Raw genomic sequence first — 72,089 nt, forward strand, 5'->3', positions numbered from 1 at the left:
TATCAATTTGGCAGCGGACAAGCTAATAAAAGCCTTTCAACATGGGAACGTTCTCATCTACTTTTTGATTTGACATAACAATCGCGTCTTTATGTATTTGTTTTAATATGAACTTACACAGCAGGGACTTATTATGCGTGTATTCAATCAAAAAAACTAAGCTTGCTGATATGAAAACAAAATTTGATATCTTAGATATAAAAATTCTTGCACTTGCAGAATGTTACAACTTAGAACTATATCTGTTTATTGTCAATGATTAAAAAGGAAAATAGATAAATAAGAAAAATAAATCAAGAAAGGAAATGTAGGGGTAATTGAAGCTTGGATTCGGGCTCTTACATATAGGCTTGAGCTTCTAACCTCGGCTCAATTCAAGCATTTAGTGAGCCAATCTAAAGTAGCTAACGACCGGCTTGGCTCGTATGCATTCCTAAGAAATGTTGCAATTCTCATGGGATAACATAGTCTGTATGGGCTATTTCATTGGGCTATATCATTATGCTGATATACATGTTTAAATTTTGACCTGCTACTTGTAAAATGGGTCATTATAGGTTAAATTTAAACTCAAATGGGTTACTTAAAAAGCGTAGTTGAAAAAGGAATTAGGTCAAAAGCCTTTCAAGACGTCTTCACTCTTTTAACGCATTTGACCTCCTATATCGATTTGTAACAGTTATATATATATATATATATATATATATTTGTCACTACTAATTTAGCCTTTGTAACAAACATATTTAGTGCTTATAAAATAATTTTGAAAAATGGACAATATGTTAAAAGGGTATTTGTGTGTTTGGTGCAGGTGCTATTGTATGATAAACCATCTGCTGGACTTCATTCGATAGCATCTACAGCTGTTGAGGATCTAATCCGGTCTGTTCATTGCAAAGGAGAAGATGTAGTATGGAAGCCTGGAAAGATTGCTGTTGAGGATCTAATCATCAGGGCGGGTACCATTAGAGAGTTGTTGACAGGTATTATTATAGTTATGTCTAATATGGTTGTATACAACCTTGTAACCCAAAATGAAAATGTTACATATGTTCAGGTTAGTGTTTCTTCGTAAGGAAAGGTTGAATGGGAAGGAATGACTCATGGATTCATTTCATTACTAATCCAATAGTACAACAGATTAATTTTGTTTCTCTTTTTTTTTCGATTAAGGAGTGAGTTTGGGCTATTCGCAAGCTGAATCGAGCTGAGTCTGGTTAGTTTGAATTTACCTTGAAATCATGTCCTCAAGGTGAAATTTGAGCTAAGGGTTGGCTCGGTTTGAATTGGAGCCAGCTTGGCTCAGTTACGATTTTAGTAAAAACTTAAAATTACAATGTGGATAAGGATTTCAACTTGGGTTGGACTTAAGATTGGGTTGGAGTTGGAGTTTTTCGGTTGGGCTAAAATTAAAAACTAAAGTAAAATAAAAAATTAAAGCAAGCTCACCATGGTCTAATTTTAGACGAGTCATTCACGTCTCGGCCAAAAAGTTATTCAAGTGTGCTTCGAGCCTTGAGGTATATCCCATATTCCCATTGTTGGGTTGATTTTAGTGCGGGAGCTTTTTCATCAGTTTTTTTTACAAGTCTTAATCAGTAAATTAACATTTCAAGATAATAGTGATTCAGTAGGCACATTCAAAACACCAAATCGTTTATCCCAAATACTAAATATTTATTTTTTTTCTTTTTTTTTTAAAAATTTGACGTTAGGAAATGACCCATATCAACCCAAGCTAGCGATATAATACTAACATTAAAATATGAAAAGTGTAGATTTCTGTAAATTCGTATCTTGAATTTTAAAAACCGTAGCTGATCATTTGTTTTGTTGTTGTCAGTTTGCCTCTGGCACATTGGATGGGCCTACTAGCCTATTAGGTATAAAGTCAAAATCCAAAGATTAGCGTAGCTATACTCTTTTGACTGTTTATCTCAACGGATCGTTACACGAGTCAGAAACTAAAACCCAGTAGATATCCATTTGACCCAAAATCAAGGTCCTGATTCATATGTTTGGAAAGCAAACACCACTTCCTAATTCTGTTTGGGATATAATGTAGTTATAGTATAATTCTAATAAAAATATTATATTTACAACTGAATATTCAGTTTTATTGCAACCTCGCTATATATTTTTTTCTAATTTATAAATTTATATTTTGGCATCGTAAAATATACTGAACATAAATTTTGCTAAAGAAAATACTAGAACCAAAACAAACAGAACTAACGCCGAGAAAATTCCGGTTGCTCCCCCCCCCCCCCCGCGCAACGCGCGGGTACTACTACTAGTATTATTTATTAATAATATTGGTGGGAAATGTTTACTCGGGTTAGTGGGAAATAATAAGATTAAGTAGAGGTTAATACGAGTCGGGCTAGTGTTGGGTAATGGATATGGGTTATGGACTTGGGTTAATAAGGAATGAAGATGGACCATGGGCTCAAGCCCATGATCCATAATATTTAAGCCTTTAAATCACCCTCTAATCCTTTCATTTCACATATTCCATACACCACCAAAACACACACTTAGCTCTCCCTCATCCTACTCTCTCTCTCTCTCTCTCTCTAGCCGAAACCAAGAAGAAGAAGAAGAAGAAGGAGAATCGTTTTCAACCTGAGGTAAGAATAGTATGATGTTGTATGAACCCAAACCCGTTAGATTTAGTCACGAAACGATGAGCCGACACCGTTAAACCGTTGAAGTCACGAGATCCGGGTGGAATCGGGTATAAACCGAACCTAAGATGAGCTTAGGGATCACCCTTGCTCAGATCTGGATCGAACGGAACGAAAAAAAGGTGAAAACGACGGTGAAACAAGCGAGATCTCGTTTTTCCGGCGAGATCCCGTTATTCCGGCAACGGCGGCGCCGGAAAGACGGCGCTGGAGAATGTTTGTACGAGGATGTCAGAATAGTCTGACATTCTGACCTAACCCTAGTTCGTTAACGGGAAGTTAACGAACTAGAGTTAGTTCGTTAACGGAGAGTTAACGAATTAGAAGTAATTCATCAAGGTGATTCGCTAACGAAAGCTTAACGAACTAGCCTTAGTTCGTATCCAATTCGTTGAGGAGAAAGATGACGAACTAACTCCAATTCGTTAAGCAGTATGTTAAGGGAGAACTGACGAATGAACCCCCAGTTCGTTAAGGGTTCAGTTCGTTAAAGGACCAGTTCGTTATAAAGGTCCAATTCATTATGAAAGATGACGAACTAGTACAACGAATCAGCTAAGGAAAGATAACGAATCAGATCATGTGCTAGATAACGAATTAGACTGTGATTTGATAACGAATTAGGCTTAATTCGTTATAGAAAATGAGATGGTGAATAAAATAATAATTTAAAATCCTAGTGGAAAATGTGTTAAGACAGTTAAAATCCTCGACCCCAGCCAGGGGCTGCCCCTGGACCCCCGTTCGTTGTGGGTTACAATAAAACTAGAAATACGATATAGAAAGTGATAGTAAATAATACGCGTAATTGTTATACAGTTAGCCGAACATAACTAAAGGAAGGGATAACCATTAACGACGAACGTAACCGCATTCAGGTGAGTTTCTAGCACCACTTCCTTATTATGTTTTCGGGGATGTATGCATACTCGATGTGAAGTGTGAATACACTTACCTTAAGTGGTAAATGTATGCTATAATGTTAATGTGATATATTTATATATGTTATGAATGGATGTCTGTTAGTGCATGAACGATCTTCGGATATTGCACGTGTAGACAGGGAAGGCAACGTTAGTCGGTGTGCGACGATCTTCGGATATTGCGCGTACCATCATTCAGGAATGATCCCCAAGTGGTTATTAGTGTGTGTAAATGTTGTGATGTGACTTGGTTATTATGTAAATGATGTAATGATATAAAGTGTGTTGTAGACAAGTAGAGGTAGGGTGTGATAGAAGTAGCAAGGGTCTGGTAAGGGTGTTAGTGGCATGACGATAGTACGTGGTGTCACACCCCCATCTTAGGCCTAGGAGTATAATCAATAGTTGGTACCACAAGTGTAAATGAATCAGAGTTACGTTAATTTAGCGGAAGTCTTATAAAACTTGTGGGTTTAATTTGTAAATATTTACATTAAACAAAAGTTGGGATTTTAAAAGATTCCCAAACTTAAGTACAAAAAATTACTTGTTTATGTTTTACAAACCACCATATTAAACTTATACAAAAGAAATCCGAGCCATCGGATATTAGTACTTCGTCATTTCCAAGCTCTAACTTTGTTCACCTGCAAAATGTAGGAAAATACGTCAGCAACGAATGCTGGTGAACACGCTGACGCAAAAATATTTCTTTTATTTTATTACCCCTCGAGACTACGCCTGCCTCGGCCCAACGTGGCTTAGGAATAACAAAGTAAAATAACACATTATAAATATGAGCCTCTACGCTAGGTCACCTCAGCAAACACCGTAGCGTTCAACTTAGTTAAGTACTCGTCAATATACACAACGGTCGTACTCCCTGCAGGAGAGCGTCCTACGATCAAGGGTGGTGCGATCATGCCCATACATCGCACCCTCATCTTGGGCTTGCGGGGTGGCCCTTCGATATTGTTTGGTTGGGAGCTAACATCGTTGAAAGTAGAGCTTCCGGTAAACCATCGGCATGGGTCGGAATGACACTGCATCTTGTCAGAGGACGGGCTTCGTGGTTCTTCCTTTATGGGTTGATTTGAAAGGAAGTTATAGGATGGGTGTGCATTTGGGAAATATCCTGTGGGATAGTTTTGTGGTTCTTGTGATGGTTGATACATCGGTATGGTTGGTGGGTGATAGCTGGAGTGTCTCGGTGGCTCAACACTTGGCTTGGGTGGACTATCGGGTACTTCTATCGGGAAATGCTTACTTCCGGGGTAATACAAGGGTTTGGACAAGTCTCGTTCCACGTCTTGATCAAAGAACGCTTTATAATATCCATTGCTCATGTTATCCTCGAGATAAGGTTCGGCTATACCGGCTTCCTTGGCCTTGCGAGTAAAATTCTCCATAAGAGCTTTGAATGATATCTAAAAATTTTGGGTGGTTTAGAATGTAGAGAGGAATAGAAAGGTTACCAGCCTATCTTATCCTTAAAACAAATAATCAAATAGTTTCCTATACTTGGATCGAAGCTTGGGTATTGTTTTATGATACCCAATTCGCTAAGATCGATGGCTCTGATACCAACCTGTCACACCCCCATCTTAGGCCTAGGAGTATGATCAATAGTTGGTACCACAAGTGTAAATGAATCAGAGTTATGTTAATTTAGCGGAAGTCTTATAAAACTTGTGGGTTTAATTTGTAAATATTTACATTAAACAAAAGTTGGGATTTTAAAAGATTCCCAAACTTAAGTACAAAAGATAACTTGTTTATGTTTTACAAACAACCATATTAAACTTATACAAAAGAAATCCGAGCCATCGGATATTAGTACTTCGTCATTTCCAAGCTCTAACTTTGTTCACCTGCAAAATGTAGGAAAATACGTCAGCAACGAATGCTGGTGAACACGCTAACGCAAAAATATTTCTTTTATTTTATTACCCCTCGAGACTACGCCTGCCTCGACCTAACTTGGCTTAAGAATAACAAAGTAAAATAACACATTATAAATATGAGCCTCTACGCTAGGTCACCTCAGCAAACACCGCAACGTTCGACTTAGTTAAGTACTCGTCAATATACACAATGGTCGTACTCCCTGCAGGAGAGCGTCCTACGACCAAGGGTGGTGCGATCATGCCCATACATCGCATAGTACCACCTATGTAAGGATCCAGACTTACATATACCACAGCCGGAGGGCTAGGTTTATACCCTTATTCATAACGGTTTTAGGAACACATAGTTCCTTGTAAACAATTTCAAATAACAAGTTTGACTCATTTTAAATAAGTAAAAGTTTGGGGGCGTATTCACCTTGTCTCTTTAGGATCGGCTTCACTCACCGTCCAAGGGTCTCTCCATTTCTTTATCTCGCACCGATAGTACGAGTATAAATATTTGTTAGTCGGATACACGATCCGGCTTTAAGACCTTTAGTCTTATATCTCAATCCTCGATTGAACCTTTAGTTCAATTTTTATTTACTTGAAAACCTTTAGTTTAAAAGTAAATTATAAACCTTTAGTTTATATTAAAAACCCGACGTTTCTTCTTCTCCAAGAAACGTAATCTTTTCTTTTATTATTTAAGAATACTCCTCATTCATTAAATAATATTTAATAACAAAGAATATTTACATATATACTTACACACATATATACGTATTCAACAATATTCAATAATCATATTTTCATTCTTTTCTTTGTTATGTTTTCTTTTCTTTTCTTTTATCGAGGTATCGAGTATACCCTCGACTTAAGGCTTAAGCCTTGAATATAATATTGAATTCATCATTACGCCTAACCTTAGTGGCGGATAGAAACTCTAGGGGCACGAGCAGTACTCCAACGCCGCTTTACTTTGCTCGACATGCTAATCGAGGAACGCCAAATCTTTAATACTCGTCGACACGCTTTATGAGATCTTTCGCCATTATAACAACACCTTTGTTCGTATGTGGGTGGAGGGTGGCACGAACTCCAAGGAAACGTTGGTACACAAATGAAGGTTCGGGACACGCTTAACGATGTATTATGGCACGCTTATCGATGTAGATCGAGTATACTATTGTCGGGATGTAGTAAGATGTTAGAGAGAGGAATGTGAACTGAGTTTTGGTGTGCAAAATGTGAAGCCCGGACCTTGCTATTTATAGACGAAAAATTGGCTCCCATCGCGATACGCGATGGGTGCCTCAGTAGACTTATCGCGTATTGTGATGTAGGTCTGCTGACTCACAGTGTAGGCCTGCCACGCGTCAACACGTGGCAGGCATCGCTCCACGTGGCGACACGTGGCGGCAGTGTTGCCACGTGGTGACACGTGGCAGCACATGATGCCACTGTGTGCCATGTGGCACACGTGTCACGTTGTGTCAGGTACCCCATCGCGATACGCGATGGGGCTCTCCTCTGACTCATCGCGTAGCGCGATGGGTCAGGAAATCAGAATTTTCAATTTAAACCCTCAACTTTGGAATTTGGCAATTTTAGTCCCTAGACTTTAAAAAGTTGATACTTTGAACTCGAAATTTTCATGTTGTTACATCATCCCCACCTTGAAACAAATCTCGTCCTCGAGATTGCTTTACTCAAAAAAGTGGGGGTATTTCTTTCTCATTTCCGATTCGAGTTCCCAAGTATATTCGGGCCTCTCTACGCGAGTCCCATTTAACTTTCACTATTTTCAATGTTCTTTTCTTTAACTTTTTTGTTTTCGAATCTTCAATTTGTATTGGACGTTCTACAAATTTTAAGTTCTCATTTATTTCAACGTCTTTTAATGGCATAGCCAACGATTCATCGGTCAAACACTTACGCATATTCGAAACATGGAATACGTCATGTATCCCTTGCATTTCCTCAGGCAGTCGCAATCGGTATGCAACAGTGCCGATTCGTTCGAGTACCTCTAAAGGTCCAACGAATCGAGGACTCAATTTTCCTTTCTTTCCAAAGCGAAAAACTCCTTTCCACGGCGAGACTTTCAATAACACTTTGTCACCGACATTGAATTCTAACGGCTTACGACGGACATCGGCGTAACTCTTTTGGCGATCACGTGCCGTCTTAAGTCGTTCTCGGATTTGAATGACTTTGTCGGTTGTTTCTTGGACTATCTCGGGTCCAGACAATTGATTATCTCCGGTTTCAGACCAACACACGGGCGTTCTACACTTTCGACCATATAACGCCTCGAACGGTGCGGTTTGAATACTTGCGTGATAACTATTATTATACGAGAATTCCATTAGGGGTAAGTGGTCATCCCAAATTCCACCTAGATCGATCACATAAGCGCGGAGCATGTCTTCCAACGTCTGAATCGTCCTTTCGCTTTGCCCATCGGTTTGTGGATGATAAGCAGTGCTAAGGTTCAACTTTGTACCGAGGGCTTGTTGGAAGCTTTTCCAGAAATGAGACGTAAAACGACTGTCTCGATCAGATATTATAGACAATGGTACTCCATGCAAAGCGACAATGGTGTTTACATAGATACGCGATAATCTATCCATAGAATACGACTCATTGATGGGTATAAAGTGTGCATATTTGGTCAAACGATCCACAATTACCCATATTGTATTGTGTTGTCGAGTTGTCTTTGGGAGTTTTGTAATAAATTCCATGGTAGTTAACTCCCACTTCCATACGGGAAGTTCGGGTTGCTGAACATTCCCGAAGGTCTTTGGTGTTCAGCCTTGACTTTCAAACAAGTCAAACATTTCGCAACATGCGAAGCGACATCCCTTTTCATTCCATTCCACCAATAATTCGCTTTCAGCTTGTGGTACATTTTATCACTCCGGGATGCATCATATATTTAGACTTGTGAGCTTCGTTCAATATTTTCTCACGCAAACCTCCAATGATTGGTACCCAAATCCTATTGCCGAGTCTAAGGATACCGTCATCACCCTTTACTAGCGAGTCAATGGTGCCATTTCGTTTTTCGTAAGAGATTTGGTTTTCATTGATCGCTTGCGTTTGCGCGGATTTGATTTGCTCAAAGAGATCAATTTGAAGTTCTAGGCGCAAAGCTCGAACTCTTTTAGGTTTTTTAATTGACGAGAGGCGTAAGCAATTACTTTCTAGCGTTGCATTAGTACGCATCCCAAACCCGAATGGGACGCGTCACTAAAGACTACAAAATTCTCAGTACCTTCTGGCAAAGCCAAGATAGGTGCTTGGGTGAGTTTTTGTTTAAGTATATCAAACGACTCTTGTTGCTTCGTTCCCCATTCGTACTTGATATTCTTTCGAGTTAAAGAAGTTAAAGGAACGGCGATACGAGAAAAGTTTTTGACGAACCTACGGTAGTAGCCGGCCAATCCCAAGAAACTTCGGATCTCGGTTGGCGACTTCGGGATCTCCCATTTAGAGATAGCTTCAATTTTAGCGGGTCCACTTGAATACCGTTAACATTGATAATGTGACCAAGAAATTGCACCTCGTGCAACCAGAACTCGCATTTCGAGAACTTGGCGTACAACTTCTCGGTTCTAAGAATTTCAAGCAAAGTACGAAAGTGAATTTCATGATCGGCCTTAGACTTAGAGTAAATGAGTATGTCGTCGATAAACACAATAACAAATTTATCTAAGTAAGGCTTGCAAATACGGTTCATCATATCCACGAATGCCGTCGGAGCATTAGTAAGTCCAAACGGCATAACCATGAACTCATAATGTCCATACCTTGTTCGGAAAGCAGTCTTTGGAATATCTTCAGATTAGACTTTAAGTTGGTGATAGCCAGAACAAAGATCGATTTTTGAAAAGAAGCTAGCACCTTGAAGTTGATCAAAAAGGTCATCAATACGAGGGAGTGGATATCGATTTTTTATTGTAACTTTGTTTAACGCACGATAGTCGATACACATCCTCATGGAACCGTCCTTCTTTTTGACGAATTGAATTGGTGCTCCCCAAGGCGACGAACTCGGTCGAATGAAACCTTTTTCAAGAAGTTCATCGAGTTGTTTCTTTAATTCCTTCATTTCGGTTGGCGCTAAGCGATATGGAGCTTTGGCGATTGGAGCAGTACCGGGAACCAGATCGATTCTAAATTCTACTTCGCGGTCGGGAGGAATACCAGGGAGTTCATCAGGAAAGACGTCAGAGAATTCGGAAACGATAGGAACGTCTTTGATTTCTTTTGGCTTAGACTCTTTAGTGACGTGGGCCATGAATGCAAGGCATCCTTGATTTAAACATTTGTTAGCCCTAATCATAGAGATTATTCTAACTTGGCCAGCATCTTTGTCCCCTTCAATTCGAATCGTTCGTTTATCGGGGGCTTGAAGTTCAACAGTTTTGCTATTGCAGATGATACGGGCTTGGTTATCGGATAACCAATCCATTCCAAGTACAATATCAAAACCAGCCAATCTCATGGGTAACAAACAAATAGGTAACAAATAACTAGCTAAAAGGATTTTTCCGTTTTCAAGGGCTTCGGAGATCTTAACGATTTCACCGCTAGCAGTCTCGACGCTTAGAGTTTTATCTAGTTTAGTTAATGGTTTGTTTAATAGACTACAAAAATTATAATCTATAAAACTCAAGTTGGCACCCGAATTAAATAAAACTCTAGCATAGGTGTCGTTGACTAAAAACGTACCGGTTATGGTTTCTGGCACGTCAGCGGCCCTTTTTGTGTCGAGTACAAAGACTCGAGCGTTTCCCTTTTTGTCCTTGCCACTACCACCCGCACCACCAGCAGCAGGCTTGTTCTTTGGGCATTCAAAACTTAGATGGCCCATATCCTTGCAGTTAAAGCAAGTCATTCTCTTCTTCCAGCAATCAGCAGCATCGTGACCAGTGCGATTGCATGATTCACACATTTTAGGAGGCGGGGCAAAGTTGCAACGTCCCTTATGATACCTCCTACAAGTTTTGCATTGTGGGGCGTTTGAATTAAATCGACTTTGGTTAACGCCCTGAACCTTGAAGCGATTATTTCCTCCACTTGTTCTTCCTTGAGTTGTTGGTGTCGTAACCTTCTTGTCTTCTTCTTTGTTACGAACCATGCCGCCCATTAGATAACCGGCCAACTCCATTGCATAGTCATCGGTTTGTGGTAGGTGGGACCTTACCATGTCGCGGATTTCCCGCGGAAGTCCCCAAATATATCGCGTGACTTTGCTGGACTCAGGGTGAACCAGCTGGGGAACAAGGTGACAATACTCATGGAACTTGGTATTGTATTCGCGGAGGTTTGTCCCAACGACTTTGAGATTCAAAAATTTCATTTGAATCTGATCGGTCTCGTGCATGGGACAGAACTTAGCCATCAGAAAGGCTTTAAAATCTTCCCAACTCAAACCATACATAATATCTCTTCCTTTGCTCATCAACAGAGCGTTCCACCATTCCAACACTTCCCCCTTAAACATAAGGGCTGAATACTGAATCTTCTCAACCTCGGAACACTTTTTGTGATTACGATTGTTTCCATTTCCTCGAGCCACCTTACGGTTGAAATGGCTCCCTTATCACCATGGAACTCTTTTGGTCCATAGTACTTGAAATCTTTAAACGAACAACCGCTTATCTTGAGTTTCTTGAACTCATGTCTAACTCCGCCGTTGGAATTAGACTCATGTACACTCTCTTCAACTCGAGAGGGATTAGGACGAGATTTAACAGGTTTAGAAGGATTGATAGATTGAGAATTTCGAGATTGCCTAGAATGAGATCTATTCATAGATTCTTCCCTCACGACATCTTTTATCATCTTTTGAATTTTGTTCATGTATCTCTCGGGAATTTCTTCCTCACGCTCGTTCTCGGGGCCTTTCCCCTTATCTTTGATTTCTTTTTCTTTATGAGCATTTTCATTATTATTGCTTTGTTCAGACATTTTCGTTTATCTTTTTCAATTTCAGTCTGAAATTTTAATAATATTTCTCTTTAAAACACACTTTTATTTATTATACATATATATATATATATATATATATATCATAAAAGATATATATATTTTCTATTACACATACATATATATATCGTTTCAACGATATATATAGCTTGTATTATCATTACAAGAGAACGTTTCATACGTTCTTTATTCATACACATAACATATAAAAACTATTTTACACATAGTCCGTTTCATCACACACTACCATCTTCAGTCCTTTAAGAACTTCTTCACAACCTTCGTGAGTTTGTTGCATTTACGAAGAAGTTCTTTTCCAACTTTCTTCTTTTCTTCTCTTTCTCATCTACCTTCTTCCTCCATTCGTTGGTCTCATGCAATGCACGATCCAGATGTTCTCCATACAACTTTATGTTAGGATATCCATATTGCGGAGGTGGGTCGCGATAACCCAGTGTTACCATCTCGTAATGGTTCCGCGGCTCAGGATACGGAACATAAGTCTGATCAGATGCAAGGTAGAGGTAGGTCTTGGCAACTTGGTTCTGCTCGCGAATTTCATCGGCTTGTTCTTGAATGGAAGGAATTCTCCCTTGAAATGGCGGGAAGCTTGACGAAGCTTGGTTCCTTAGTTGCTCCAAATATTGAATATACGGATCGACGGAACCGTATCTTGGATTTCTGGAAGTGAGTGATCCATTCATTGAGCTTGTCATCTCGTTAGAGTTCTCAGGATGCTCTTCTTCCATTTCTTCCTCGGATTCCTCCACAGGGTCCTCATCATTTTCTTCGGGATCTTCCTCTTCATCGGATCCTCCTCTTCATTGGGTTCTTCTTCCTCTGGTTCATCTTCATCTTCCTCCATTGGTTGTGCAGTTTCGTTTTCTATTAGAGGCATCTTGAAATTTTCATAGGGCATCATTACCCTCATCTTGGGCTTGCGGGACGGCCCTTCGATATTGTTTGGTTGGGAGATAACATCGTTGAAAGTAGAGCTTCCGGTAAACCATCGGCATGGGTCGAAATGACACTGCATCCAGTCAGAGGACGGGCTTCGTGGTTCTTCCTTTATGGGTTGATTTGAAAGGAAGTTATAGAATGGGTGTGCATTTGGGAAATATCCTATGGGATAGTTTTGTGGTTCTTGTGATGGTTGATACATCGGTATGGTTGGTGGGTGATAGCTGGAGTGTCTCGGTGGCTCAACACTTGGCTTGGGTGGACTATCGGGTACTTCTATCGGGAAATGCTTACTTCCGGGGTAATAAAAGGGTTTGGACAAGTCTCGTTCCACGTCTTGATCAAAGAACGCTTTATAATATCCATTGCTCATGTTATCCTCGAGATAAGGTTCGGCTATACCGGCTTCCTTGGCCTTGCGAGTAAAATTCTCCATAAGAGCTTTGAATGATATCTAAAAATTTTGGGTGGTTTAGAATGTAGAGAGGAATAGAAAGGTTACCAGCCTATCTTATCCTTAAAACAAATAATCAAATAGTTTCCTATACTTGGATCGAAGCTTGTGTATTGTTTTATGATACCCAATTCGCTAAGATCGATGGCTCTGATACAAACCTGTCACACCCCCATCTTAGGCCTAGGAGTATGATCAATAGTTGGTACCACAAGTGTAAATGAATCAGAGTTATGTTAATTTAGCGGAAGTCTTATAAAACTTGTGGGTTTAATTTGTAAATATTTACATTAAACAAAAGTTGGGATTTTAAAATATCCCAAACTTAAGTACAAAAGATTACTTGTTTATGTTTTACAAACCACCATATTAAACTTATACAAAAGAAATCCGAGCCATCGGATATTAGTACTTCGTCATTTCCAAGCTCTAACTTTGTTCACCTGCAAAATGTAGGAAAATACGTCAGCAACGAATGCTGGTGAAAACGCTGACGCAAAAGTATTTCTTTTATTTTATTACCCCTCGAGACTACGCCTGCCTCGGCCCAACGTGGCTTAGGAATAACAAAGTAAAATAACACATTATAAATATGAGCCTCTACGCTAGGTCAACTCAGCAAACACCGTAGCGTTCGACTTAGTTAAGTACTCGTCAATATACACAACGGTCGTACTCCCTGCAGAAGAGCGTCCTACGATCAAGGGTGGTGCGATCATGCCCATACGCATATTCCACCTATGTAAGGATCCAGACATACGTATACCGCATCCTGAGGACTAGGTTTATACCCTTATTCATAACGGTTTTAGGAACACATAGTTCCTTGTAAACAATTTCAAATAACAAGTTTGACTCATTTTAAATAAGTAAAAGTTTGTGGGCGTATTCACCTTGTCTCTTTAGGATCGGCTTCACTCACCGTCCAAGGGTCTCTCCCTTTCTTTATCTGGCACTTATAGTACGAGTATATATATTTGTTAGTCGGATACACGATCCGGCTTTAAGACCTTTAGTCTTATATCTCAATCCTCGATTGAACCTTTAGTTCAATTTTTATTTACTTAAAAACCTTTAGTTTAAAAGTAAATTATAAACCTTTAGTTTATATTAAAAACCCGACGTTTTTTCTTCTCCAAGAAACGTAATCTTTTCTTTTATTATTTAAAAATACTCTTCATTCATTAAATAATATTTCATAACAAAGAATATTTACATATATACTTACACACATATATACGTATTCAACAATATTCAATAATCATATTTTCTTTCTTTTCTTTGTTATGTTTTCTTTTCTTTTCTTTTCTTTTCTTTTATCGAGGTATCGGCTATATCCTCGACTTAAGGCTTAAGCCTTGAATATAATATTGAATTATATTGAATTCATCATTACGCCTAACCTTTGTGGCGTATAGAAACTCTAGGGGCACGAGTAGTACTCCAATGCCGCTTTACTTTGCTCGACACGCTAATCGAGGAACGCCAAATCTTTAATACTCGTCGACACGCTTTACGAGATCTTTCGCCATTATAAAAACACCTTTGTTCGTATGTGGGTGGAGGGTGGCACGAACTCCAAGGAAACGTTGGTACACAAATGAAGGTTCAGGACACGCTTAACGATGGATTATGGCACGCTTATCGTTGTAGATCGAGTATACTATTGTCGGGATGTAGTAAGATGTTAGAGAGAGGAATGTGAACTAAGTTTTGGTGTGCAAAATGTGAAGCCCGGACCTTGCTATTTATAAACGAAAAATTGGCTCCCATCGCGATACGCGATGGGTGCCTCGGCAGACTTATTGCGTATCGCGATATAGGTCTGCTGACTCACAGCGTAGGCCTGCCACGTGGCTGGCACCGCTCCACGTGGCGACACGTGGCGGCAGTGTTGCCACGTGGTGACACGTGGCAGCACATGATGCCACCGTGTGCCACGTGGCACACGTGTCACGTTGTGTCAGGTACCCCATCGCGATATGCGATGGGGCTCTCCTCTGACTCATCGCGTAGCGCGATGGGTCAGGAAATCAGAATTTTCAATTTGAACCCTCAACTTTGGAATTTGGCAATTTTAGTCCCTAGACTTTAAAAAGTTGATACTTTGAACTCGAAATTTTCATGTTGTTTCACGTGGTAGGGTAAGCCTATGCGTTACTTCGTTATTAAAGTGGCAAAGTGTAACAACTCGGGTTTTCGAAACTTGTACTTTTACCCGACTCGATTCGAGGTTCGGATTATTAAACATATCGAGCTTATCAAACTAAATTGAGTATTTAATTAATAATTTATTTTTATAAAAATATCTTTAATATATTTACTCTTTTTAGCCCAAAACATAAACTTCCAACCATTTTGTGTCCAGCTCCAAGCTTGAGGAGCCTGTATGTAAATTCCATTATAACCCATTTCATTTATCTGGTTAACCCATTTACCCATATCATTGTTTAACGGGTTTTCTTGTACCCGAATCAAACAATCACCTAATTAACTGTCCATATTTGTTTGTAATCAATTTTTGATTAAGGAAATCAAATCAGAGCATGATTCGCGGCCTCACCGACAGTACAATTAAGTTAATTACTCGTTGCTGACTCGTTTTCCTTTTTAGACCTAACCGACACTCGATTGACAGCCATTGACCGCGTAAACATTGTTATTATCGCAATTAAATTCATACAATCTTTCCTTATAACGTGATCGACAAAACCCCTCTATTTAATTGAATCATCTGCTCGTTCATAACCCGTCCTTCGCATTATAGTGGCCGGCTCTGTTGCTCTCTCGTTATCCCTCTTCTGCTCACCATTCAAGGTAATTAAGAACATGGTTGTGATCGCGATTTCAAGGGGAACAAAACCCCTAAACCCGTTTTCATTGTTTGTAAACGATTGAACCAAATCAATTTTCTAGGGTTTATTTAATCAATTTGGGGATGAACAGACGAGTTGTTTATGTATTTTCGAATCTGGTTATGTTTGCACTTGTTTAATCTGGTCTGCTGGTAAAACGTATGTGTGTGGGAGTGGAGGTCACGGGTTCGACTCTCCCTCACCCCATATTTTTGGAAAATGATCATTTTATTCCTTTTAAATAAAAAAAACTCCTTTTATTGATAATAATAATGATTAAACAAAGTTATTTTACTAAGAACCGACCTTTTTAATACTCTTTAATTCACGTTTTTCATTTATATATTTTACTAAGATACGTTTTTCATATATAAAGATACATAAAGAATATTTGTACTTAAAAACTAACGTTTTGTTAAATATATAAATCGATTAGTTTTAGTTATAAAACTAAAAGTAACATTTTATTAAGTTATGTTTTCTTAAAGCAAAAATAGGAGTTTAACAATAAATCCTTACAAATATAATATTATTACTTCGGTTGTCGCTTAACTATTGTCGTAATCAAGATCTTTATTCTAAACATATCCTTTATTCTCATAGGCCATAACGTTCGTGTGTGATTCTTTTTCATCATTTTTCCTATCTTTGTCATCCTCGTTCGTCTTTGAGGTGAGTACCACATTCCCCTCCATTTTACTCGTTTTCATACTGTTTTGGGGACATATGCGTAAGTTATTATATTTTCACAATTATCTATACACAAAAATGCAACTGTTTGTCTTATGTGTTAACTAATCTCATGCTATACTTGCTATATGTTTATGTGCTCAGTGTGAATCACATTCGGAGAGGTCCAGTATAATCTCAGAAAATAGTATGATCATACGCTAGTCGATTTAGCTTTGTGCTTTTCGACATCTCATTTTATTTGCTCATTGGTTGATTTGTTAATCTCATTTGACTCGTTGCAGCTACGTATTTTATTATATATGTAAACTGAACTGGTGTGTTTCTCACTCAACCTCGTGTTGACAAACTATATTATTTTCAACGCATATGCAGGTCATCGTTTGATGTGAAGTATGGAATTAGAAGAATTGTTTAAGGACTTAATGCTAGAAGAGTTTATTTGAGACTTTAAATTTTCATTTGAATTATTTGATGTTTTGTTTACTTTTCTTTTTTTGTAATGAATAATGGTGTTATTTGAATTAAATAAATAGATATTCAAATTTATAATTGTGCGTGATAGTAACTTTGCGAGCTGTGACAATCAGTCCACGCCCCGGCATTTCCGCCATAGGTTGGGGTGTGACACAAAGTGGCATAACGTTAATCGTTATTAAAGTGGCATAACGTTAATCGTTATTAAAGTGGCAAAACGTAACTCGTTATTAAAGTGGCAAGGTGGCATAACGTTATTCGTTATTAAAGTGGCTAATCTGTAGTGGTAAATAAGAGGTTAAGTGGTAAGGTGAGTAAGTAAGATAGCGGACTATGTGTCTTCGAATACATATATAATGCATGTAGTGGTTGTATGATAAGTTGCTTGATTAACTAGAACTCACTCAGCGTAGCTGACTTTTATTATGCACGCAGGTGATCTGACCAAAGAGCTAGCATGAGGATGGCACATGGCATGGATTGGACGGCGGGCATCTGAAGACGAAAGGAATGATTTTTAAATAAGATGTATTGTGTTATGGTATCAAAGAAAAGATCTAATGTTTTGTAACGAATGATTTAAGTTAACGTTTCCGCGAAAGTTTTAATTAACTCTGATTGTAAGAACTGTGTTTATGAGTAAATCTGACGCTAAAGTAGGGCTACCGGGTTCGGGGCCTTACAATTAATGGTTATAATAATATTTTGAAATTAGAAGTTATACCTTCACCAAAGATCTGCTCTTTAAGTACTATGTAGTATGTACACCAGCTCGAACATTAAACTATAATTTTAGAAGGTCCCTGCACGAACCATCAGGCATCAGTCATGTACCAATTTTATAATTAAGTGCAAAAAGTTTGACGTGAGGTCGTTGGCATTTGTAAACTACCTTACTGTTCTTGAACCAAAATTGCTAGATGCTCCTGCAACAAATATGAGATTTTCGTCTTTCTCACAGTCTTTTGTTTTTGTATCGGAGGCTGTAATCCATGTACCTAACATAGAACCACCATATGATTGTTATTCATATATATTAAGAGGGAGGTCTCCACAACACATTCGATTTTTCACGAGAATCTCGTGAATACATGCGATATCAAACAACAATACACATTAAAAACCCTAAATCTCGTATTCTTCACCAGAATATAACAAAATACAAAATTAGGGCTTACAGAATGTAGAGATAAGTGAGCGAGTGAACTGAAGGATCATTTCGAGTAAGACATGGGGCAAACAATGCGGCCTATGAGCAACCAGATAACCCTTGGATTTCGGTCACCAGTATATCCACTGAGTTCGCATTCAAGATTAGGGTAGGATTATTATTGTATAAGTGTATTGATCTTTTTATTAGAATGACAGTTGATGATGAAACTCTAACGCTGTGTTCCCGAGCCTCAATTAACGAAAAAAGGGGAGGGAAGAGAAATTATGACAGAAAAGAAAGCTAGGGGAAGAAAAATGTGTGATTTTATTTTGTGTTCCCGAGTTTAATGAAAAGGGAATGAAAAGAAGGGAAATTAAACATTTTAGGTGTTCCCGAGTTAAGAAAAAAAGAAAAGAAGATACATTTTCCTATTATACCCTTTAAGTAAACTATTATATGGAGTTAGATATAAGGGTAAATTAGGAATTGATAAAAGTTATAATTAAACATAAATATTTTCACTCCTAATCTCTCCAATTTGGGAGGATGATAATATGATTATATTTTCTAGCATTTTGCCTCATTTCCCCTCCCCTCCATTTCTTAAAAAATCTCAGGAACATGATTTTTTTATATTTTTCTCTCTTTTCCTTCCCCTCCCCTCGTTAAATGAGACTCGAGAACACAGTGTAAAGAGAGGAACGATGGAGGCTGGTTGTGGAGTGAATGCGGATTATATGAGGGTGGATTAGAGATGTTATGACCCGTGTAAGATATCTGGGTCAAACCGGGCTAAATCAATGAGAGTTCTCCATTTAGAAATCAAGCAAACTGGTGACTCTAGAAGGGGGTGGGAGCGACGTGACAACGACACGTAAGATTTTATGGTAGGAAATTATATAGAGAGTTAGATTTTAACTTTTTATCTAATGACACTTATTCCCCTCCTACTTTAGATAATTACATTTATCTTTTATAATAATTAAACACAATTCCTTTAGATACCGACAAAACTTGGGATGTTACAAGTTGAGTATTGATAATAATAAAATAATTAGAATGCATATGTCCCTAAAACAATAAAAATGAGTAAAAAGGGGGAGTGAGATACTCACCTGATTAGATGAACGAAATACAAATGAGGATGATGTAAGAAAGAGAAATCATTCGGGATATACCGTCAAGGATTCCTAGTTAAATAATAGTAATATGAATTAATTATAGAAGATATAACATGATTAGTGGATTTAAGATTTCGATGTAAATTGAATTATGTGGTGATTAGAATATTATTGAATCGAATGATTGATTTCAATCGTTATTATTATTGCAAAAATTAATATTATCGTTTAACATTTATTTATTAAAATAATTATTCTTAATATTTATAAAGTTACCCTTGTTTACTTGATATGATAAATATATAATCAAAATTTATAAATTAATAATTCAAATAACTAATTTTAATATAGAATATACTTATAACTATTCGAATAAACAAAGTACAAATATGTAAATCTTTAAATAAATAAATAATTATAATGTGTAATAATACACATAATAATATTTAATAAATATTTATCCTGAATCTTTGACGAAATTTAATGGTAAGCATGTATTTAACAAATAAATTTATTTAAAGTTATATTTGTTATATTTTTGTTAAAATAAATACATAGATATTATATATATATAGACACACACCCACACCACACACACACACACACACACATATAATACATTACGTATACATCTAGCAAAGAAAATGTTCAACGACGAGAAAACGTTAACTTAGAAGTGTCGGTTACGTGAAAATGACATTTGTTTATTATTAATTTTAATTATAATATTTGAAATTCACCTAAAATACATTAAAAATATAAATAACAAAACTGGGTCGTGGGGTTCGAACCCGCGCCCCTGACCGGTACACAGACTCTAACCACACTGCACCAGCCATACGAGCCAATGGCTCATTGTTTAAAAATGGAAACCACTAATTTATAACCAGAACCCAGATTAAACCCAATTTATTAAGAACCCTAGCATCAGCAAATTGATCAATCGGCTATGTGTTAGTTTAATTCACATTTGGGTTAATGATAAATGGATTACGACGATTAGTATGAACATATTAATTACCTAATTCATTGATAAACTGCAGCAAGAACTAGAACCAAAACTGATAACGCAGGCTGATAATAACGTAATTACTCATAGGGTTATTTTTCGCAAGGGTGAAGAAGAAGGTATATACGAGATTAATTGAGTTCTTGTGATGTCTAGATGGTGTAATCCCAAAATAACAGATGACGGTTCGTTAAATATGATAGACGAGATCCTTAATTTGATTATATCCCTTAATTAGAGCGTCGGTGAGTTCAAATTAAACATAATAACGATCTACAAAAATCAATTCCAACTTTAAAAACAAAGATAATGGATCAAGCAACAAATGGGTCACAACCATGGGTTCAAATACGGGTTTAGATGTAAAATTCGGTTTGGTTATAATATATTATAATGTTTAAATTAGATTTTCAAATTTGGTCCTTGAACTTCTTGATTGGAAACAATATGAGACTAAACTATAAGCTTAGGGTTAAAACTACATAAGTTTGAAAGTTATATATATAATTTTTTATAATACAATTAAATTTAGCAATAATAATAAAAATAATAATACCCGTTAATTGCGATGTTTTATTGATAAAATAGCCTGAACACAGAAATGGGTCGGTTCACGGTAAACAATATAATAAATAAAAAATCAGAGTTGTTACATTCCGTACATCTGCAATGAAAATGAGGGTAATCTATGACAGATTATTAACAGACTATTTGTGTAATTAACTCAAAGATTTATGTTAATTTATAAAATAAATACTTACCCAATTTTAGGCGAGTCAGTTTTTCCAAGTTATGTTACGTGTGGCCGTAGGGCTGTTCAAAAAAGCTCGCGGCTCGCTCGATAAAAGCTCGAATAAAACTAGCTAAAAAACTTGATTTGAAACATCCTGAGGTGAGTTGGCTCATTTTGGTAACCGAGCCAAAATCAACCTAGGCTCGGCTCGATCATGGCTCGGCTCGTTGGCTCGATCTTAATCTCGTTTAACTTCAAAATCGAGTTAGAGCCTAAGTTGAGTTGTCCCGTTTAATTTCGAGTCCAAGCTCGAAACCACCCTGGCTCGACTCGTGAACAGCCCTACGTGTGGGTAATCTATGACGGATTATTGAAGGTTTCTTTTACTAGTTTTTTTTATTATTTTTTTCACATGTACTATTTCATTTTGTACTTTTCAATCAGTATTGTGTTTCTTTACTTTATTCATTTGATGGGTACCTGAAAGTGTGGGTGTAACTTGTGGTCTTTTACTTTATGATTCGCTTTGATCATTAGTGATCGTTAAGCAAAGAATCGGAAAGACATTGCACGTACCACAAAGGTATCTCAAAGAGGAATTGATGCATGCATTGTATAGTTAAATGTAAGGGAGAATTCCCAAAATAAGGCAAAGAAGGAGAGAGAAACTTAAAATAGTCCAATTTTCGAGAAATTTTCAATAATAATCCGATGAAAACTCCCGACACCGATACATATGGTCTCCCGCCGACAGTTTTTCGCCCACCGCTAAAAGTCTGACACATGCAAAGAGGCTGACACAATCTGATAGTTTTGTATCCATATCTGTCGAGCTTCACTTATCGAGCTCGAGTCGGCTCGCGAGCCTACCATTTATATAATTTTTAAAATATATATTTAATAATAATTATCTAAAATAATTGGAGACACATGTCGGTTTGTGGTTAATCCTCAAAATTGTTTCCCTCCAAAACTAATATATGCCATAGATCAATAATTATTTACTTTCCTTTTAAACTCAATTTACTTTATATCTACAACATGAATAAATTATTCACTTTTCTTTAAACTCTAATTATATTATATCTATACACTTTTCTAAAAATAAATATTTACGTATTATACTACTATACATTGTTAGAATATATATTTCACAACAATACTTGGTGAAATTCAAAAATCAACAACAAAATGTGTTTATTAAATATTAAAAAGAATATAATTTTAAATGCTATCATTAATATATTACACTATGTATATTGTTAAAGATTGTAAATAAAAAAAATAACTCTTATATGCTTAAAGTTGATCCGTTTTTAAAAATAAATCCATCTATTTATTGGTTTTTTTTGTACAATTTCATATAAATTTATAAATTATAAATATATTATTTAAATTTATCTATTTATTTTTTCGGTTAATTTAGTAAACTATACATATATGTGTTAAATTGTAAGGACAGTGGGTGTTTAAAAGTATCCGAATCCGAATCCGTATCCGAAAATCCGAATCCGAACTATCCGAAATTTCGGATATCCAAATCCCGAATATCCGAAAATTCGGATTCGGATAGTAATTCTTGAATTTTTCGGATATCCGAATTATTAACTTTAATAATATTATTTTAATTTTTATAACATACATATATATAACATCTGAATGTTTTGAAAAACCCTAATTCCCTACCATACGCTGCTTCTCCTCATTTCTTCCACATCTCCGGTCTCTCGCACTCCTCTCATTTCATCTCCGTCTCGGAAAGCTGTGGTCGTTTGCCTCTAATTCTCTCCTCGTCTCCGATTCCATCGCTCTCCTCGGCCCTAACTGCCGACCTTCCTCCCTCCAATGGTGGTGAAAGGTTATCTATGTCTTTGATGGTAGATTGGTGGTGGTCTGAGTATTCTAATGGTGGTGTTCCTAGTTTCAATATTATTTATTAGATTTGTTTATAAGATATTTAATTATTCACATTCCATTGATTTGTTATATTGTAAGTTTGGATTTCGATCTGCAATTTTAGATTGGAACTGTTTTTTTTTTCAGATTTCGGATATCCGATTTACTATCCGCCGAAATTCGGATATCCGAAATTTCGGATACGGATTCAGATAGTGAAATCCACTATACGAAATGTTCGGATATCCGAAAGTCCGGATATCCGGTTTTGAACACCCCTACTCATAGTATATACAAATCACTTTCAAATATAACAAAATTTATCATATTTAGTTTCTTGGGTTTTTTTTATCAAGGATTGCTTCGAGTTTTTTTTGGAACTTAAATTTGATTGTTACGGGTTAAAAGTTAGTAAATAGATCATCTGGTACAAATTAACTACATTTAACTCAAATTTATTACAAGTAAAAAATGGGTAATTTGAATATTTTAAAATTTTGAGAATGCAAATAGATTTATCGTTAAATTTGCTACGAGTTCAAAGTTTTGACTTGAAAATGTAAAACAAATGAAAGTTAGAATTTTAAATGTGATTGGGTTTGAATTTATTTTTAAGGACGTTTTTGAAAATAGTTAAAAGATTCTAAATTTTGCACATTGAGTATTTTTCCCATAACTATTAAAATTTAAGAAAAAATGACAAACACTTCTAACATATCACCTCCAGGTCATCAATGAGTTTTCCTTGAATAGTGATTAGAATGTTGTATGTGAAGCACGTCGTACAAAATTATGCTCAAGTGAAGCGAAACGTTCACAAAGTTGAACTATTAACTTTTTTATTTTTGTCAATTAGCAAAGTCGAGAAGCCCCTCAAACTTATTAAAATCTTTTTCATGTTGTAGCTCAAAACTATTATTATATGAGAAGCATTCTCCAAAATTGTTCATAACCAATTTTTTTTTTCAATTATACATATATGATACTGAGAATTAATTTCCAATAAATTGAGTGTTTTTGGGTATGTTTTTTCACGTCATTATTTTTTTTATCAAGTTTTTTTTTTTTGAAAAAAATCATTTTGTGATATAATTAAAATTAATTTATGTATAATGACAAAAGTGTAGATGTAATACATTTTTCTATATACATTATGTATTGATTTATTTGTAACTTAATTATTTAGATCATCACGTGTGTTACACGGGCTCTAAAGCTAGTTAATATATATATGTGTGTGTGTGTGTATCATGCTATAAAAAATAAATAAAAATTAAATAATATACATTATGTTGTACAAAAAATTATAATAGAAAAAATATATAAAAATAATTATATTATTTAAAAAATAACTTATAAATGGTAAACGATCCGAGCCCGAGCCAAGCTCGAGTTTGAAAAATCTACTCACGAGCCGATCTCGAGCTTTGGAAATAGAGCTCGAAACGAGACGAGCTCGAGCTCCATGTAAGTTAAACGAGCCGAGCTCGAGCCTGGTCGAGCTCGGGCTCGGCTCGGCTCGTTTGCACCCCTACTCACTTGGTTATACTTGCTTGTTACCACAGACCTATAGTACGAGAATAACATTTAATAAACAACTAGATCAATTATCTAGCTTTAGACATTTAGTCTATCACATAACTTTTACCTTGATAATCATTTTCTTATATAAAATACTTGGACTTCTAGTCCATATTTGTTTATCATTTATACACTACGTTTCTTCCTCTTGAAGAAACGTATATACCAGGTTTCTTCCATCATAAGAAATATTATGAAACTTTAAATTTATAAAGGAATATATTTCAAATATATCATTGTCTTAGAAAACTTACTTGGACTTCTAGTCCATATTTGTTTATCATTTATACACTACGTTTCTTCCTCTTGAAGAAACGTATATACCAGGTTTCTTCCATCATAAGAAATATTATGAAACTTTAAATTTATAAAGGAATATATTTCAAATATATCATTGTCTTAGAAAACTATAATTTATTTATTATCTGCTCAAGGTATGGGTTATACCCCCGACTAGGGTCTAAGCCAAATATAATAAAATAATTGGACAAAACCCCTACCTTGTATGGATACTTTATAAGAAATGCCTAGGTTTGACGCGGGCACCACTCCTACTTATCGTTAGGTAATCGAGGAATAAACCGACAGAACTTCCACCGTTTGCACGTACTTTGAGAAACGAACACGTCGAAATGTTCAGATAGATGCACAGATTACGAGGCAAAGTGTGTGTGATTAGAGTGTGATGGAGCAACGGGATTTCACCCTGTGGCTGCCAATTATTGGCCTAAGTTGTGTTCCTTTGAGTAGCGCGAAGTACTATCAACTTGTCCGTTCGTGTAGCGCGATTGACAAAGTAACCGCCTTTGAATATTTTATTCCTTCGCGTATCGTGAAATATCGATCGCATAGCGCGAAGCCGTACTATAGGTTTGGTGTGTTAACACCTAGACCTGCCATGTGTCATTGCATTGTACGATTACTTCGTGACTACTTCGTGTTGCGTGAAGATGAAGTGAGTGATTTTTTTGCATGACATGAAGCAACATTTCCTTGGTTTTCATGTTTTGTCTTTTGCGTATCACGAAGTATTTCTTTCTAATTCCTTCGCGTAGCGAAGTGACTGAAACTCCATAATTTCATTTTATCCCCTTGACTTCTGAACTTGACATGTTTAACCCAAAATTTTAGAGATGTTACATATAGAACCCATTCATTAAAACTGTTTGTAAGTAGCGTATGAACTCATTATAGAGTAAAAATCATACATGGGATTCATTTGTTACACTGCCTTAAATATTGTTTGAAACTACCCAATATTCGGGTGAGCCTTTTTGAAACAGAATGCCAACCTTTCATATTAATTTTAACGCTTATAGTCTGATTTATCCAAGAACACCATAAGAAGGAAACAACTCATCTCCTTTGCGAAGTTAAAACCTTAAAATGTAAAAAAGTAAGGCAAATAATGTAATAATGAAAAGGTGAAGGAGTGTTTATGTGAAAGAAAAGAAAGTTGAGAATTAGGTTTTGTTTTTGTAACTAGACTACATAATAATAATAATAAGAAGTCTGCGCCTTCACAGTCAGCACTACTAACAGCAGCCTCAATCATTTCATTGTCTGTTGATCAAAATGTCTTCGTCTGTCCTTCACCACAATCACGTAGCTTCAGCCTCACTCTCATCGTCGTCGTCCGCCATCTTCTCCCCGAATAGTCTCCCAGTCACAAGGTATTACTATTACATAATAATAATAATAAGCTGCCAGTTAACTTCCGAAACGTACTCCATAATAATAAACATCCATTGTGTTATTGTTTTTGCTGCAGAACTCAGATTGTAAGGGTATCTTCTAAAAAGTCTGCCGTCTGTAAATGCGTAGCCACGTCACCGGCTGAACAGACCGGTAAGTAAAAAATCCCAACTTTTCGGTTTTTGGATTTTTTAAACTTTTCGTTTCGGTTTTTGCCATTTGAGTTTGAAATTTTTAGGCTGCCGAAAATAATGTATTTAGGTATAAAGAATTTAACCAGTTGTTTATTATAAGTTTGCCTAAGAATATTTAAGTTATATATTTATTAAATTTTTATAATTTACTTAAAGTAAGAAAAAAGAATGAAAATCTAGAAATTCCTTCGCTTCGGGGTTTTCAGTTTTTATTATATTCAAAACCAAAACCGAACCATAAGGTTTGGATTTTTCGGTTTTTTCAGTTTTGGATTGGTTTTTTCGGTTTCTTGCACACTCGTAGCCTTTTCAGTTTTGGATTGTTTTTTTTTTTTGGTTTTTTGCACACCCATAGCAAAAACAAACTAACACAAACAATGTTTTAGTCATTTGAATAACTGAGAATGGTCGTTGCCAACACTCTTGCTACCAAGGTTGTGTTGGTCTTTTTTACCAGTATGTTAATTTTACACATAAATTAATCACATAATACTCATTTTTTTGTTTTGTTAATAATTTTGCTTAAATCTATACGATAAGATTGGAAAAGTCATTAAAAAAGCTTTAATGAACAAACAAAAAGAAACAAACATTAACGGATTTAAACAAACACAATTGAATGAACATAGCCTCTGTTCGTGTTTGTTCATTTAGTTAATCGAATGAAATGCCTTGTTCTTGTTCGTTCATTTATTAAACAAACGAACGTAAATTAACTTTCCTCGAACAGTTCACCGGACGTTTGGTTCATTTACAGCACCAATACACATTTTGTGATAAACTATAGCAGCAAGCTTACGAGCTATGACGGAATTTTTAATTGGTTGTCCAGTATGGATTTTTGTTTATTGATACTTAAACTGGTTGTAAACAGTAGATAGATGGGGTTTGTATTATGCACTTGTGATGTTTGAATATTTGATTTGGTTTAGCCTTTTAGCAAAACTACTAATTATCTGCACTGGTTGATTTTGCTTTGATGACGATTCTACTGTATATCATACTTATCAAATCACATGATTGTAAAAGGTTTTGCTTCAAAACAGAAAAATCTACGCTCTACTGGTGAAATTATGAAAAGGGTCAAATTATAATCCATGTTGATTGCTGTAGGTGTAGTTTAGTTTATTTTGGTGCTTTTGCATAATGTGGGATTTCGTTTGACATATATGAAAACTTTTCTTAAATTTTTTTGCCCATCTTTTGGAGGAAACCTGAATTCTTTACTTATTATAACATTTCCATTTTGTTGTTTGATTGGCTAGACTTATACCTATTTGATTCTATTTCTGCAGCTTACAAGACTAAAGTTACCCGCAATGGGAACATTGCTAAGCTTCAAGCTGGTTATCTCTTTCCAGAGGTCTTTAAATTCATTGTTTCATATTGCCTATAGTTTTAAATGTGAATGTTAAAACTCTGTATCTTGTTAAAATATAATTTTTGTGCGATAAATTACAGATCGGAAGAAGGAAGGCTGCACACATGTTGAAATATCCTGATGCACAAGTGATAAGCCTTGGAATTGGTGATACTACTGAGCCCATTCCAGAAGTCATTACTTCTGCTATGGCTAAGGTATTATTACCATCTGCTTCATTTTTATTCTCCGTAGATTATTCAGGAAGTGGGGTTCTCTGGTAAAATTATATTAGTAAAGAATGAAAAAAGACAAAACAAAGGTAAAACTTTAACTTTGGAAATTACCCAACAAAAGCAACCCCCAAAAAACTTAACAGGCTAAACAAATGGGCTAAGAAAATATCCAGCCCCTTGCCATTCTTTTGAACTTTAGGTCAACATTGGACAGAAAGTCAACATTTAAAAAACTTAACTACTGCTCGTAACCTCAAAATTGACCCAAACCATACCATACCGCTAGGGGTGTAAAGGAGCCGAGACCTAGCCCGACTAGACTCGAGCCAGGCTCATTTTGACTTACGAGAGCTGGAGCTTGAGCTTGGCTCGTGCTAGTCTTTTCAAGCTCAGTCTTGGCTTATTTAATATTGATAAATTAATTTATGTACGTTTTTAACTATTTGTATATATTTTGAGATAAGCCTTAAACGAGCTTAAGCTTGGCTCATGCTCGTGTAGTACCTTAAACGAGCCAAACTTCGTTTCGAGCTCGGCAATATAATGTGAAATTAATAGATAAAAGTTCAAAAGAGGCGAAACATAAAAATACACAAGTCTCGAGCTCGGGGTCGATAACTAAATGAGCTTTGTTTGAGTCTTGAGCTCGGTCTGAGCTCGAAAAACTTGACCTGTTTTCAACTTTTTATGATCCGAGTTCGAGCAGCTTGTGAGCGGCTTGGCTCGTTTGCACCCCTACATACCAGTTATACCTCATGTTGTAATTGTTCTCATAATTCCTTCTTGACTTTGTTCCATCCTTCTTTCATAGTATCCCGTATATGAATACCATAATGTTGCCCATTGCAAAACTAAACTTGACTGTATTGATAACGTACAAAATCCTGCCAATGCTTTTGATGACTCATTCTTTGATTTCGCACACACTGTTAGTCATAGATATTGTTGACCCGTATGATTACCATTTGCAACCAGTTTCTCATGCTGGCTAAGCTCTCTACATTACTATTTTCAATCAGCCTTTGCAGATCAATATCCTGCATTCTTAATAAAACCTATTATTTCATGTCCTTTTCAAAATTTCCAAATTTGTCCTCAATCATTGTTGTTCCAAGTAGCGTTGGCTGTTAAGTTTCAGCTGAATTTTATAGGTCTTCCTGATTATTGTTAGCCTTTTGAAAAACAACTTTCACATTTTTTCAATGAATTGCACCAAATAGCATTGGCTGTTAAACTTGACTTCCCCTCTACGAGTCTTGGTAAATTTTAACAGGTCGTGAAGAACATTGTTGGCTCTTTGTTAGTACCCTTCATACAATTGAGTGATTGACTTTTAGAATTGATCTGTACCAAAACTGCAAAACTGATCAAAAGTGCTAAAAATAAGCCGGAACATTTTACCACAAATATGACATAACAGACAACTCAACAACTGAAACATACTTAGGCAGGGTTTATACTCTATAGTGAGACAAGACTACCCAGGTTATTAGTACACCTTATATCTCTAAAATGACCCAAATGTCCCCATCCCATCCTACCTTTACCAAAACTAGGCACGACAATCACTAGGAAATTTTTTTGCCATTTTGAGTTATGGTTATTTATATTTCTGTTTAACAGAGAGCACTCGGGTTATCAACTGTTGAGGGTTACAGTGGTTATGGAGCTGAACAAGGTGAAAAGGTATGCATAATTAAGTGCTTTGTTGGTTATACTTATGATTTTGCTTATTACCTTCACATGATAGTTAATTAACATATATGTGTCGTTTATATTTTCAGCAACTAAGAGCTCAAATTGCTTCAACTTTCTATGCTAATCTTGGCATAGAGGAAGACGACATATTTGTATCTGATGGTGCAAAGTCCGACATTTCACGCCTTCAGGTTTTTTTTACTTCATTTTTTGTATTCTTAGCATGTGTGTTGTCAACAAATTTTTAGTAGATTTTGCATTTGACCTAGGTTTATAAACGAATCAAACAAACACAAGCGGAGCATGTTCGTGTTCGCTTGTTTAACTTTTATCGAACTAACGAACAACACAAACGGCTAAACAAACACATTTTTTAGCTTTTGTTTGTTCATTAAGAAAATGAACGTGTTCACTGATGTTCGTTTGTTAACAGTATAAACGATCAATTCATGAACGTAATCGAACGAATATAGCTGAAATAGATTTACGGACATAATTGATAATTGAGCTAAAACCAATAAAAGGCAGGTATGAGCAACGATTTGTTGGACCTACACAGCTGCACAACTATAAAAACTAGAGTAAACTGTATTCGGCTTGTAGTTTTCAAATGAATATATTAACGAATGTTCAACACACTAACTTATAACTTAATAAACTAATGAATGTAAACAAACTAACATAAATGAATTTAAATGAACAAATGCGCATGAAAAAGAACGAACACATGTGTTCATGTTTGTTTGCTTAACCGAATGAACAAAATATTTTATCTTCATAATTGCTTGTTTATTAAATTATTGATCATAGACGGACGTTTCATTTACAGGCCAGGCCTTATTTGACCTTTACTTTTTTTTATTTGTGGCAGGTTTTATTTGGGTCTAATGTTACAATGGCGGTACAAGATCCATCATATCCGGTAACTAGATTCTACTTCTGGAATTAATCAGTCAATTTGCAAATTACAACTGCATCTTATATTCAATCTTTATACATATTTTCAGGCTTATGTGGATTCAAGTGTGATTATTGGTCAAACAGGGCAGTACCAGAAGGATATTGAAAAGTTTGCAAATATTGAATACATGAAATGCACTCCAGAGAATGATTTTTTCCCTGATTTATCTAAAGTTTCTCGAACTGACATCATATTTTTCTGCTCACCTAACAACCCAACGGGCTCTGCTGCATCGAGAGAGCAACTCATTAAATTAGTCAACTTTGCAAAGGATAACGGGTCCATCATAATTTATGATTCAGCATATGCCATGTATGTGTCAGGTGACACCCCTAAGTCTATCTTTGAAATCCCTGGCGCCAGAGAGGTACAACCATAACGACTATCTTATAAAAAATAATATTTTATTGTGACTGATTAAGATAATTGTTCTTTTTTGTGTGTGTGACAGGTTGCAATTGAAACTGCATCTTTCTCTAAGTATGCTGGATTTACTGGTGTCCGTTTAGGTTGGACTGTAGTCCCGAAAGAACTTAAATATTCAGATGGACATCCTGTGGCTAAGGACTTTAACCGCATTGTTTGTACCGGCTTCAATGGTGCATCAAATATTGCTCAAGCTGGTGGTCTTGCGTGTCTTTCTCCTGAAGGTCTTGAGGTTAGTTTATGAGTAGGTTAGGTTAAGTAACAGGTTTGGGTCAAAACGTTTTTTTTGTTGGTGAAATGGACCCGTTTAAAATTTTGTCAACCCGAACACGACTTGTTAAAAACACAGGTTTACTTGTTAACTCGTTTAAGAGATTTTATAGAAGTTTTAAGGTAAATTATTTTGATTTTTAATTTTTTAATAAATATTAACTTTAAAAGTAAAATTAATTTCACTTGTGAACCTTTTTATTTACTTTTCATTTCGAACAATTTTATTTTACTAGTTATAACTTTCCATTATTCGTTTATTTCATTCGCCTGTTCTAATCTCGAGCTAATTAATAAAACCCAAGTTTGTTATGAGAATGAGAGTTAAATACATAAAAACATTTAAAATAACCCAAATTACAAAGAAAGTTTCATATAATTATTGGAGTTATATATTGTTTAAGTTGTTACTGAGTCACTAGATATTAGTTATATAGTCATTATCCATAAATGGACATAAAATGGATCAACCCGAACAAGACATATTATAAATAGGTTCGACACGACACGACACAAATAAGTATATGGATTGGGTTAAGGTTCAAGAATTCAACCTGAAACCCGTCAACCTGCTAACCCAACACGATTTACACCTCTACTATTTGGAAAGTTGACACGTATTCATGAATTCTTGATAAAAGGCCAAATGTTTAACTGATGTAGTTTTGGGTTAATCGTGTACGGGAAAATCGATGGGCCTAACGGGTCGTGTAACAGACTAACAGTTAATTAAAACTGATTACAAAAACTAAAGATATTTTCTGATTGTTGCAGGCTATGCATGAAGTGGTTGGCTTTTACAAAGAAAACACAAAGATTATAGTGGATACATTTACATCACTAGGTTTCAAAGTATATGGTGGAATACACGCGCCATACGTGTGGGTCCACTTCCCCGGTCAAAGTTCATGGGACGTGTTCAGTGAGATTCTTGAGAAGACCCATGTTGTAACCACACCTGGTAGTGGGTTCGGACCTGCTGGTGAAGGGTTCGTGAGGGTCAGTGCATTTGGCCACAGGGAAAACGTGTTGGAAGCCTGCAGAAGATTCAAGGAGCTCTACAAGTGAGATCAATGAACCTTTTAATAAATTTCGTGTTTTCTTTTTGAATAAATGGAACTTTAGATTTGTCAAAAAGTTTGATTTCTTTTAGATTGTTCTGAGTGGCCATTGTATGTGAAGTTAGAAAACCAATACTTTCTAAATGTTAGATCGTTTGAATGCTATTTGCACCACATTACAACATATAGCCTAAAAGAAGTGTAACATATTTATTAGTTACAATAATAATCCAAATATGCAAATTAGAAAATTGTACACTTATAAGTTGGGATGAGTTTCAACCTGTTTAACCCATCCAAACCATTACCCTTTTATCAACACAGATGGACTTTTAACAAACTAAGGTTTAAAAGCAACTTTTTGGCAGAAAGTCACTGTAGTTATCAACTGTTTGGTTCACAAATTGAAGATGCCCCCCCACACCATCTGCCACTACTTTCAACAGACTCTCCATGGGTGAAGCAATATCATTAGACAATAGATAACAGACCTTTAAACATAGTTGGTGATTAACCGTATATTACGGTTTCTTGATTGCAACTTCCCCACAGCAACCGTGAAACATGGTTGTTTGTTGGCCTATCACCCAGACAAACAACAAACAACCAATACCAATTGGACGGACCTAGACCCAAAACCTAATGATTAACCGGTTTGTTTAATGTACTAACACATCCCAAATTACAAATCAACACGAAACTAAAATAAACAAACGCGATTACGGCCCAACTAATGAATTACGGGTCACAATGTTTTCTTTTAACGAACAAGTGAACAACGAATCATTTAAATAGGTTACTGGTTAGACTCATTATGTCGAGATACACTATTTCGATCTGAGCAAAACCATCAAGGCCCATACATGTTAAAAAAAAGAAAAAAACACAAATTGGTGACAACTGACAAGTTTTGTCATCAATTAAGATAAAAGATTTGTAACAGCAGTGACGTGGCATCACCTCCAAATACAAACATAGATACAACCCAACCCCCGACATACAAATACAAAGATTTGATGGCATTCAACTCCATATGTCGTGTGATGCATGAATACAGCAACCCACTTATCTCAGCTTTCTTGCACAAGGGTTTTTCACACATCACCAACGACACCATTGGAAGATCACTACACGCTTATTCTATAAAGAACAATCACCTATTCCACCTAAACACCCTCATCAACATGTACTCTAAATCCGGCAATTTCAAATACGCCCGCCAAGTGTTCGACCAAATGCCTCACAGAAACGAATCCACATGGAACACCATCATATCCGCTCTAGTTCGAGTTTCTTTATACCCAGACGCCTTTCATTTCTTTCATCAAATGCGGGTTCAAGGATTTCGAACAAGCGCCTTCGTTTTCGCCACTTTGTTAACCGCCTGCACCGCCTCTCGGGTTATGCTACTTCAAGGACTTCAAATTCATAGTTTGGTTATCAAAAATGGGTTATTGGATGATAATGTATATGCTGGCACCGCACTTTTGAACTTTTACGCTGGGTATGGGTTTCTTTCGTGTGCGCGGATGATCTTTGAGAATATGCCGGAGAAGAATGTGGTATCGTGGACTTCTTTGATGGTTGGTTACTCGGATTATGGAGATTTTACGGAGGTTATAGACTTATATCGGAAAATGAGGTGGGAAGATAATGTGGATGTGGATATTAACCAGAACACGTTCACCACTGTGATTAGTTCTATCAGGTCGCTAGAAGACGAATCGTTGGGTTATCAAGTTCTTGGACATGTTGTTAAATGTGGATATGAGTACGATCTTTCAGTAAACAACTCGCTTATCTCCATGTTTGGTAATTTGGATAAGGTACGAGAAGCGTGCTATATTTTCGATCATATGAGTGTGACCGACACCATTTCATGGAATTCAATGATTTCCATGAATGCACGAAATGGTTTATACGAAGACTCGTTCCGTTCCTTTAACTTAATGCGTCGTGTTCATGAAAACGTGGACCCGATCACGCTTTCTGCATTGGTATCCGTGTGCGGTTCCGTGGATGGTTTCCTCTGGGGTGCTGCGGTTCATGGCTTGGTGCACAAGCTCGGGTTTGACTTAAATTTATCTATTTGCAATACCCTTTTGGCCATGTATTCGGAAGCCAGAAGATCGAAGGAGATGAGAAAGCTGTTTGAAGAGATGCCTGAGAAAGATTTAATTTTATGGAATTCAGTAATAACTGGCCATGTTCAAGCGGGTGAGTACCTGGATGCATTGAAGGTGTTTTTTCAGATGCTTGAGAGACAAACAAGTGTAAATCATGTGACTTTCGCTAGTGTCTTAACTGCCTGTTCATGCCCGGAAGCCAAAATTCTTCACGCACTAGTAATCACATCTGGCTTTCAAAACAACTTAATCGTTGGAAACGCGTTGGTTACAATGTACGGGAAGCACATGATGATGCGGCAAGCCGAACGAGTCTTTGAAAGGATGCCATGTCGTGACTTGGTGACGTGGAACACTCTGATTGGTGGATACGCTGACTGTGAAGAACCAGATCATGCAATCAGGGTTTTTAACTTGATGAGAAAACACGATGAACCGACAAACTACATAACCATGGTTCATGTGCTTAGTTCTTGTGCTGCGCCAACTCACCTTCTAACCCATGGGATGCCACTACACGCACATGTGATTCTTACTGGTTATGATTCAGATTATTATATAAGTGAAGAAACACTAATTGACCCCGGGCAGATTACGGATAATCTGGGGGTTAAATAGATGTTTCCCACGAGGGGTTAGACCCGGCAAAGATGGTTCTTCTGATAACCTGTAAAACAGACACCGTGAGCTCGTCACTGAGAAGGGAGGGGGTACCTCCTTGTGACCACCCTCCGGCGTGAGAATCAGACTAGATTGCTCTTGAATATAAGTGTATATTAAGAGATTGCTAGAGCAGATATCAGGTATAAGATGTAAGATACAAGATAAGATGAGATGATCATACCATTTGGGGTATTTATAGCCGAATGTAGGTTTCCAAGAAGGTGTAGCCGGCTGAATAGTATTCCTGTTCTACCAACTGTGGCCTACGCACGTGCCATGCTGGTAGTTGGTGGGTAGGCAGCGGCTGACAGTGACCAAGCCTGCTGTGTACTATTCCTTTTCCACCAACTGCAGGCTATGCACGTGGTATGACAGGAGTTGGTGAGTAGGTAGCGGCTAATAGTGACATACAGTACAAGAGCATGCTGCTCGCCATACTGTTGTCAATGGGCTGTCGTATCTCTGGTCAGATCTTTTGCCCATACCTCGTCAGGTACAGTACAAAAGATCTTCCAGTATCGTACTGACTGGCTCATTTGGGCGGGAGTATTCCCCCTCCCGCCTTTGTGCGGGATTGTTCCCGGCTTTGCTCATTTCTTCAGGTGACTACTGAATTATTGAGAGCTAAGTGCCTTGTGCGTGTAGCCTTGCTGCGCGGGTGGCCTTCCCTGATGGCTTGTATCCGCAGCTGCGGGAACATGCGGAGTACTTCACCATTGGGAGGCATTTCCTGCGGGAACAGCTTGCGTACTGCGCGTAAGGACGTCACGTCTCTGAGCATAGTGGGTCCTGCGGATCCAGTTGGTTTCTGCGCATACGTCTCTCTTCAAGGTGAGTCCTGTGGGTCCAACTGGGCTCTGCTGGGACCTACCTCTTCAAGTCCCCCCAGTCCAATGTTCTTCTCATGAGTGTTTAATAAGTGAGGTGAACTTTTGGACTTAAGCAAAGGGTTTTTGAAAAGGGTTTAGTTTTAAGGTTTTCCATGGGGATTCTTCCCGCGGAAGTCCTTATGTCACTTGCAGAAATTCCCGACTTTCCTGCTTGATCTTTGGGTATGATGCGGGTAGGTCTGTAACCTCCTCGCAAGTCAGGAGCGTTGAGTCACACTTGTGTGGATTCTCCATGAGGTTTTGGTAGTTTTGAACATAGTGATCAATTATGTTAAACCCACCAATTCCATCTTGGAGCTTCAAACAATGTAGTTCTCGACGTTCCCGCTATGCGGGGATGTTATTCCCATTTCCGCAAGCATTGCCCAGAAGATCCTTCTTGGTTTCAATTCCTTGCGGAGTGCTAGGTATGTGAAGGGTTTTGCCTTGACACTGTACCCGCACTCGTCTTACGGTTATTTTACTTCCAAGGTATTCCTGGCGTCCATTCCCTGCGGGTGCTAAGTATGTGAAGGGTTTTGCCTTAACACTGTACCCGCACCCGTCTTATAGTTACTTGGTCGCCGAGGTATTCTTGGCTTCAATTCCCTGCAGGTGCTAAGTATGTGAAGGGTTTTGCCTTAACACTGTACTCGCACCTGCCTTACAGTTACTTAGTTGCCAAGGTAAGGGTTATTTTCCCGCTTACTTTTGAATCTTTTTGAATTTTTTGAAATTCGAAGAGTTGGTGAAAGGATAAGAACAGTCCAAACTATTGAAACGTCGTCCGACGGTTTCTTCTGACAGTGTCAGGACGTGCAGGACGTTATGGCGACTTGACAGTATATGGTCATTCCAGGCGCTTTTTCAGGCGTGTGGGCGAGAATTTTCGGGCGCGTGGCCGCGAAATTACTGGCACGCGTCCTTTTAACAGCTGTTGCCAGCTTGCTTTTTGCCACGTGTCATAGTTTCATTGCACCTGCGATTTCTCTCTCTTCCGCATTAAATTCATCGCATTAATTGCGATTAGTATATAAAGGGGGAGAGGGTCCTTTGTAATCCACATTTTCACTTTTCTCTTCATCTTCAAAACGATTTCCGGCGAATACTCACCCTTTCAGTCGAGCATTCTCTTGAAATCATTCTCTTTTTCATACCTGCAAGATGTCTTCTGTTCACGATCTTGAGGCTACAGCCCAGGAGGCTGGGGTGTACGCCGAGCACCCGTCATCCACGTCCGACAAGGATGACAAGAGTACTGCTGGCGAGTGCCAGTGTGCTCTGCCTGTCGATCTATATCAGTACATCGTCAGGAAGTTCATGCTCGAGTCTCTCGAGCCTGAGTTTCCTGAACCTCATCAGACGGTGTATGATGCCCCCAGAGGCAAGATCGGGGTATATGCCGCATTCTTTGTCTATGGGAATCTTAGGTTCCCTTTGACAAAGTTTGTGTACCGTGTCCTTAAGAGGCACGGTGTACACCTGACCGAGGTGCACCCGATGGCGATCGCGAAGATTCGCCACTTCGAGTGGGTGTGCCGGATTCTGGGCGTTGAGCCCTTCGTCGACCGCCTGATGACCTTCTACTCTTGGAGGTGCATCCAGGGGTGGTATACTCTGATAACCCGGATCAAGGGTTTGAAGATTTGCGCAACCGAGCGCAGTCTTCGTTCATGGAAGCGGGAGTTCTTTTTTATCTCCGCTCGCGCCATCCCCCTTGCCATGAAGTTCAAGAATGGGCAAGCACTTCCCAGCCTTCACGCCTCCAACTACCAGGAGGCGGAATGGTTCTCAAAGATATCCCGAGTCCAATCTCCAGTTTACCGCTTTGCGGAGTCCGGGATGGTGATGCTCGGGATGAGCCGGGTGTGGAAGGATGCGGAGGCGCAAAAGATCCCGATCGTCCTTGAATACGGTTTGAACTCTGTCCCTTACGGTATGCTCTGTCTTCTTTGTTTATATAGGTTTGTCTTCTAACTGTTTTTCTTTTATTTCAGAGGGGAACGACTTGCAGTCGCTCCTGTATCCGCGGGAGGCTGATAGTCCCGCTCGGATGGGTACTCGTGCTCTAGATGAGAACGAGTTGCCCATCCTTGAACAGACGGCGGAACGGTTCGTGGAGGTCTACCCGCCAGGCCACGAGATCCTGAGCGCCAGGCGGCCAGGTAAGGCGTTATTCAACCCTCGACCCCTCAATGCTGAAACCTCTGCTGGAATTCCTCTAATCTTGTGTTCTGATGAGGAATCCGCAGATGGTCCTCCGTTGGTGCGGAAGAAGAAGGCTGCCGGCGGGAAGGGGAAGGCGAAGGTAGCCTCCACTGCCGATCCGGCGCATCGGTCTGATTCAGAGACCGAGAGCGAGGAGGTGGCGGGGAACCCTGGTGGTGATAAGACCACTGCTCCGGAGGCTGCGACGACTGTCACCTCCGGAGAGCCCAGGATGGCGACGGTGAGCGGCGTAAAGAGGCCGGCTCCATCGGGTTCGTCCCCGCCTGTCCGCACTTTTAGGCTCAAGAAAACCCGTAAGTACAAACTTCCTTTATTTTTAACTTCATAGCTTTCCATCATCAATACTTATCTTCCTTGTGCAGGCGTGGATGCTACCGCATTCCAGGGTGGAGCGGGGAGGAGTACCTCCGGACCCATGACGGTAGGCTTGGTCAGCCTACCTGAGGCGACGACCCAGGCGGCTGCGCCTGCTTCCGTTGGTTCAGTTGCTCACTCCGTTGAGCCAACTGTTCCAGCTGTGATGACATCACCGCCGGCTGTCAGTGCCATATTTACCGCATCTTTCACTGAGCCGGCGGTTACTTTTTCTGCGGACTCCTCCGCAGCGGCGACCACGGTTGTGAGTTCACCTACAGTGAGTTCACCTCCGCTGGTTTCTACTACCGCGGCGGCCTTCACCATGCCTCCTCCGTCATCGGCAACGACGGCCGATCCTTCAGGTACGCTTGGGGCTTCTCGCCAACCTCTGCCTCCTTCCCATCTGCCTGACCTCTTGGACGGATTTCCCTTGGGTTCAGGTGATGGGTTTGGCGGCTATCGGCCTGTTGTTGACCCTACGGTGCGTAGGGTTCTTTTGGCCTCTTTTTTTTTTTTTTTTTTTTTTTTTTTTTTTTTTTTATATATCATCTTTTATTAACTGCTTTTTGTTTTTTGCAGTGTCGGATTCCAATGAAGTGTATGTTCCACGATGGAACATCCGCCGAGGAACAACCCTTCGCACACCTGTGGAGTGCGTGGAGTGGGCTCGTCACGCAGCTCCCAGTGGTGCGTTGGGGGAAGCCATGGCTAGCTACCAGGAGGGTAGGCTAACCAATGAGCTTCGGGTTCTCCTGGCCTGGATGCAGCCGCGCGTCGAGCTGCTTTGTCGTGAAAACGACAAGTTAAAAGCAGCTCGTATCCAAGAAGTAGCTCAGGCGCGGGCTGTCCGGGAGGAGAATAGGAGGCTCTCCGCCGCTGCTGCGGAGAAGGAGAAGGCCTTCAAGGCCCTCGAGGTTGAAGTTCAGGCCCGGCTCGAGGCCCGTTTCAAGGCTGCCCAAGCTGTTAACGAACAGCTTCGGCTGGCTAAGGAAACTGCACGGAACGCAACCGAGAGGGCCACCAAGGCTGAAGCTGTTGCTGAGCCTCTACGCCTCGAGAATGAGGAACTTAAAGCCAAACTAGAGGCGCTCCAACAGGCTCATGATGCCTTGGCGATGGAAGACGCGAAGAAGCTCCAAGAGATCCTGGACCAGAGGGGGGTGCTTGACCAGACTGAGCGGAAGCTAAAGGGCGTTGGAAAGACTGCGGCTAAAGAAGTGTTGCTTGTCAACCTCAACAAAAGTGAAGCCGAACGCGCCCGTACCCAAGCTCAAGCTGCCCTCCAGGAAGCTCTGGTTACCAAGGAATGGCTTCTTCGAGAAGCGTTGTCTCAGGTAAGCTTAACTTCATAATGTCTTTACACTTTTCTTTGTAAATAGAAAACGTTTTGATACTTGTATTTTTTCTTGTAGGTTGTGCATCGGGTCTTCACGGATACGTCTTATGACGATGCTATGAGCGCAGCCCTCAACGCTTCTCATGAGGATGGGGAAAAGGCCGGCTTCCTGCTTGGTCTAGGGTTCGTTGAGAAAGGCATCCCGCCTTCCAACTTCCCTTTATTTGATGTGGATACTGAAGCTTTATACGACCAAGCAGTGAATCAGTATGCCGCCTTCCCGCATCCGGTGGTGGAGAAGGTAAACGAAGTTGCCGCTGCTGATGATGGGCTAGCTATCCTTAAAGCTTTCCTTGAACCGCCACACTCTGTTGATGGTGCGGGTCCAAGTGGTAGTGGTCCTGAGGCTTGATCTTGAAGATCCCTTTCCACCATTAGAGTAGATTTTTATTTTTGTATAGCTTCTTTTGTATGCGGGTATATACCCAGCAATCTTTGTAATAATTGAATTTCGATGGAATAAAGATTATTTGCCAATCCCTTGCCTTGTTTATTTCACGCATATTCTGATTTAACTTAGCAATTTCTTTAGTACTTAGATAATTTAACTTTTCAACGTGGTAGATAATAAGTTAAAGTTTTGCGTCCTCTTTCATGATTGTGCGGATAAAACCGTCACTTGCACTTAGTAGGATGGCTAAACTTTACCTATATCTGACCTGCGTGGAAGTTTTCCTCATCTTTTCCTTTGAAATTTTCTAAGTGTTTAGAATAAGTTAACCTTTGAACGTGGTAGATAATAGGTTGAAGTTTTGCTTCATCGTTCGTGATTGTGCGGGTAAGACCGTCACTTGCACTTAGTAGGATGGCTAAACTTTACCTATAACTGACCTGCGTGAAGGTTTACCGTTTTTTGGGTTTATGCGGGTTTTGCCGCCTTCCCCACGCAACGACTTTCCACGTAATTATGCGGTGAGTACCGGCATCAGTGTTGAATAAATTAACCGTTCGCCGCGCGGTTGTTAATAGGTTAGTGTTCAGTTTCCTCTATCATGATTCGTGCGGATAGACCGGCACTTTCATTTAGTGGGATGACTGAACTTTACCTTTAACTGACCTGCGTGAAGGTTTACCGTTTTTTGGGTTTATGCGGGTTTTGCCGCCTTCCCCACGCAACGACTTTCCACGTAATTATGCTGTGAGTACCGGCATCTTCGTGTGGAAAGTTCATAATTATAAATGTAAAATCATCAGCGTCGATGTTCTAAGGAGAATCATTTCCATTAGAAGTGGCTCTGGGCCTTTTCTTTACAAATTTGGAATTGATCTACATGCAAACTGTGTAATTGAGCTCCCTTCCATGTTGTTGGGATGGGAGTGCCATCGAGCCGATATGCACCTGGTTCGGGATCTCGTTGTTTACGCAGTATGTAGTCTCCGGCATTGAAGCTGCAATTTTATTCGTGTTTTCTCCAGCTGGGGTTCTACACGCATCAGCCTGCTCAGCATACGTTACGCCACGAGGTGTGCGAGCGTCCCATCTCTGACAAATGCTTCGACGATGTCCTTTACGTCTGTGCATTCTTCAGTGTTGTGGCCTTTTGTCCTGTGAAGGTCACAGTATTTGCTCCGATCAGCATTGTGACGATGTCGGATTATTGGAGCCTTTGGCCATGGGAGCTCCTCAGTAGCGAATATCTCGGTGACGCTTTTGGTGAGTGGCGTCCATCTGGAGTTCTGGTTCGACTGTACGTTATCCCTTCCGCTTAACCGATGTTGCAAGCCGGATGAGGTGTCAAAGTTTACCCTTGACTGCCAAATGCCTAGCTTCCGCTTTTTGTTTAGTCGGGCGGTAAGGACGTTGTCTTCTCTTGTTTTCTGGGTGTAGAGGTTTGTGCTCTGGGGGAGATCTCTACCCAGTTGCTTCTCCGTTTCCGCAAAGCGTTTAGCTGCTGTCATGATGGCATCCCATGTGGATGGCATGCCATCTTTACCCGTTAAGGTGCGGATGAGCTCTGGGTCGTTTGCGCCCTGGATGAAAGCAGCGCGAACAAGATCTTCGCTAATATTACCCAGACTTAGCTTCTTTGAGTTGAAGCGAGTGATGAAGTCTGGCAAAGATTCATCTTCCTCTCGAATGCATTTGAGGATTGTCCATTGCTCTTCGGTATACTTTCTTTGTTGGCTGAAGTGTTGGCTAAATTTTTGCTGGAAGTCTTCCCAATCGTAGATGTGGTGGACCGGTAGACGATCGAACCACGCTCTAGCTGCCCCAACAAGCGTCATTTGGAACATGTAACACCACGTAGGTTCCGTCCAACTACTGACGGTTGCCCCCGCTATGAACCTGTTCAAATGATCGTCTGGATCAGATATACCATCGTAAGTGCCGATGTTGGACATCTGTTTGGCACTTTTTGGGACGATTGCTTCCGCAATGTCCCTTGCAAATTTGGACGTTCCCGCCTTTGCAGCAGTTGGTGTAAATGTTTTGGAGAAGTCACGTGGGTTTCCATCTGCGTTTTTTGGTTTGAAGGTTTCTCCAAAACGCCTTCTCGGTTGGGAGTCCGTTACCTTACGCTTCCCTTTCGCCCTATGACGAGGGTTTGCGTCACTATCGGATTCCTCCGAATCATTGTCCCAGTACTCTCCGAATTCCTCAGGCTGTTGGAGTGAACGTAAGCGTTCATCTAACTCGGCTTGGAATTCTTTTTGACGTGCTTCCGCCCATGCCTTAACTTCATCGAGTGTTTGGCGGGGAGCCTCGTTCGTTGTCTCTCTAACTGGGTATCGGTGAATCCCAGTGAGCGATTATTTACTGCACTTGCCCCAGCTTGGGTAAATGGGGTAGTGTTCGTAAAAACTGTGTAGTCGCCGGTATTCCCCTCAGTAGCTGGGGTTGTGGTTACCGGAGTTTCTTTAACCATCTTTCCAAAAGTTTGAAAAAACTGAAAAGAAATGAAGTTCTAGCTTTTATGCACGGATGGCGCCAATGAAGAAACACTAATTGACCCCAGGCAGATTACGGATAATCTGGGGGTTAAATAGATGTTTCCCACGAGGGGTTAGACCCGGCAAAGATGGTTCTTCTGATAACCTGCAAAACAGACACCGTGAGCTCGTCACTGAGAAGGGGGGGGGGGGGGTACCTCCTTGTGACCACCCTCCGGCGTGAGAATCAGACTAGATTGCTCTTGAATATAAGTGTATATTAAGAGATTGCTAGAGCAGATATCAGGTATAAGATGTAAGATACAAGATAAGATGAGATGATCATACCATTTGGGGTATTTATAGCCGAAGGTAGGTTTCCAAGAAGGTGTAGCCGGCTGAATAGTATTCCTGTTCTACCAACTGTGGCCTACGCACGTGCCATGCTGGTAGTTGGTGGGTAGGCAGCGGCTGACAGTGACCAAGCCTGCTGTGTACTATTCCTTTTCCACCAACTGCAGGCTATGCACGTGGTATGACAGGAGTTGGTGAGTAGGTAGCGGCTAATAGTGACATACAGTACAAGAGCATGCTGCTCGCCATACTGTTGTCAATGGGCTGTCGTATCTCTGGTCAGATCTTTTGCCCATACCTCTCGTCAGGTACAGTACAAAAGATCTTCCAGTATCGTACGGACTGGCTCATTTGGGCGGGAGTATTCCCCCTCCCGCCTTTGTGCGGGATTGTTCCCGGCTTTGCTCATTCCTTCAGGTGACTACTGAATTATTGAGAGCTAAGTGCCTTGTGCGTGTAGCCTTGCTGCGCGGGTGGCCTTCCCTGATGGCTTGTATCCGCAGCTGCGGGAACAGGCGGAGTACTTCACCATTGGGAGGCATTTTCTGCGGGAACAGCTTGCGTACTGCGCGTAAGGACGTCACGTCTCTGAGCATGGTGGGTCCTGCGGATCCAGTTGGTTTCTGCGCAGACGTCTCTCTTCAAGGTGAGTCCTGTGGGTCCAACTGGGCTCTGCTGGGACCTACCTCTTCAATAAGGAACTCTCTTATTACAATGTATGGAAAGTGTAATGATCTTGATTCAAGTAAACATATATTTTATGGATCTGTAAACAAGGATTATGTTTCATGGAACGCGATGGTTGCTGCAAATGTTCATAACGGTCATGGAGAAGAGGCTTTGAAAAGATTCTCAGAGATGAACAAAAGCGGGATACGTTTGGACCAGTTTAGCTATTCTGCAGCTCTTGCTGCAGCTGCTAACTTATCTACACTTGAAGAAGGTCAACAACTTCACAGTTTGACTGTCAAGTTCGGGTTTGACTCGTACCAATATGTCATGACACATATAACCGACATGTATGCGAAATGTGGCGAGATAAATGATGTATTAAAATTGCTTCCAGAACCAAGTGCAAGACCACGTGTGTTGTGGAACATATTGATATCAGCTTTTGCTAGACATGGACATTTTGAGAAAGCCCGTGAAGCCTTCCATGAGATGGTGCACACAGGATTGCAGCCCGATCATGTTACGTTTGTTGCTATTTTATCTGCATGTAGTCATGGAGGTTTAGTAGATGAGGGTCTTGAATATTACTCTATGATGTCTACAAAATTTGGGGTCGATGTTGGGATCGAGCATTGTGTTTGCATAATCGATCTTCTTGGGAGATCGGGGAGGCTTCTAGAAGCTGAAAATTTTATTAACAAAATGCCGGTCCCACCAAATGACTTTGTGTGGTGGCGCTTGCTGGCGGCGTGTAGAATCCATGGAAATTCAGAGCTTGGAAAACAAGCGGCTGACCATCTTCTTGAGTCAAACCCTTTGGATGATTCGGCTTTTGTTTTATACTCAAATGTGTGTGCGACTACTGGGAAATGGGATGCGGTTCATGATCTGAGGGTGGAAATGGAAACTAGTAATGTGAAGAAAAAACCTGCGTGTAGTTGGATTAAAATAAAGCGAACGGTTAGTTCTTTTGCGATTGGGGATAAATCAGACTACGAGAGTGATAAGATCTATGGTAAACTGAATGATTTGAAGAAGATGATACAAGAAGCTGGTTATGTTGCTGATACAAGTTTTGCATTGCAAGATGTTGATGAGGAACAAAAGGAGGATCATTTATGGAAGCATAGTGAGAGGTTGGCACTTGCATATGGATTGATGAAGACACCTAAAGGTTCAGATTTGCAGATATTTAAGAACCTTCGGGTTTGTGTTGATTGTCATTCGGTTTTCAAGTTTATAAGCAATATCGAAAGACGAAGAATTGTTTTGAGAGATCCTTTTAGGTATCATCATTTTAGTGATGGCAAGTGTTCATGTGGTGACTATTGGTAGTCACAACATAATTTGTTATTTTTGGCTTTTTTATAAAGTGAAACACAACCATATCGCACCGCCAATCTCATAACATCGATTTCTAATCGACCTACCCTTCTAATCACGCATGTATCAGGTATTCTCAGTTCTAAACGAAATATAATTTAGTGTATTGTTGAATAATCAATACTTTTTTCGATTAAGGTTTAATCAGCTTAGGGTTTTAAACAATTTATGGTTCTAAAAGATTTATGCTTTTAATTGATAATATGCTGGATATTCAATATCTTCAGCAATTTACGTTTAATCGACTTTGGGTTTTATACGATTTTTGTTCGTATCGAGTTATTGTTTACATCAGTTGTATATCTGTTGGATTGTTTTTTGTTTATGTCTTCCTGATAAATTTATTATAAATCTGTTTATGTTTCTATATTTAATCGGATAAATGTTTATATCTGTTTATGATTTTAGGGATTAATGTATTCTATCAATGTATTCAGGCTTTCAGTTTGATTACATCTTTGATCGGACGATCTTGAAATACCAGCAATCACAGCCTGCCAATCCTCCATCTCGTGCTACTGTAAGCCGTTTACTTTTTAATCATCTCATATTAAATATATAATTTTTATTCCTGCATAATAATATATTATTATTTATTACAAATTTGTTTGTGATGATTCTAAATGATTTTTCCAAAATGAGTACTGGGTATTGCTATGATTTACGTTCATTTTCATATTATGTTTCATATGGTTTAGGTTTACTTTATATGGGTTTTACATTTTACTGCTATTTTCAGTTTAGTCCCATGAAGGATTAAAATCGGTTTCACAACACATCAAATATGTTAACAACAAGAAATCACAGAAATGTAAAGAATGTTGTCTTTTAAATGCTATTTCAATAATTTATATTTACTTTATATAATTGTGTCACAATTATATAATTATGTGATTGTTTTTTATTCTAATATTGTTGTTTCATCAGAAAGCATATTGTTTTATATGTTCTAACTTTACTTTATTTGTGTTTTACATTTTACTACTATATATTTATAGTTTAATAATTCCTCATGATCAGATAACATATCTCGAAGAGATTGTTGTCTAAAGACTACTCAACTATTAATTTACTTGATACAAATCATTAACAGCCACTAAAACATATACAGATCGATTGGATGACTCTTTGAAAACCATTTGGATTCTCCTTTTCAAGGTTTCAACACATGAATCATAATTGGCAACATGTAAATGTTACAACGCCCGCGAATTATTTCCGTGTTCGGCATAGACAGGTAATCTTTTTATACCCCTAATACTTTTACTACTATAGTTGCAAGTATGCATGTATTTTGAATTTTTACAATTGTGTTCTTTTAGTATTTCAACAGTTATAATGGCTTTTTTAAATTGAATTGTTTGGAATTTGACAATCATATATGAACATGGATAAATTTTGTTAGTGTGAAAACACGCTTTGCCTAATGTTCTACATGCTTTTTTTTGTTTTAATGCTCTATTTGCTTGGGTACTGCAGCTCTAAACATGTTTGATGAAATGGAATAATACTGCAGCCCTAAACATGTTTGATGAAATGGAATAATACTGTTGTGTTATCGGTGGCTCTGAACAAGGTGAAAAGGTATGCATAATTAATATTTTTGCTGGTTATACTTGTGATATTGTTTATTACCTTGAGATGGTAGTTAATTAACATTTATGTCGTTCAAATTTTCAGCAAATGAGAGCTCAACTTGCTTCAACTTTCTATGCAAATCTTGGCATTGAGGAAGATGACATATTTGTATCTCATGGTGCAAAGTCTGACGTTTTCCACCTTCAGGTTTATGTTTTTTTTTTACTTTATTTTTTTGTATTCTTCACATTTGTGTTGTCAACAATTTTTAGTAAATTTTGCATTTGACATAGGTCTATAAACGAATCAATCGAACACAAATGGAGCATGTTTGTGTTAGTTTGTTTTAACTTTTAACTGAACTAACGAACAAACACAAACAGCTAAACATGCACGTTTTTTTTCCTCGTGTTTGTTAGTTAAGAAAATGAACACGTTCGTTCGTTAATAGTATAAATGAACGGTTCACGGACGTAAACAAACGAACATAACTGAAATAGATTTACAGACATAATTGAATTAAACCCAATTGAAAGTAAACGTGAACAACAATCTGTTGAACCTACAAAGTCATTAAAACTAGAGTAAACTGTAAGGGGCCTATAGCTTTCAAATGAATATACTAACGAACGTAAACACAAGAACTTAACAATACAACTAATGAATGTAAACAAGCGAACATAAAATGAATTTAAGCGAACGAACAAACATACATGAATGTTCACGGATATAAATGAATGAACAAGACAAGACGTGTACATGTTTGTTCGCTTAACGAAATGAACAAAGTTTGTCTGTTTATTTCTTTATTTTCATCATCATCATCATCATCATCATCATCATCATCATCATCATCATCATCGTACTCAGTATATCCCACCAATAGCAAAGCTATGGTAGGGTCTGAGGAGGGTAAGATGTAGACAGCCTTACCTCTACCCTATAAGGATAGAGAGGCTGCTTTCGGTGAGACCCCCGGCTCGATAGTAGTTTTGCATCAAGCCTTGGACATAAGGCACATAGCACTCAATCATCGGGACACCGGCTGATCGGTGCATGTACCCTTGTCTTTCGGCTATCAACGCCACTACATGATGCCTGATTAACCGTCCGTCACTTTTAACGTTATTTTCACAAGATTAGTAAAATAACGTCAAAATTAGTGCAATTTCACTTTTGCCCACCCGAGGGTTCACACATATATACATCATATGTGCGCACCACAAGCAGGGCTATATTTCTTTATTTTTATGTTTGTTTATATAAAGAACATAAACGAGCGGTTCATTTACAGGCCTTATTTGACCTCTACTTTTATTGATATTTGTGGCAGGTTTTATTTGGGTCTAATGTTACAAGGCGGTACAAGTACCATCATATCTGGTAACAATATTGTACTTCTGGAATGAATCAATAAATTTGCAAATTACAACTGCCTCTTATTTTCAGTCTTTTATCTTAATATATATTTTCAGGCTTATGTGGATTCAAGTTGATTATTTTGTAAAACAGGGCAGTACCAGAAGGACTCCGGAGAATGATTTTTTCCCCGATATATCTAAAGTTTCTCGAACCGACGAGAGAGCAACTTATTAAATTAGTCAACTTTGCAAAGGATAACACGTCCATCATAATTTATGATTCAGCATGTCTTGTATGTATTGTGTCGTGTCGTATATTCATGATTTCAGTTCCATTTATTTAAATTGAAAACATAGTTTTTATGAGATGCTTTGTCGTATATTAATTTAACGATGATTTTTTTGAATGTTACTTGTGTTACTGTGTACATGTCTGTATTTTAACCAACCATAATAAATGAATTGCACATGATTTGAATGTACAGGTTGCGAAAGATATATTAGCACTGCTTGATATCTTTTATATGTGGAATAAAAAAATTTATAATCCTATCTTATTAAAATACCTTGTAGACGTGCACAAAAAAACCGGTTCCGGAACCTAACTGGTGGAACCGAACCGGAACCGGTTCCAGTTCCAACCCGGTTGGTACAATACCCGGTTTGGGTATTTTTGTACCCGAAAATCGTACCCGGTTCTCCTATTTGTATGTCAGTATCAGTTCCAAACCGGTTCCTACCCGGTTCTTAATTGGAACCGGTTCGGTTCGTACCTGGAAAAACCGGTTCCGACGGGTTTTTTTTGAAGGGTCAAACAAAAGTCAAACTAGCCGTTGGAACCGGTTCCAACGGTAATATAGCCGTTGGAACCGGTTTTTTAGACACCAATTAGCCGTTGGAACCGGTTCCAACGGTAATATAGCCGTTGGAACCGGTTTTTGATGCCCAAACCTATATATAACTTGTTTCCACCACTTGTTTCACCACCAAACTCAAAAACAAACTAAAATACTACTCCTTTAGCAAACTCGTTCCTTTACCTGACCATCCAACTAAATATTATTATGGCACCCATCAAAAAAACTTACAAGAAGGCTAAAACATAAACGATACTAAACATAACAACTAAAACATAAAAAACAAAGTCCGTCGTTTTAATCCGGGAATACTTATTTTTGGGTTGTAGAGCCGGATTTTTGGAATACTTATTTTTGGAATGGAATGGAATGAAGCAGACATCATGACAATGGTATAAAAACGAATACCGTGAAACAATCGGCATGAGTTTTACCCATGTTGAGGTTTGGCGTATCGTCTCAAACCACCCAAATATCTACCTTTTTAGTCGGTACTTTAGATCTGTCAAAAATGTTTGATTTCTTCTAAATTGTTTTGAGTGGCCAAAGCCAATACATTTTATTTAATTCTTTGGGTGATTAATTTCTGCACCAGATTACCGTATTTAAGAAAAAGAACAAAGAGTCTAAAAGAAGACACAAATTAATTAGGTACAGAACATAAAAAATAACCACAAGAAACATAATTTAACAATGTATGTATGTATGTATTCAAGTGAATGAGACAGTCACTTTGATGAATCTGTGTTATAGCCATAGGAGCTCTGGGTGTGACTGCTTTGTGAAACTGTAGTAGACATTTGAAGGTTTACAGATGGGGTGAAGTAAGTTGGGACAGGCATCTTTAATGGCAACGGGGTCTGAAAATTAAGAACGTTAATCACTTGTCTAACCGAGGGCCGAAAACTGCTGTCCGGGTGTGCACACCAAAGTCCAACAACCATCAAGCATTCCATTTCCTTCTCGTCATAATCACCCTCGAGTCTACTGTCGGATGCTTCTACAACCTTTCGTTACCCGTAAAGATCCCAAACCCACTCGACCAATCTTATCTGGTTTTTAGGAGCCTTGAGCTCCATTGGTTTTCTTCCACATGCTATTTCCAGTGCCACAACTCCAAAGCTGTAAACATCTGTTTCTCGGCTGGCTTGACCCGTCAGGACACACTCTGGAGCCATGTAGCCCATGGTTCCAGCCATCGCGGTTGTTTGTACACCCTTGTCATGGTCAACAAACCTAGCCAGACCAAAGTCCCCTAGCTTTGCATTGAAACTTGAGTCCAACATGACGTTACTCGACTTAATGTCCTGATGCACAACATACTGCTCCCATTCCGCATGCAAATAAAGCAACGCAGACGCCAAACCTTTAATAATTTGATACCGTACGGGCCACTTTAACATGCTTTTTCCATAAAACAAATGTGAGTCGAGGCTACCGTTTAGCATGAACTCGTACACCAACAGCAACTCTTTCTTTTCATGGCACCAGCCCACGAGTTGGAACAGGTTCCGGTGTCGTAACCGGCTAATCGTTTTAACTTCCGATGCATACTCCTTTATTCCTTGATGGGACCCACGTGACACCCGTTTGACCGCAACATACGAGTCCATTTCCTTCATGAATCCTCTATAAACGCCCCCAAAACCTCCTTCACCGAGCTTTTCTTCCTCTGCAAAGTTACCTGTGGCCCGGGCCAGTTCTTTGTATGAGAACTTTTTCGGCCCGGTACCCTTTTCAAACTCATCATCCAAAACAAAAACATGATCATCTTTGGTTTTAAATCCGTTTTTCTTCCTTTTTAACATAAATAAAGCCAGGCCCAAACCGGTTAACAAAACACACCCAATCACCAAACCTGCCACCAACCCCGCTTTACTTTTATCCGGTTGGGGTCTAGCCACGACGGGACCAGGGTTAGCCACGGCCCCTGGTCCCAAAGACGGGTCCATTGTATTTTCACCAATACCAAGATTTGAACTAAAATCCCATGTGTATATGCTATGTATAACCGCAGTGTTGTTCCCCGTTGCACCAGAAAACCCAAAGGTGACCCACTCGGGCAAGTGGTCCCGCAGATCGACAATATAAGAAACCCGTTGGTGCAGAGTGGAAGTGGGACCAAAACCCGTGAACACAACACTAAGGTTATTCAAACTAGAATCATACCTTATAACCGCTTCGTACGTTTCACCCTCTCGTATCCTACTCCGCCACGTCACATTCTTAACCGAGTCCATAGAACTTATATCAATCCCAACATGTTCAATTTTCGGGTCCCAAGTGTTTTGAAAAACATCAAACTCAACCGCAACAAACGGGCTGCTACTAGAGTTCAACGCCTCGTCGTTACGGGTAAGACCGAGGGTCCCACTGTTGGTGACATTGCTAGGAACCGTGGACCCGTTTGGTGCTAGAAAGAAAGCTAGCCCATCACCGTACCTTGAACTGTTGAGAGAGTTGATAGTGAATGTAAAGCGAGTGGAGAAGTCGGTTAAGTTGCGTGAGGCGAGGTCCCATAAGTGTAAAGGTTCACGATAAGTGGCTCGACCGATGCTAACGGATGCAGGAACGTCACGTTGGTTAGTAGTGAGTTGGATTGCATTGTTTGAAGGGTATGCATCTCTTTCATATATTATGTCACCATCATTCGGGCTGAAACCGGTTTTTTGGAACGATAGAGTGGCGGCATGTGGTAGTGTAAGGAGGAGGATGGTGGTGGTGATCAAGAGGAATGGATCCATGCATGGAAGGTGTTTAGAGGTATTAATGGTGGCATGAAGCATTGAGCATATTGGATATGTTGGGTTTATTCAGCAACCACCAACTGTTTTGTACTTTCGTCAATATAGAAATAGTCTCATGGGAAGCCGGCACAGTTGGTGCTTTTAAGTTTTAACTTTAGATGTAACGACTATTGCTTAGGCCAAACATATATGTATTTTTTTACATTTTTTGGCTTTGAATGTTAAATGATTAATATCATGATCATAGTTGGAGAGACGTAATTAAAGCTAAAATATTGATAACAGGTCATGGAAACTAATTAACAAGAAATTGATTCTAGCTAGAGTCATGTTAATAGACAAATGATAAGATCATATGTATGGTGTTGTTATGCATATGAGATTATTAGATGATACAAAACAATCTTTAACAAGACTGGATCGGACGATTCTTGGACCAAAGTCTGGTTCGGTTCTGAGTTCTTAGATCGTTTTTCTTTTGTCCAAGTGATTCATGCAGATAAAAACTCAATTGATTGGTCGAACTAGATTTTTTTTTCTTTTTTAATTCTAACATTTCTTTGAATTGCAATAAAATTAACTTAATAAAGATAAATCAAACAACTTACATGCATGTAAAAGAACCATGCATCATAGTGTGTATATATAATTACCAAAGTTAAATGAAGACAATGTCTGTCATCTATTACAAATTTAGTCATGCTTCTCTACGACAAACTATAAAATGACGTTAATGTTGATCAAGGATTAATACCTTGACTTATGATGGGGTTGTTTTTTTACTAACACAAACAAACATCATTTAGCTTTTGTCATTATATATAACAGTCTCCAAGACTGATTATGTTCAAAACAATTACAATCATAAATTGGCTAAACATATCCTATGAATATGGACATATAATCAGTCCTAAAATAGCATGATATATTATCTAAATATACAAACAATCATTGATAACAAATCCCGTGAATTATGGTTGACTATTACCCCCGTCAATCGAACAGGTGGGGGACCAACGCGAAGCATAGTGCTAAATCATTCGAAGAGGGGTATTGGAAGGCTCTTAGTGAAAATATATGCCACCTGAAGATTGGATGGAACGAACTTAGTGTAAAGACGGCCAGAAGAGACTAATTCACGAACAAAGTGATAGTCAATGTCGATATGCTTGGCCTGTTTATGAGAGACTGGATTTTGACTTAGGAAGATGGCACTTTTTTTGTCGCATAGTAGGGTAGGTCGGTCCGGGGGCAAAGCATGAAGTTCACAAAGAAGATGTGTGAGCCATGTAATCTTAGCTGCAGTATTTGCCATAGCACGATACTCATATTCACAACTTGATCTAGAGACCGTAGGTTGTTTCTTTGCACTCCAAGAGAGGTTCCCACCTAGATAGATTGAATAACCATAGGTTGACCGACGTGTTTCGATGCACCTTGCCCAATCAGCATCTGAATAACCAACTAATTTGGTAGTGATTGGTCTATCAAAGGTCAGGCAAAAAAAAATTGTCCCTTTCACATATCTTAGAATACGTTTAACTAATTGAAAGTGAGAAGTAGTGGGTGATTGAAGGTGTTGACTAGCTTGGTTTACCGCGTAGGATAAATCCGGTTGTGTAATGATAAGGTATTGAAGAGCACCAACCAAGGATCTATAAAATGTAGGATCATGAAACAAATTTCCCTGTGAGGTGAATGTTTCTGATGTAGAGAGAGGTGTAGCCACATGCTTAGTATCCATTAAACCTGCCCGAGCCAGAATATCATATGCATAATTAGCTTGCAAGAACAGTTCGTGATTTTCTGCCTTGGACAGCAAGTCACGAAACGAGGATGAAGGGAGGGCTCGATGGGTTGTGGAGAAGGTTTCGAAGGCAGATCCAAGGCCAGTTTTTATCATGTTCTTTCACCAAGTAACCGATGGCGGCTAGCTGATCGCAAATAAGTTTGAATTTGCGGCCATACTCGGAAACAGTGGAAGAACCCTTTTTCATTTGACGAAGGGTATCATTAAGAGTATGCATACGTTCCAACGAATGCTGACTGTAAGCATTTTCGAGGGCAAGCGAGACTTGGGATTCGTTATCAATGATTGTTTGTATATTTAGATAAAATAACATGGTTATTTTATCTAAATATATAAACAATCATTGATAACAAATCCGGTTATTTTATCTAAATATACAAATAATAATTGATAACAAATCCCGTGAATTATGGTTGACTATTGTTGCTACAACAAAGATAAGACCAATGATAGTGAACGGACTGGTTAGGCTAACATGCTTCAAGGGTTCAAGTTAACCTAACGAAGGTCATGGTGTCCCTCTACGTTTGCAAAACGTAGAGAGAGGTTCACTAGTTTAGTTGTTTTTGTTATAGTTCACCGAAGATCCAAGACCGAGGTGTTTGAGACCGGTTTTTGGATGCAGCTCTTGGTGAAGCTATGATATTTTTGAAGTAAGAAAGAAACAAGCAAAGTGCTAGTTTCTCAAGGAAGAAGAGAAGATTAGAGAGTACATGTTAACTCCCCAATCTGGTGTGTTCTTGCTTATGGCTGGGTCATCCTTTTATAGAGGGAGAGATGCAAGCCTTTTGTCCAGTGAGTAAACTAGTTAACCTCCAGTTTGCTAGAGTGTTGACCTTTTATGGGCGGGAAGCTTTTAACCGTTGGTTATTGATTATAATAATAATACTTTTTCTGAGCATGTCCCTTGTTCAGAGGGAAAAGTGATGTGAATAGTGATTTGACGTGGTACTGTTGCACGTGGTTACTGTTCACGTACTTGTTTCCCTAAATTTGGGCGGGAAAAGAAGCTTTTAACCTTCTAACACTTTTAGCGTTAATGTGTGAAAACCATTTTATCAATTCCTTGGGCTACCCCCGTCATCAGCCCCCCAAGTCAGAGGCGTTTGAGAAGTAGGCTCAAGGGCTTCTGACTTTTGCACACATTTTGTTATTGCTTAAAGGCTTCGAGGCTTCGAGGCTTTAAACGGTTTTGGTTATTTTTTTGAATTTCTGACTAGACAGTTGATGTGATAGTTATTGCATGTTGCGGTTCCCAATAACTGTCCTTGATAATAGCGATAACTGTTCATTTTCTTCAGTTTTTCTTTTAAAGTTCCACACTTTTCTCCAAACATTCATCAAGTTTCTTTCATTCCTTCATCAGGTTAGTTAAAATCCTTCCTTTTTCTTTCGATTTTATGGGTGCTCGTAAGGATCTGTTGGTCAGTTTTTCTCGATTAACCCAAGAGGAAGTTGAATCTTTCTGCCTCGATTGGGGTATAGGTTTAGATTTTAACCGGTTGCTCCACCGGCCGAAGCTTTAATCGATCGTTGTCCGGCGGGTTTCATCGCTCTTTATTGCCAGCATTTTGAATTCTTGAACCTCCACCATCCGTTTTCGATTTTTGTTTTGAATGTGTTGGAGTATTACCGTGTGTCATTTGGTCAGATTCACCCCTTAGGGCTTGCTAGGGTTTTACACTTTGAAGTATTATGTAGAGCTTTAGGACATGATCTGTCGCTTTTGGGTTTTCGCCGTTTCTTTCGTTTAGCGAAGAACGGCGATTGGTACACTTTTGAACATACTCAGGTTGATACATGTTTAGTTTCCTTGACGGTTACGACCCTTGGTTCTTGGAAGGACCGGTTTTTCTTTGTTTCTGATTCCATTCTTCCTTTCAAATCCGTTTGGAGACAACCCGAGGCTGTTTTAAACGAACCAGATCAGACCGAATCGGAGTTGAATGATGTGTTTTGATTAGGAAGTGTCCATCGCGTCTTCGTCCTCTTCCCGAACATCTTCTTGTGTTGTTAGGAATTAGCAAATTATGGGATAAGTCTAATCGGGATACCGTGCTTATGAGGGATGATACGGGTATGCGTTTGTTTACCCTGTACTTGTTTTGTTTTTCTAATATGCCTTTTGATATATTTCCCTTGTTTTTGTAGTTATGTCGGCTTTGGATTTTTTGAAGAGTGATGATACTTCAGATGTTGGGTTTACGGATGTTGCAGCTACTGCTGGGGATGATGTTGTGGTTCGAGGGAACGAGACTAGGTTCGAAGGTTCAGGGTATGTGGGGGTTCCGAACGTTAAAGGCTTTACCAAGACTGCTGCTCCTAAGGCTTCTACTCGCTGTTCCACACGGCGTTTGATGAAGTCTTCTAGCCCATCATCTTCTCACGAACCGTTCGATGTTAGTGATGATGTCAGGTTGTTGAAGTTCAAGGTCTAAGTGTGGAGGGAGAAAAGGAGCAGGGTTTGGTTATTTCCAAGAAGAAGTCAACTGGTAAGAAGGCTGTGATGGCTTCGGTTCAAGGGTTGGATGGGAATGAGGTTTATGTTCCTGAGTGGAATGTTAAGGTTGGGGATAGCTTTAAAGATCCAGAAGTCTGTGCTGATGTCTTGGCTAACTTTGCTCCTCCTGGGGTTCGTAACACCATTTCTGAGATGGAGGGCGATGTCATGCTTTCAAGGTTAATCTTGAGTTCTTGCAACCTTTATGCCCTTTTGGCTGAGGGTGTTACCCGCTTTCGAAAGGGAATGCAAGAGTATGAGGAGTTTTCCAAGAAGAAAGAGAAGATGAAGGCTTCTATGTCAGCCATGAAGAAAGAGGTTGATGGCTTTTCACAGAATGAGGAGGGTTATGTGAAGAAGATTGATGAGTTATCCCGTAGCCACGGTATTGAGATTTCCGGGTTGAAGAAAGCGATGGAAGCTGATAGGGCTAAGCTAGAAGCTGATCGGGAAGCCTTTGAGGTTCAGAAGAAAGCCTTTGATATGGAGAAGGAAAGCTTGAAGGCTTCAGTCACCAAAGCAACGAACGACAACCGGTGGCTGATTGAGAACGGGTTTCATCAGGTTGTGACATACCTGCTTCATTCTTCTGAACTAACTCGGTGTTGGGCAATGTTTACACGAAGCTGCTGGGCTATGGGAAGCATTTGGGCTTTGTTGCTGGCTTCAATCATCACGAAGCTGGTCATCCTATGGAGCAGTCGCCTATGTTTAACCATGAAGCTTCCAAGCTCTTCTCAGACTCAGTCCGTTCAATGGAAAGGCTCACTTACCCCTATGCGGGTGAAGTTTCATCTTGCTTTGGTAAGCCTCTTTCCGTTTTGCAGGGCTTGAAACCAGCCGGCCTTGATGAGTAAGTTTTCAAAGAGGTGCTTGAGTCCTTGTCTAAGAAGCGCTCCCGTTATGGTGATAGCGAAGAAAGTTTATCCGGATATAGTGACAGGTCTCATGTGGCAAGCCTCGAAGGTTCGGCCGTTGCTGGTGGTGGCCCGGAAGTGAAGAAGTTGAAGAAAGGTGAGGCTAGCACTTCAAAGCCTGCTTCTGGTGTTTAAGTAGTTTATTCATAGCTTTCTTAGCGTTATTAAACAATGTTATGTATCTTAAACAATTTAGGTTCAGCATGAAACCCTTAAGGTTTCTGCTTTATGGTTGTGATTGGCCTTTTTGGCCGTTTGAACATTTTCATGGGAATCTTTGTGATTTCCTTTGTTTAGCCTAAATGGCTTATTATCTATGATGTTGGTTATGGCCTTAGAAGGCCTTTTTATCAATCTTAATGGTCGACGTTTTATGTTTTTGTTGCTTGCTTGATGCGTTTTTAACTAATTTTCCTTAAGAAGTTTTAGTGCTGCAGTCACTTTAGCTTCAAGGCTTCATTAGGTAAAAAGCACATGTAGTCTATCCTTTATACCATTAATTAGTATATATTTGTTTGTAAACTTTTTCAAAGCTTAAGGAACGAATTGATGTAGGCTGTTCAGACCCGTCTATAAGACAATTTTTGGTTGAAAAATTTCTAAGTCTCATGGAGTTGGATTGATATAGGAACTCACCCCTTATATAGGTTCATTTAACCCTTGAACCTATTGAGCGATATGGCCTGGGAGCTCATCCCCTTACATGGCCCTTGCCATGGAGTTTCTTGCTAGGTTCTCAACCTGATTATAGGATAGTAAAGACAAGTTATGATAAAGATTTCATCATTCATTCAAGAGGTTTTTTGTCTTCAAAAAGGAGAGTTATACATCTCTTAAAATACATTCTGAGTTCTTGACTAGGCATGGAACCTTTTAAGGGTTTTGCCGTTCCAGTGTCTTGGAAGCTTTTTGCCTTCTGCGTCGGCCAGCTTGTAGGATCCACCCTTGTGAGCTTCAAGGATTGGGTATGGTCCTTCCCACTTTGGGCCTAGTTTTCCTTGGTTTTCTTTCTTGCTGGCCTCGTTGTTTCGGAGTACAAGATCTCCTGGCCTGAAACGTTCATGTTTCGCTCTTGCATTGTAATAAGCTTCCACTTTTTGTTTGTACTTAGCCTCTTGTATTGCGGCTTGATCACGGATTTCTTCAAGGAGTTGCAAATTCAACATGGTCTCATTGTTGTTTGATTCGAGGTCCATGTTGAGTGTTCTTTGAGTCACAACTCCGACTTCAGCTGGGATTACAGCTTCTGATCCGAACACTAGGCTGTAAGGTGTTCGTTTGTGGTTTGTTTTTTCGGTTGTTCTTATTGCCCACAGAACATTTGGGAGTTCTTCAAGCCAATTGTTGTTATGTCTTCCCAGCCTTGCTTTGATTCTTTCTACAATGGTGCTGTTTGTTCTTTCAACTTGGCCATTGGATTGTGGGTAAGCAACTGAGCTGAACACTTGGGTGATTCTGAATTCCTTGCACCATGTGCTAAAAGGCTTCTCGGCAAACTGCTTCCCATTATCCGTGACCAACACTCCTGGAAGCCCATAGCGGCAGATGTGATTTCCCATACAAAGTCGATGACTTGTTTGCCCGTTATTTTTGCAAGTGGTTTGACTTCAGGCCACTTGGTAAAGTAGTCAACGGCTACTAACAAAAATTTTACCCCACCCTTGGCTAGTGGGAATGGACCAACAATATCCATTCCCCATTTGTGGAATGGCCAAGCCGAGGAGATGGGAACTAGATCATGTTTAGGGCTTTTGGGAACCGGTGCATGAATTTGACAAGCTTCACATTTCTTGAGTTGTTCTGTTGCATCTCGGTGCATCGTGGGCCAGAAGTATCCAAGGTTCATCAGCTTTGCAACCACCGTTCTTGGCCCAAAATGAGCTCCACATATCCCCTCGTGAACCTCTTTGATTAGATATTGACTCTTTTCAGGGCCCACACATCTTAGTAGTGGTGCAAGGTAAGCCTTTTTATAAAGGGTTTCTCCTTGCAACACATACTATCGGGAGTTGATTCGAACCCTTTCAGCCTTTGTCTGGTCCAGAGGTAACTCACCATTTTTGAGGAACTTTTCTATGGGAGTCATCCAATTGGGACCATATTCAGTGATTACATCTTGAACCTCCAATTCTTGGATTGAATGAGTTTTTAACACTTCAACCAAAACTTTCTTGGTGAGGTGTGCAAATGTGAGGGATGCTAGTTTGCTTAGGGCATCGGCTTTTTTGTTTTGTGATCTTGGTACTTGTTTAATACTGCATTCTTGAAATGTGTTCATTAACCCTTTTGCCTTATCACGGTACCTCTTCATGTTGGGCTCTTTTGCTACATAGCTATCATTGACTTGACTTGAAACAATCAACGAGTCTGTGAAGACTTGTAGCTTATGGATCTTCATCTCTTTAGAAATTTTCAGACCAACGATCAATGCTTCATATTCAGCTTGGTTGTTGGTGGTCTGAAATTCAAGTCGGAGAGCATATGTGAATTCTAACCCTTCGGGGTTGATTAAAATGAGCCCAGCTCTTGACCCTTCAATGCTGGAAGCTCCATCGGTAAAAATCTTCCAGGCTTCAGGGTCAGAAGGTTCAGTGGCAGTTGTATGTATTTCAGGATGACTTGCTTTGGGATTTCTACAATGAAATCCGCCAAGACTTGGGCTTTGATAGCTTTTCTTGGTACATAGGTGATGTTATGTTCACCTAGCTCCACAGCCCATTTGGCCAATCGGCCTGAATTTTCTGGTTTTTCAAGCACACTCTTGATGGGTTGGTCAGTGACCACTTGTATAGGGTGTTCTTGAAAGTACCTTCGAAGCCTTCTGGCAGTTTGAATTAAGGCCAGGGCAGGTTTTTCCAAAGGACGATATTTGATCTCTACCAGTTTTAATGTTTTACTAAAGAAATAAACGGGTACCTAAACTTTGTCTCGTTTGATGGTTAGGACCGCGCTTAGTGCTTCTTCAGCGACTGAGAGATAGACAGAAATCAGTTCTCCCGTTTCAGGAGCTGCAATAGCTGGAAGTGAAGCCAAGTGTTGCTTCATTTGGTTGAAGGCTTCTTCTTCTTTAGGAGTAATATGGTTTAGAACATATTATGTTATGTTCTTAACTTTTTTAGGGTTCTTAAATGATACCAGCCCTATATATATATATATATATATATATATATATATATATATATATATGGGAGTGTTATCCTAAAAATAAGTAGTTTCCTAGGAAGACTAGGAATAAATCACAGTCATTGTATTATAATAATCAATGGTTTAGATTTAAAATTACCAATATCGACATAGTTTCCTAGAATTGTTCTTTCACCATCATATGTAATGCCAAATGTCAAAATTTTGCTGGTTCTTACCATTCTTAGGAAACTCCTTATTCTTATTTGAACCATTTTCTATATATATATATATATATATATATATATATATATAGGGTCGAGATACTGTACAGTAATGTCTTAACGTGCGATAGGTACGCGAGATGCTCAAAGGAAAAAGTACTAAAACGCTCAACCAAACCCTAAAACGCTCAGCCAAAAACATAAAACGCTAAAAAACGGTTTTCGTGAAAAAAAAGTAAAAAATTGATCGATTAACCATCCAAATCTGTTTTTTTTCGGTGAACCAATGATTAATTGGATATGTATTGACGATTCCGAGACGTTGGGATGTGATTTCATGGATCGATTTTGTGAAAAAAATGAATTCGCGTACCTATTGTACATTAAGGTAATATTGTATTGGATCTTTTCTCTCTCTCTCTCTCTCTCTCTCTATATATATATATATATATATATATATATATATATATGAGTGTTAACGTACAAATGAAATTAATGTGTTAAACGCGAGAATCATGTAGAGTAATTAGGTAATTACTGTACTTGTATATATAATTACTCTACTTGATTCTCACGTTTAGCACGTTAATTTCATTTGTACGTTAACCTTCCCCATATGTGTGTGTGCGTGTGTGTGAAAACGTTTAATGAAAATTTTAAGTTTAAAAGTTTGGCGGGTATCAATTCGTTAAACGAATGAAAACTATATCGATTATTTACAACAAATAGTAGTAATAATAATAATAATAACAACTAAATAAATAAAAGGAAATACGTAAAAGAATGGAAAATAAAAATAACCCAAAAATGGGTCGCCCAGGGCTCGAAACTCCGACCTGGCTGTTACAAATGTTAACATAATCTGCACCAACCACCAGGGTAAGTGACTCACCTGTTGTTTGTTGCAACAAGAAAATTAATATACATGTTTACATATCGATCCCTAATTCTATTAAATTCTAGGTTTCAATTCAATCCCAATTGATCACCATCTGCCCTCTGTCAATTAAATTTTGACAATTGACAAAGGGCTTTCGGTCCTCTACTAATTCCGACCCAGAAACACAAAACACTTACTTGATTTGGTTATGACTTGAGGGTGAACGAGAGTTAGGGTTTGCGGCTTGAAACCCGGAAACAAAATTGATCTTAGACAACTTGTATGTTGAAATTGATTTAGGATTTTATTCGGACTGATGTAGAGATGGTGCATGACGAGTTAATCGAATTATCGACATGTCTAAACAGTAATACATGATCAATCGGCTCGCGGGTTTGTTAGCGAGTGATTATGGTGTCAATTGTTTGTCATATTCCATGATTAGATGATGATTTAACGTGTTTTTAATCACTTAACGATTTAGTGATATTAATTTCGTGATGTTCAGCCTGAATTGTTGACCGTAGGTGACGACGGAGAAGGAGAAGGATATCATGCTATATATAATACACCAAACAAGGACAAATTAAGACAATAGATTTTAAGGAATTTATAATTGATTAAGCAGAAGGTACAACTATAAAGAGGGACAAAGTGGTAATTGAACACTTAAATATCCGTGTCTTTCTCTATGATAGTTACAATGCTAGTCCTTCAACTTTATTCAAGTTTGTTGTAAATTTAGAGAACAATTACAAATTTTACTTCTATCTTTTGTCTATTTACTCTTTTTAATTTCACTTTTAACCCAACTTCCCCCCCCCCCTCTACCCACCCACGATTTTCAAACGGTCATAAATTTTTTCGTACGATAATATTTTTTTTTTAAATTGCACTATAAAAATGAGCGTTTTATTCTCTTTAATTTGAGTATGGTATTGTCATAGTTTGCTTAAGTTATAAAAAATGTTTCTGTGGTCCAGTTTTGATCGTTCTGAATTAAATCGTGAGCCAAATCATTAGTAATTGTATTTTATCGTCGAAAACTGAAACCAAAACGCTGAAAATTGAAACCAACCAAACTGAATCACTATCAACGATTTGGTTTGTACTTTGATAACAATTTGAGTTTAAAATAAGAATGATTAATCCAAATATACCAACAACCGGTTTCACGATTTCAAATAAACAATAAACACCCATAAATCTATTACATGATTACTAATGTCTGTGTTTCCCGCTGCATCGCGTGGGCACCCATCTAGTATTACTTAATAATAGAGTTTTTCCCATACTAGTGTTGGTGAAAAAACTATTTACTATTTTCGCGTTGCTTAAAAAGTATTTACCAAACTAGTGTTTTTGATTACTAATGTCTGTGTTTCCCGTTGCATCGCGCGGGCACCCGTCTAATATTACTTAATAATAGAGTTTTTCCCACACCAGTGTTGGTGACAAAACTATTTACTATTTTGGCGTTGCTTAAAAAGTATTTACCAAACTAGTGTTTTTCATTTATTTGGTTTTCATCTTTTACTTTAAAATTAACATATTAGTTTTTTTAGTTTTTCATATTTAGTTCATCAATTATCTATTTTTCTAATGTATGATTATATATATATATATATATATATATATATATTTCGATTAATCTAATATCTTCTTTATTATTACTATTTTCTCAATCATTCTTTTATACCGACATAGATATTTTGTTTTCAATTCTTTTATTATTAATTTTTTTTTCATATTTATTTTTTCTCAATCAATCATTAGTTTTTTTTTAATATATTTATCTTACGAATGCGTGTTTTAGTACAGTTTTAGTACCGTAACGAGTATAATTGTAACCAATTAAGTTCACGACGAACATCGCTGCAACGTTTGGTTTTACCAACGTATGAGTTTTATCGATTTTTGTTGTTTTTTAAACATGTTCATTTTACGAACATATTTTTTGGGTTTTGTTATGGTACCGTAATGATCCTAACATATAACAACCGACGAATAGTCACCACAACACTTGGGTTTTACCAATTTTTGTTGAATTGTTTTAAATATATTCAATTTGAGAATTTAATTTTTGGGTTTAGTTCCGATACCGTAATGAAGCTAACATATACCAACCAAATAATGTCAACTATTGTATTTTACCAATGTTGAGGTTTACTGATTATTTTCGTTATAAATATTTAATGAAAAATTTGTAAAACCCGGACGTTGGTATAACCCAGACACTACGGCGACTATGTGACGCAAATTAAGTAGAATTTGTTAGATTCGTTAAGATACCAGAACTAAATTCAAAACCAAATTTGTAAAATGACAATATTGATTGATTGGATAAAAAGTCATAACCAAGTAAAAAAAAGAGTTTAGTGATAAAAAAGTACATGAAAAATAAAATAAAAGAAACCAAATATGACGATTTGAAAAGAATGAATAAAAGAGAAACTAACAAAAAGAAAAAAATAAATAAAAAAGATTCATAACTAAATTTGTTTAAAAAAAAGGAGATGAGTGACAAAAATATTAAAAGACAATACTAGAAATACTTTAAAAAAAATAGATAATTGATTAACTTAATAAAAAAAGACAGAATTACAGAAATTGTCATTTATGTTTACACCAAATTTCAGTGATTGTCATTTATCTTTAAAATTAACATAATTTGTACTTTACGTTTTCAAATGCTACACCGTTTGTCCTTTGGACCTAACCCGGTTAGTTTTTCTCGTTAACTCAGATCACATGTCTTGCACATAAGGACAAAAATTATGTTAATTTCCATTTTCCATTGTTCTCATACTTTCATCGTAATTTCTTTTAATGAATAATGACTTAAATGATGTGGTTTGTGACCATCACTCGTGTATCACCACCAAAACATCTGCATTGGCGTATGTGCTTCATATGTATGTTAGAATTTAATGCTCCTTTTGTTTTGTGTATTGTTGTTGGCATGAAGTTGTTTCTTTAAATCGCGATGAAACAAAATTGAGAATAAAGATAAATCAAACATCTTACATGTAAAAATAACCATGTAGTCGATATATATATATTAATAGTTGATGACGGGGTAGCCCAAGGAATTGATAAAATGGTTTTCATACATTAACGCTAAAAGGGTTAGAAGGTATAAGCTTCGTTTCCCGCCCAAATTTAGGAAAACAAGTACGTGAACAGTAACCACGTGCAACAGTACCACGTCAAATCACTATTCACATCACTGTTCCCTCTGAACAAGGGACATGCTCAGAAAAAGTATTGTTATTATAATCAATAACCAACGGTTAAAAGCTTCCCGCCCATAAAAGGTCAACCCTCTAGCAAACTAGAGGTTAACTAGTTTACTCACTGGACAAAAGGCTTGCATCTCTCCCTCTATAAAAGGATGACCTAGCCATAAACAAGAACACACCAGATTGAGGAGCTTCCCGCCCATAAATATTTGTGTTCATGTTTATACATTTAAAAAAAATCAACATGCTTGTGTTCGTTTATGTTTGTTCTTTAAAAATCTAAAAAACCTAAACATCTCAACTAATAAAACCCAAACGTTAAAAAATACCAAACTAATATATATGTATTAAATTAAAACAAAACTACGTTAAAAAATAAAATAATTATCATAAAATAGCAAAACGATTAAAAAAAAAGTTTAAATAAACTCCCGTAACACGGGAGGATCAAACTAGTATATATATATATATATATAAGGGTTAAAATAAAAATACATACTTTTGTAAGAAGAGTAGGAATGACACAAATTTTAGAGTTGGGAAACTATGTAGCATAAATCCTTAATCATAGGAAACTATTTGGTATTTTAAAAACTAACAATCTCAACCACTAGATCATAGATCCAATGGCCAAGATTTATTCTTACTCTTCCTAGAAAACTATTTCTTTTTATTATAACTCATCACTATATATATATATATATATATATATATATATATATATATATACATATATAGGGGTAGGATCTAAAGAGAACTCCTCTAAATGGGAGAACTTAGAGAACTCTATTATTTTCATTGTTTTCACCTAATAAAAACTGAAAACAAAAGAAAATTTATAACAAAACCCGTTTTTCTTAGGAAAGGACAACTAAGGAATTAAAAAAAATATAACAAAACCCGCTCAAAAATATCGCTTTCTCTATCCCTGTTGTAACATCCCAAAATTTCAAATATAATATTTTATATATTATTTATCATAATGGAAGAGTTTACTTGTATTAGTAAATAAAATAATAATAAAGAGGGAAAGATAAGTAAGCTAAATTAGATGGACTAATCATGGACTAAAAAGGAAAGATGGGTCTTAGGTCCATGGGCTTAAGGGAGTATAAATACCCCCTTAAACCCTAAATCTTTCCATTTCCATCCATCTTATCCATAATATTCCTTACACACACACATAAACACTCATTGCGGCCGTGAGAGAGAAAGAGAAGGCGAAGAAAGATCTAACAATCATTTATTTGGCTAGATCTTTGATACTCAAGCTAAATACGAGATAAAGGTTCAAGTATCAAGCTAGCCGTAGCCTGGAAACATCGAAAGGTATGTTCCCTATGATTAAAGGTTACATTTTTATGAACGTTTTGCCATGAAACTTGGCCCTAGAGTAGATCGGGTTTAGATGTTTCATAAAAATACAAACTTGATGATTAAAATGGATGAAATGGACTCATAGGTATAAAAGGTTCATAAAGGAACCCTAGAACTAGCCTAGAACGTTTTAAATCTATAAAGGTCAAAGCTTTATGCCTAAAACGGGATAGATCTTGAAGCTGTGATAGAAATGAGTGTAAAACGATTATGAATAATGATGATAAATGAATAAAAGTTCATGATTTGAACATTAGAACAAGTAAACTGGGCAAGGTGGAATCATAAGATAGAAAAATGAGCTGAACTGGGGGTTCTCGGCCAAATTTGAGAATCCTTGGGTAAACCACGTGGTTCTCGGTCAAACATGCAGTCGCCATGTGTTCTCGGTCAGAGTTCTCGGTGACCATGTGTTCTCGGTCAGGGTTCTTGACCGAAAACATGGGTTCTCGGTTAAAGTATGGATCTCGGCCAATATGAGAGTTATCGGTCTATCGGGTTCTCGGCTGACCATGTTCTCTGTTGGATTTGGGCTGAATCCAGTTTGGCCCGGATGGACAGTTGGGCCCAGATAGCGAACAGTTGGACCGGAAACAACTAAGCCCACATCCTGATAAGCCCATTATCTTAGGCATAACAAAGCCCAACTTAGAAATGCGTTGGTTAACTAGAATACCAACTTAATCAAGTAAACGGTTAATTAATAAGAAAAATATATTTAACAGTTAGCCGTGCTCAATTAAAGAAGGGGATTACGATTAACGGCGAGCGCAACAGGATCCAGGTGAGTTTCTAGCCCCATTCTTGTTATGTTTTCGGGGCTGTGTGCATACTCGATGTGATTAGTTAATACAGTTACCTTAAGTGGTAAGTGTATGCCTATTATGATATATGTGTATGTTAAAAAAAGAATGCTTGACGGTACATGAACGATCTTCGGATATTGCATGTACTGTCAGGAGATAGTTAGGTAATGTGATTGTTTATATATATGTTGTATGTATGAAATGTGTACGTTATAGAATATGAGAATGAAAGAAAGTATGTAAAATATATGAATGAAAAGGAAAGTATGATATGAAGGAATTGACGGTAAAGGGCGGCATAACCTAATAATATATGTGAAGAAGAGTGGCAGACCCTAATAATATCTATGAAGAAGAGTGGCAGACCCTAATAATATCTGTGAAGAAGGGTGGCAGACCCTATAATATCTGTGATGTTATAGGGTGAAGGCTCTTTAAGGGTGGCAGACCCTAATAATATATGTGAGGTTATAGGGCGAAAGGCTCTTTAAGGGTGGCAGACCCTAATAATATCTATGAGGTTATAGGGCGAAAGGCTCTTTAAAATGTATAAGTATGTATGTAAAGAAAGATAAAATATGAAATATGAAAGAAAGAAAGTATGAAGGTAAGAATGAAAGTATATACTTACGTATGTATGAAAGAAAGTAAAGAAGGACAAGTATGTAATATAAGAACGTATTGTATGTTGATTGCATTAACTAGAACTCACTCAGCGTAGCTGACTTTTTGTATGCACGCAGGTGAGTAGATTGAGGTAATTAGCTTGAGGAGGACACATGGCAGAGTTGGACGAAGTTGGCATCTGAGGATTTTGCTATGATGTTTATTTCTATAATTTAAGTTATGTTTTAAAAGACAAAAATATGGATGTTTGTAACGAATGGTTTAAGTTTTATTATATCTGCGAAAGTTTTTAATTAACTATGATATTTAGAACTGCGTTTATGAGTAAATCCAACGTCCAATGTGAGGCACCGGTACGGGGCCTTACAAGTTGGTATCACAGCAAAGTTCGAGAGATTTAAGCATCCCATTTGCTTAGACTCGAACAGAGAATGGGATTTAAGTAAGAAAAGAAAGAAGATGCCAGTCCAAGAATGCCATGTGTCGCTCAAGCAAGCCCAGTAAAGGTAAAATGTATGATTGAATAATGTATGTTAATATTAGAGATAGGATTAATTGATTTCCTTGATTAATTAACTGTTTAAAGTAGAACCAGCACAAATAGACTCATAAAGGGAAGTGCATAGGACACGAAAAGTAACGTGATCAGCTAATTATAGCTGGTCACTGTTATTACCTGTTAGCCTTACTATCCTTGTACTAAACAGTTCCTTGAGTGATGACGTTTGTGTTTTCCCTTTTAGAATATGATGGCTGGAACAGAATGAAATGTAGGAGCTGGATGAATTGTGAGAACTAATGGTCGTACTGGACGTCGTGGCAGGCCTCTTCGTGTTCAACGACCTTCGGTCAAAACAGCTTCCAACACCGGAGATGAAGGAAGTGCAACTGGAAGAGATCCGAACAACAACGAATGGGTTCAACTGGATCCCGCAATCCACGCAGCTATTGTTCAAGCTGTAGCCACTGCTGTGAAGAATATTACTCCCGGAGGGTCTGCTGGAAGCCATGAAAGAACAGCTGGAGGAGGAGGTGGTGATGGTAGGAGAGATGAGGAAGAAGAGAGGGAGGCCTTGAGTGGAGTTGGGTCTGTGAAATCCGATGACAGGAAAAGACGCCGAGGTGGGTGCAACTATAAGTCCTTCAAAGGATGTGACCCGCCGAAGCTGACTGGTTTGGGAGACACAATCGCTACTCTGCAATGGATAACCGCCATGGATAAAATCATCCTAATCAGCGAGTGTCGCCCTGACCAAGTTGTCGGTTATGCCACCCAATCATTTGGTGATGAGGCGATGTACTGGTGGGAATCGATTGAGCAGAGGAAGAGTCAAGAGGAAATCAAGGCTATGAAGTGGGAGGATCTGAAAGAACTGGTTATGAAGAAATTCTGTGCTGACGCCGAGGTTTAGAGGGCGGAGATGAAGTTCCTGAACTTGAAAGCTGGAACGATGACACATCGTGAGTACACCACCGAGTTCAACCGAATGTCTAGGTTGGTGCCCGATATGGTCAACACTGAGGCTAAAAGAATCAAGTGCTATGTGAGAGGATTGCCACAGAAAGTCCGCATGTTAGTCCGGACGAGTAAACCTGCTACTTTTGACTCTGCTGTCGAACTCGCAGAGATGGTTTATGCAGACCTGGCTGCGGATGATGTAGTGGTGGAAGACGAGAAGAATGAGAAGAAATGGGCTGTTCCTGCTAAACGACCCGGTACTCAGTTGTGGAACTCCAAGGATAAGAAACCGAAGGTGTGGGAAAAGAAGTCATGTAAGACTTGTGGTAAGATGCACGGTGGTGAGTGCAAGTGGGGTACTGGTTCTGATGTATGCCATAAGTGTGGGAAGGCTCATGGTGGAGAGTGCAAGCTAGGGTCAAATGCCTGTTACAAACATGGAAATGTGGGGCATTACGCTCATGAATGTAACGCCGAACCCACATGTTACAAGTGCGGGAAGAAGGGTCATATGGCCAGGGGATGTACCGAAGCGGGTAGTGGTGGAAGGAAATATGCTGAGCCGTCAAGGCCGAAAACCAGAGCCTACATGCTGACTCAAGAACAAGCCAAGCAGATTCTCGATGTCATCACAGGTACGTTTCTAGTAAACGGTATTTTCGCTTCTGTATTATTTGATTCGGGTGCGAACAAAAATTTCGTAGCCACGCCCTTTAGTAAATTAGCTAAAATGAACTGTTGCCGAGTGTCTAAAACTTTTATAGTAGAAACCTCTAGTGACACTTCGGTTAAAATAATGAAAATGGTTAAGGACTGTAAGATAGAGTTAGAGGGACATGAGTTCCCTGTTACCTTGTACGTAATGACCTTAGGAGGGTTCGATGTGGTTTTGTGAATGGATTGGTTGTCTGAGTACGAAGCTTAGATAGTGTGTAAGAGTAGGATGATAAGGTTAAAGTCCTTGGATGGTAGTGCGGTGACTGTTTATGGTGATAAGGAAAGTTCTGGGCTTAATGTCATTTCGATGATAAAAGCCGAGGGCTTGTTAAGGCGAGGGTGTGGTGCCTACATGGCGTATGTTGTCAACGCTACAGCCGAGACAAAAGAAATGAAAGATGTTCCTATCGTGCGCGACTACCCAGAAGTGTTCCCTGAGGATGTTTCGGGATTGCCACCAGAGCGAGAGATAGAAATTCAGATAGACTTAATACCAGGAGCCCAACCCGTCGCGAAAGCACCTTACCGTCTAGCACCGTCCGAGATGAAAGAACTGATGTCCCAACTGCAAGAACTCCTCGACAAGGGTTTTATTAGACCAAGTGTTTCCCCGTGGGGCACACCAGTGTTATTTGTGAAGAAGAAGGATGGAAGCATGAGAATGTGCATAGACTATCGCGAATTGAATAAGCTTACGGTAAAGTATAGATATCATTTGCCAGGAATTGATGATCTGTTCGACCAACTGCAAGGTTCAAGTTGGTTCTCACGAATAGATCTCAGATCAGGCTATCATCAGTTAAAGGTGAAAGAGGCAGACATCCCTAAGACAGCGTTTTGGACGCAGTATGGACACTACGAGTTCCTCGTAATGTCATTCGGTCTAACAAATGCTCCCACAGCATTTATGGACATGATGAACAGGGTGTGTCGGCCGATGTTGGATAAGTCGGTAATCGTCTTTATTGACGATATATTGATTTATTCAAAGAGAGAGTCTGATCACGCTGAGCATTTGAGAGAGGTGTTGGAGACTCTGAAGAAAGAGAAGTTGTATGCTAAGTTTTCGAAATGCACATTCTGGTTAAGAGAAGTGCAATTTCTAGGCCACATAATAAACCCAGAAGGGATTACCGTGGACCAGCTAAGATTAAAGCGATAACAAATTGGAAGACGCCTCAGAATCCGACTGATATACGAAGCTTCTTAGGGTTAGCTGGCTACTATAGGAGATTCATCGAAGGTTTGTCCAAGATAGCTGCCCCGTTGACTGGTATGACCCGAAAGACGGTAGTATTTAGTTGGGGTAGGTTCCAAGAAGAAGCTTTTGAGGAACTAAAGAAGAGGCTCACGTAAGCTCCAATCCTTGCTCTACCTGATGGTGACGAGGATTTGGTCGTTTGTACCGATGCTTCGTATCGTGGGCTAGGTTGCGTGTTGATGCAACGAGGTAAAGTGATAGCATATGTGTCTAGGCAGTTGAAAGTTCACGAAAGTACTTATCCGACGCATGACCTAGAGCTAGCAGCAGTAGTACATGCGCTTAAGATTTTGAGACACTACTTGTATGGTACTAAATGTACCATCTACACCGATCATAAGAGTTTGAAGTATTTCTTCGAGCAGAAGGAACTGAACATGAGACAGAGGAGATGGTTGGAGTTGATAAAGGATTACGACTGCGATATTAAGTACTATCCTGGTAAGGCTAATGTGGTCTCTGACGCTCTAAGCCGTAAGAATGAGGAAGTCATTGCAACAGTGAAGTCATACCAGTTAATTATGAACTCAAGCCTTTTTGAAGAAATCATCAAAGTACATTCAGAGGTGTTAGTAGATGAGGGGTTAGTGAAGAAAGAGAGAGTTTATGGTCAGCAAGATGAGTTAATGGAAAACACTCATGGTGTTAAGACTAGATATGACCGTATGTGGATTCCACGCCATGGAGATCTTAGAGGTCGAATCTTAGATGAAGCTCATAAGTCAAGATACTCGATTAATCTAGGATCCAACAAAATGTACCAAGATTTGAAAAGAGACTACTGGTGGCCAGGAATGAAGAATGATGTGGTGGATTATGTTAGTAAGTGCTTAACTTGTTTACAAGTCAAAGCTGAACATCAGAAGCCATATGGGAAAATGCAACCGCTTGATATACCTGAATGGAAATGGGAACACATCACCATGGACTTCATAACTAAGCTACCTCGTACAGCTAAGCATCATGATACCATTTGGGTGATTGTGGACCGTTTGACCAAGAGTGCTCACTTTCTGCCTATACGAGAGGCTATCTCGTCAGAAACATTAGCAAACTTGTTCATAAAAGAGGTTGTATCTAAGCATGGAGTACCGTTATCGATCGTGTCTGATAGAGATACACGATTTACTTCGAGGTTTTGGAAGAAGTTCCATGAAGCTATGGGAACGAGGTTAAACATCAGTACGACGTATCATCCTCAAACCTATGGGCAGTCTGAAAGAACGATCCAAACCCTTGATGATATGCTACGTGCTTGTGTTTTAGACTTTGGTGGAAGTTGGGATGATCATCTGCATCTGGCAGAGTTCTCCTATAACAACAGCTACCACTCAAGTATTGGTATGCCACC

At 38.7% G+C, this 72,089-nt stretch overlaps 2 protein-coding genes and 1 pseudogene across 2 annotated transcripts; 2 read left to right on the top strand and 1 right to left on the bottom strand.

Annotated features, from left to right (window-relative positions):
* Window positions 1-25,985: 25,985 nt before the first annotated feature.
* LOC143611712 (LL-diaminopimelate aminotransferase, chloroplastic-like) lies at window positions 25,986-32,508 on the top strand. The gene is made up of 10 exons (XM_077085877.1): window positions 25,986-26,104; window positions 26,203-26,279; window positions 27,616-27,683; window positions 27,782-27,898; window positions 29,540-29,602; window positions 29,701-29,805; window positions 30,486-30,536; window positions 30,622-30,942; window positions 31,027-31,233; window positions 32,046-32,508. The coding sequence occupies exons 1-10, from the start codon at window positions 26,007-26,009 to the stop codon at window positions 32,337-32,339; spliced, it is 1,401 nt and encodes a 466-aa protein (XP_076941992.1). The 5' UTR covers window positions 25,986-26,006; the 3' UTR covers window positions 32,340-32,508.
* A 966-nt stretch (window positions 32,509-33,474) lies between these two features.
* On the top strand, window positions 33,475-45,772 carry LOC143611714 (pentatricopeptide repeat-containing protein At2g03880, mitochondrial-like). The gene is made up of 3 exons (XM_077085878.1): window positions 33,475-35,016; window positions 43,891-45,322; window positions 45,690-45,772. Exons 1-2 carry the CDS (start codon window positions 33,517-33,519, stop codon window positions 45,202-45,204), a joined length of 2,814 nt encoding a protein of 937 aa, XP_076941993.1. The 5' UTR covers window positions 33,475-33,516; the 3' UTR covers window positions 45,205-45,322; window positions 45,690-45,772.
* Window positions 45,773-49,776: 4,004 nt separating this feature from the next.
* Window positions 49,777-51,792, bottom strand: LOC143611709 (L-type lectin-domain containing receptor kinase IX.1 pseudogene; annotated as a pseudogene).
* Between the last annotated feature and the right edge of the window lie 20,297 nt (window positions 51,793-72,089).

Source organism: Bidens hawaiensis, unplaced genomic scaffold (assembly GCF_021521415.1).
Source record: "Bidens hawaiensis isolate Kalapana, Puna unplaced genomic scaffold, B.hawaiensis_p1.1 tig00032050_1, whole genome shotgun sequence".
NCBI classification, from domain to species: Eukaryota; Viridiplantae; Streptophyta; class Magnoliopsida; order Asterales; family Asteraceae; genus Bidens; species Bidens hawaiensis.

Excerpts from the sequence above, each read along its gene's own strand:
- LOC143611712 (XM_077085877.1), top strand. The coding sequence starts at position 26,007 with ATGTCTTCGTCTGTCCTTCACCACAATCACGTAGCTTCAGCCTCACTC. Across the intron at positions 29,806-30,485 it reads CCGACATTTCACGCCTTCAG|GTTTTATTTGGGTCTAATGT; the intron begins GTTTTTTTTACT and ends TATTTGTGGCAG. Across the intron at positions 30,537-30,621 it reads TACAAGATCCATCATATCCG|GCTTATGTGGATTCAAGTGT; the intron begins GTAACTAGATTC and ends ACATATTTTCAG.
- LOC143611714 (XM_077085878.1), top strand. The coding sequence starts at position 33,517 with ATGTACTCTAAATCCGGCAATTTCAAATACGCCCGCCAAGTGTTCGAC. Across the intron at positions 35,017-43,890 it reads GTTATGATTCAGATTATTAT|ATAAGGAACTCTCTTATTAC; the intron begins ATAAGTGAAGAA and ends CCTACCTCTTCA.